This window comes from Aquila chrysaetos, chromosome 19 (assembly GCF_900496995.4).
Source record: "Aquila chrysaetos chrysaetos chromosome 19, bAquChr1.4, whole genome shotgun sequence".
Taxonomy (NCBI): domain Eukaryota; kingdom Metazoa; phylum Chordata; class Aves; order Accipitriformes; family Accipitridae; genus Aquila; species Aquila chrysaetos.
Genome location: NC_044022.1, coordinates 23,901,902 through 23,963,167, shown reverse-complemented (window position 1 = coordinate 23,963,167; position 61,266 = coordinate 23,901,902). Strand labels below are relative to the sequence as shown.

The 61,266-nt window shown below is 45.4% G+C and overlaps 3 protein-coding genes across 4 annotated transcripts; all 3 read right to left on the bottom strand.

Annotated features, from left to right (window-relative positions):
• Positions 1-3,707: 3,707 nt before the first annotated feature.
• INTS4 (integrator complex subunit 4) lies at positions 3,708-42,759 on the bottom strand. Of its 2 annotated transcripts, none has more exons than XM_030042869.2 (23): positions 42,639-42,759; positions 41,791-41,982; positions 39,805-39,922; positions 37,703-37,809; positions 37,310-37,495; positions 35,584-35,634; positions 34,848-34,936; positions 34,463-34,583; positions 33,271-33,342; positions 32,096-32,270; positions 29,100-29,305; positions 26,766-26,908; positions 25,611-25,726; positions 23,504-23,637; positions 22,565-22,722; positions 17,793-17,886; positions 15,600-15,680; positions 13,145-13,275; positions 12,102-12,161; positions 9,662-9,821; positions 9,198-9,341; positions 7,737-7,857; positions 3,708-5,314 (listed from the first exon to the last, which is right to left on the bottom strand). In XM_030042869.2, the coding sequence occupies exons 1-23, from the start codon at positions 42,690-42,692 to the stop codon at positions 5,121-5,123; spliced, it is 2,907 nt and encodes a 968-aa protein (XP_029898729.1). In that variant the 5' UTR covers positions 42,693-42,759; the 3' UTR covers positions 3,708-5,120. The 2 variants fall into 2 exon arrangements, with proteins under 2 accessions (XP_029898729.1, XP_029898728.1); XM_030042868.2 differs by having other exon boundaries at positions 41,791-41,985; positions 42,639-42,758.
• Positions 42,760-44,342: 1,583 nt separating this feature from the next.
• Positions 44,343-48,944, bottom strand: KCTD14 (potassium channel tetramerization domain containing 14). The gene is made up of 2 exons (XM_030042698.1): positions 48,687-48,944; positions 44,343-46,011 (listed from the first exon to the last, which is right to left on the bottom strand). Exons 1-2 carry the CDS (start codon positions 48,753-48,755, stop codon positions 45,340-45,342), a joined length of 741 nt encoding a protein of 246 aa, XP_029898558.1. The 5' UTR covers positions 48,756-48,944; the 3' UTR covers positions 44,343-45,339.
• Positions 48,945-56,128: 7,184 nt separating this feature from the next.
• On the bottom strand, positions 56,129-57,979 carry LOC115353613. The gene is made up of 2 exons (XM_030043267.2): positions 57,209-57,979; positions 56,129-56,460 (listed from the first exon to the last, which is right to left on the bottom strand). Exon 1 carries the CDS (start codon positions 57,618-57,620, stop codon positions 57,231-57,233), a length of 390 nt encoding a protein of 129 aa, XP_029899127.1. The 5' UTR covers positions 57,621-57,979; the 3' UTR covers positions 56,129-56,460; positions 57,209-57,230.
• Between the last annotated feature and the right edge of the window lie 3,287 nt (positions 57,980-61,266).

The window sequence follows — 61,266 nt, the reverse complement described above, 5'->3', positions numbered from 1 at the left end:
TATTACTGCTCTCATCACAGCTTCCCGAGTCAGCTTTGTCAGTCCCACAAAAGCGGCTGCTCCACTTGGGCTGCTCCAGTCACTGAAAGCCCCATTTCCTCCTTGGTGCCTGAAATGGCTTTGCTACATGGTGGAAACAGCTGGGACTGATTCATCAAAAAATTCAACCAGAGCTCAGAACGGTATCTTTCTCAAATCGCTGCTTTCAGCTAGAGCCATAAATAATTTGTTAAAATTACAGGCTCGTCGCCCAAATCATGGGAATGCACTTTTATAGGGCAGGATTTCTCGCATACCCCACTTCTCTGCCTCCCACCAGGAAAACGATCTCCCAGTAGGCAGCGAACTCCCACCCTGACGCTCTCATTAAGGCAGAGCCGCGGCCGGGCCGGGTGCCAGGCAGATTCCACCCCAGCTGCTCCGCCGCCCAGCGGGTCGGTCCCCAGCCCTTATCTTTGTGAAGCAGCACGTGCGAGCTGGCAGCCAGGAGAAAGAGGCCATAAAAAGGCTCACAGGCACACCGAACGCGACACGACCAGCATTTTTAAGGGACGTCAGGCAGCGTTTGTGCAAAAGCCCAGCATCCGTGAGCCTTCAGACTTCATTTTGAAGTCCCACCAATATTGCATTAGCAAATTGTAAACTGAAAAGGCAGCCTGCTCCCCCATTCCTAGTGCCTGCTACTAGGAATAAACTGGACGAGGCGAGTGAAATAAGATGAAAATAGCGATTGTATCTCTGACTTGGTCAAAAGATTTGAGAATTCAGACAAGCAAGACAGGAATCCAGAGAAAACCCATCGCCGTGAGCTGGAACCCAAGATGATGTCGTATGGTCCTAATTTAAATGCCTGCCCTGTTCTTTTGTCTTCCCAAGAACTTGCTTGGTACTTTTTGCAGGGACTGTACCTGCCCACTTAGTTTTTCCTGTACTTTTTAAGATCAGATACGTGAAAGCCACACCAGGTTTGAGTTAGTATCTCATAAGCTTCAACTTTGTTCCGCATACATTTATGCATTGTTTTAGGAGTTCGTGACTTGATAATTGCAGTATTTACTTGCAAAGTTCTAAGAATTGGCCTAATGAATTTCAGTGGACTGCAGCAAGCTGATGATGAATTTCCCATTAAAAGCATCCAGAGCTAGGCTTCCCACACACACAGATGCCATGTAGAATTAAATCTGAAAAAACGGTAAACACAACAACACGTTTTCAAACCACTAAGCTACACCCCTTCCATGTGAGTTCAGCCTTTTCCTCTCTCTGCCAGATTCTTGACCCTCTTCCCTTATGCCTAACGGGGAGGTAAAATGCAGAGGTGAGGGGTGTTTGAACATTGTTAGTTTTTGGCAAATTATTTGCCCTTGATTCTGGATTGCTCAATCTCCCTACGGCTGCAGCTCTGTACTGGCACCATGTTCCTTCACTGGCAAACACCTGAGAGAACAGAATCTCCCCGTACTCCGGTGATTGTGATCTGAAGTGCTCTGTTCCCTCTTCAACAGAGATGAAAGATGTGAATTAGCTTTGTGCACGAGTACGGCCCTTTGTTTTTCTTTTCATTCTGAGATCAATTATCTCTTAGGCTATTGCAGTGCAGAACTATAGTATTAGCCAAAATTAAAGGACAACCAGTGAATGGGTAGAAACGCTTCTGAGATGACACAAAGTCCTGGAGCTCCACAGAGAGTGTGAACTCCAGTATTGTTGAGAGCAGAAAAGCCTAAATGTCTCTAACCTGAGGGTGGGAGGAAAAAGTCAGTATCTAGATTTAAACAACTACAACAAAATCTCAGAATGCTTACCTTTTATACAAATTTCCTTTCACATTTCCTGTATGTTGGAACACAGTGTGAAAATGCATTTAAAAGATAAAGTAAGCTAAAATACACTGGAGATCAAGGTAAGCAGTTAAAAAAAAAAACAACCAACCAACCAAAAAATAGCAAAACAAAAGCAAACACATACTCAGTAAGAAGGGAAAGGGTAGAGAATAGTAGCAAGAGAGTAGTAGTGTACTGTACAGAAAGACCTGCTACAACGCAACGTAGTTACAAGGGATGTTTTACAAAGGATGTTTTACCAGGGAGTGTAGTGACAGGATGAGGGGTAACAGTTTTAACTGAAAGAGGGTAGATTTACATTAGATGTAAGGAGGAAATTCTTAACTACGAAGGTGGTGAGGCACTGGCACAGGTTGCCCAGAGAGGCTGTGGCTGCCCCATCCCTGGCAGTGTTCAAGGCCAGGTTGGACGGGGCTTTGAGCAACCTGGTCTAGTGGAAGGTGTCCCTGCCCATGGCAGGGGGGTTGGAACCAGATGTTCTTTGAAGGTCCCTTCCAACCCAAACCATTCTGTGATTCTATGTTTACAAGTCTGCTTACCCACATAGCGGGGAAATCAAAGGTAAATTTGAATCTTGGAAAGAGTACAGTATTAAGGAAACAGCATTTGATATTGAATCTTAAGATCATCAGTGTTACAGAACACTTTTTTTTCGATTCAGTTAAAATGCCAATGAGTTAGTCATCTGCTTGAATAGATGAAACCCAAGAAGAAAAGGAAAAACATAAGATTTCCTCCACAATTCAAACTAGGAATCAAGAGAAAAAAAATACAGGATGCTATCAAGAAGCCAACTATGGAATACTCTCATTAGGAGATTGGAAATGTTTGTAGACGTCTTAATTTTCAAGTAGTTTTAGGCATCTTGAAATTACAGGTGAAGAACTTTTTTATAGCCCTTCAGTATTTGATTCTCAGTTGGTGGTAATACAGAAGGTGAGTGATCTTTGCCTAGTATGTTATACAAAAGGAGCTCAAGCATAGCACGAGGGGAGCAACACAGTAGAAATTTGTTCCAGTGCTCAGAAAAAGAGAGAAAGATGCCAAGATTTTGATACTGAAAAAGAAAAAAAAAAAAAAAAAAATTGTCCAGAATGGATTAGCTGTTTGGTCATCTGTGGCCTGGGAACAAACGATAAATCATAACTCAAATACCAATAACCGCAGAGCAGCCGAACTACCTTGAAGAAAGGCAGAGGTTATGCCGGACAGCTGGCTAACCCAGGGGGTTTATCTGCGGGTCCACCAGGAGCACGAAAGCTTCGCTGCGCTGACAGCGAGGGGCGGCATCCAGGACTGAACGGGCATTCCCTCGGCCCCTGGTCTCTGCTCTGCCCACCAAAGCATCAGTCGTGGCCTGGAGCGTATGGACACCATTTAAATTAGAAGCGTTTATTGGGATGACAAACTGCAGAAATACTGGTGAAGTATAAAATTGAGAGAGGGAAAAAAAAAAAAAGTCTGTAATGAGCTAGTTCAACTCATCAAGTACCTGTCCGGACACAGCTTCACCGTGAGAGATGTGCACCAACCCTCGTCCGCTGGGAACTGAGCTGAGGATGCCAAAGAGAAGTCAGATGGTAACAACTCGGCTGTTACACGTGCAGGAGGTTTTCACAGCAGCACCCTAAAGGTGAAATACCAAAAACCAGTTTGTAAGAGCAGTAGCACTAAGAAAGGACATTTAATTCAAGAATACTTAAAGCAGCTGAACAGTTTTATGGTTATGAGTCTTTGGAGCACAACATGTCAGTACTAAAAAATTCAAACAAAATCACAAAAAACTTGCTGTAATCTCTTACTAGCCTAGGACCATGCAGGCATGCACGTTCACTCATAGAATAAAGAGGAAACAGATTAGGATGAGTTTTCCAATTTTATTGTGGGAAAGCACATAAGGGGTTTTTACACCAATCTCTGTACAACTGGAAAGTATTTCTTCACTACTTTGTTTACTTGCTAAAAATACACCTTTTTTTTTTTTAACAATTGATTTCTGAACACAGGTAACATTTGGCTGCTGCACTATAAAGTTTCACACATTAAGTGCTCCTAGAAAATCCTACCAAAGGATTGCTACTAATCATAGGAGGTTCCTCAGTCCACTGAAGCCTTGCACAGACACACTTTCCAACAGGAATGCCAGAAGGATCGTGTTTTTCATAAGTTCTTGTCCCTCCATACTCCCAGCTCACCTCCTTAGGGGAACACTGACGAGCTGCCTGACTGCTGCTTAATTGAGAGAGTGTTTGGCTACTTCAGCTGATCAGAAAGACTTTGACTGCCAAAACTGCTGCTGAATTGAAAAACTAAACAGATTTTCTCATCTCAGTAAGATTGGCTCACGCCAAGATCATCACAAAGAAAGAAATTCTGCAGAACTTAGTGGGATGGGGTTACTAATTTTCCAGCCCATGGTATTTAATTGCATTGTTCCTGAAGACATACAAATATGCAACGGGAGAACTGGATTACAATTCAGAAATTAATACGTTTGACTCCATTTTATGTAAACTCAATTAAACTCCATGTCCTGCTAACTGAAGTTCCGCTGCTTGCACCAACAGGTTCCTCCTCCCCCCACACCACAACATGAACAACCTGTGCCCTCCCCAAAACTGTCCTAGCTTCGGAACAGCTGTACAGGATGTAAAATAGCTCAGGATTTAGCCTACGGCAATTGGCAATTTCACTTTGAGGTGCAGATCCTACACAAGAACAATAGCACTTTAGAATTATTTTTTTTTTCCACTAAGAATTTAGGTACCAATGCACAAATACAAGTTTTAGACATTCAAAAAAAAAAACCCCTCAACAAACCCCCACAAAAAACCAAACTCCTTAGCTTCATTTCAGAGTACTGTAAAAATAACATTGATTTATGTGCCTAAGCATTTACATAGTAAATACCTAGTAAATACATAGCAGAAAACCTGGAGGCCTCAATGAGAAACTTTTGATAAGTAAAAACTGAAGATACGGCCCAATGAAATTACTCCCAGAATGCTGATGGAGATCTGTCTTGATTTTGCTGATTCAATATAGAAACACCTCCATTTTCCTGAAACTACTCTTAACTAGCTGAATAACTCCTGTATTGGGCCGTCTGCTTCTTAGCAGAGGAGAGCAATCGTTCTTCAGCTGCTTTATTTCTGCAGTTGACTTTTTTTATGCAAGTATAAAACTGTTTTGGTTTGGTTCACTATCTTGGAACACTGTATATTGTTTTCATGTAACCCAACAAGCCCATAAATATATTTCTTTTAGTGACAGATTTCACCGTCTGGCAGGTTTGGGCATTATATAAACTTTGACAGGTTTGCTGAAGGGTATGGTCCCCTCTATGCCGTTTTCAGATTGTGGGAGAGCCTCCAAGCTCTCGCTCCAGGTAGATTTAAGAATTTTCGCAGATGCCTTGCTCCTGTTGGAATTGTAAGCCAGCAGCAACCGCACTTCAATCTGACATGGCTCTGCAGAGAAAAAACAGAACAACCCTGTCATCACAGAGTCAACAACCAATACTGAATGAAATTTTCTCTCATATATACTGGGTTAAGTACAGAGCCACTCTGAACTGACCAGAATCCAATCTGGTGTTTGAAAATACAACACTGTCATTACATTCAGCACAGTAGAACTAAGCACCGTTTTAGGTGTGTGCCCCCCCATCCTTTGTCACAGCTTAAAAAGAGAATCCCGTGACTAACTTGAAAATAGCAAATTTCAAAAATAACTGTTAAAAGTAACTCCAACCAAATAATAATAAAATCGGAAAAGACCATAGAACTAGGTGGTCTTGCTACCTATATTTTTATGGCAGGATCAAGTAAATCCAGCTGATGTCTGATAAGACTCACAGCAGAGGAGACTACTTGAAGATTCTCTTGTTGGGAGGTTTTTACACTGCAGGACAGCCTTTTCCGCTCCTTCACCACCTCAGCAGGTAGACAGATATTCCTAATACTGCCCATAAGGCAATTTCACTTGGTTCTTCTCCCAGTGGTCATAACAAAAATTGGGCTTTCAGTCTACATAGTATGACTCTGAGCGGCATGCTGGACTATAGCCCCATCAAAAAGTTCCTTTCTAGACTGAAAAACCTGATTCCTTTAGGACTTTTCCTTAGGGACTTGTAATGGTTTTGGCTGGGATGAAGTTAATTTTCCTTCATGGTAGCTCTCATGGTGCTACGTTTTGGGTTTGTGACCAAAACGGTGCTGATGACACAGGGATGTTTTAGCTACTGCTGAATGGTGCAATACCCACCAGTTTTCTCACTTTTACCCTTCTGATTCTCTTCCCCATCCCACCGGGGGTGAGGGGAAGTGAGCGAGCACCGGGTGGTGTGTGGGGCTTAACCATATACCAGGGTTAACCCACAACAGGACCACGTTACTGAAACCTAAATGAAACCTACTGAAACCCACATAATTTTAAGATGCGATGCCCAGAACTGCAGCTGAGACGTCATCAGTGCCAGCCAGAACACAGAAATAACCTTTTTCCACAGTTATCCCACAGTTCAGCTAACACTTCCCCGAGACTCGCCTTCTCCCATACTGTCAACTCTTCTTTTATTTGTAGCTTGCAGTCACCTCTATCGCTTCTGCTATACACCTGTCAGTTAATCTGTGCTCTGTATTTGGGCATTCTCCTTCCTAAGCACACACTTTTTACTGGCCTTCAGTAAGTTTCATTGTCTTGACTTAAGGCAATTTCTCCATTCTGAATTCTGACCCCCTTCCCTGAACCCCTCCCAGCTTGGTGTCCTCCCCATGGTTTATATGGGTAAGTGCCAATGTCAAAGTTAATAGTTAAAATAATGGCTAGGAGAGACACCAGAACAGAATCCCCTAGGGCCATACTTAAAACGCCCTTCCACTGAACACTGCAGAAGCAGAAATAAGGACTTGATTCAGCTCCCTCTGGTACAGGATGACCCTTTAAATCCAGATACTTCCAGTCATAGAAACAATACCATTTTTTCTTCTCCAAAATAAAACAAAGATAGCAGGATGAAGGAGTACACCATGGAAATGCTAGACATAGAGGAGTATGTGAAAGAACATGGCACTAAACAAAACTCTGTTGGTTAAAAAAAAAAAATCACCAAACCCTATTAATAACTGCTCAGAAAAAAAAAGCCCACATTTGAATAAAAGTGAAGGGATTAAAAGAAAACAGGACAAAGGGAGCTGCGAACAAATACTCTCTGCTTTTATTGTTTGAAGTCCACAAGCCAATTACTGAAGTACTTTCACGGGGAAGTGTGAATGCCAACTGAGACTGAACGTGAATGCTGGAATCACGTATTTCATCAGAGCTAAAGGGTGGGTTTTTAGGGCATTTAAAAGGGTGAAAGTTTAATCAGCAGTGAAATTGTACTGTTGAGTACACACAGTTCCAAAGGTTCTCTGCCCTGCTCAAAATACCTGTCAGGTCTAAAACAATGAATTACAATGAATCACGTTTACCATGACTCCTTGCCTTTAAATAAGGATGCAGGCCTGACTCCTGCAACTGATCTTGCTCTGCACAGAAACGGGTGACCTCACCTTGAATATGTGCTCTCAGTGCCGCAAGACGGCACGTGCAACCCCCAGCACGCAGCAAGCGCCTTCCCCTCCCACCACAGCAGCCCCTCTAGTCACCTGCGGAGCAGCACTGCCCTGTCAACCGGGGAGAGGTAACTGCTCAAAGGCTGCGAGAACAGAAATCTGAGCAACGCTAAGGGTAGCATCGACAACAGCTGTAGGCTCCAGGATCCCGAAAGCCCCCCAAGACTGCGGGCATGTACGTCTTATGTGCAGGAGACCGGGATCAAGCAAAACACGCTCCTATCTTAGAAAAGCGCGGCGACACAATCGCATGAACTTGTATCGTTAACGTTACCTGTCCAGGCTGTGTGTGAGAGGTAAACCTGAGTTATCAGTCTGTGCCTTCCAGGACCAGGATTTCGAAAGTCAGCTGGTTTAGGATGGATTAGCTGTGCTTGTCCATCTGGATACAATACCTATAGGGGGGAAAAAAATTAAAAAAAGAAAAAAGGAAACAACGGAATGACAACTGGGGATTTGCACAGTGTGCGTTATTTTGGCGTTTGCTGTTTGAGTTCGGAAGGCAGGAAGGTGTGCTTTATCTTGGAGCCAGGAGTCCAGCTGCCGTAGATTTAACGGCCACACACCAGACATTCAGACCCACAGCACACGTGGAAAAAAAATACATTGACATCAGCTTCTTCCTCTGCATTGTAAACAGAGGTTTTCATTTCTTTGTTATGCAGTGAATTTGCATATTTTACTTGGCATCATACCACACCTACCTCCTCAGCTGCATTTGAAACTAGGGATTCAGCAGTAGGAAGAAAGTTAAGATGTTGTGCTGGTTTTGGCTGGGATAGAGTTAATTTTCTTCACAGTAGCTAGTATGGGGCTATGTTGTGGATTTGGGCTGGAAACTGTGTTGATAAAACAGAGATGTTTTCCTTCCTGCTGAGCTGGGCTTACCCAGAGCCAAGGGCTTTTCTGCTTCTCCCCCCACCCCACCAGCGAGCAGGCTGGGGGGGCACAAGGAGTTAGGGGGGACACAGCCGGGACAGCCGACCCCAACTGACCCGAGGGATATTCCAGACCGTAGGACGTCATGCTCAGCAGATAGAGCTGGGGAAGAAGAAGGAAGGGGGGACATTGGGAGTGATGGCGTTTGTCTTCCCAAGTCCCCGTTCGGCGTGCTGGAGCCCTGCTGTCCTGGAGATGGCTGAACACCTGCCTGCCAGTGGGAAGCAGTGAATAAATTCCTGGTTTTGCTTTGCTTGCGTGCACGGCTTTTGCTTTACTTGTTAAACTGTCTTTATCTCAGCCCACGAGTTTTCTCACTTTAACTCTTCCGATTCTCTCCCCCATCCCACTGAGGGGGAGTGAGCGAGTGGCTGGGTGGGGGTTAGCTGCCGGCTGGGGTTAAACCACGACAGTTGTAAATACGAAGAGCCAAAAGCCTGCATATTTCTGTACTGTTCAGAACAGCTTCTTCTGCTCCTCCTTCTTCCACTACACAAGCTGGAATTTCACCAGTGTTTATTTGTGCTCATGTCCGTAACATGCCCGGTGCATGTGAAAGCACTGTGTGGAGCACAGAATGGCATCAAAGTGCTCAAATAAACTCTCAGGAACTGTACACAAGTCAACTCAGCACGCTATACACAAGCCAGTTTCAGAATGTGTGGTTAAAACACAGAAATCCAACATTTTTACTAATAAAGTGTACAATCATTTGCAATTTAGAAGTATTGACATCCTTAAACAAACTCCCCATAAGATGCATTCTTTTTGGCATCTGTGTCAAGCGACTGCTTACCTGAACTTTAACGGTTCCTTGGGGATCCTGCACATGTTCCAGAGTTGCATCAACATCCAGTGCCACTACCAACCCCGACGTAAACCTCAGAGGATTATCAGATTCACCAGTAGGCTCAATGATATTTGCAGTAGCTCTATGGAGCTAGTAGGGGCAAAGTGGTTGGCAAAAATGAGGCCAGGGGAGGAGGAGGAAAGAAAAAAAGACAATCATTACTGTTCTTAATGGGGAAATTGTGCATGAGCTTTGGAGTCTTTTAGATACTGCCAGGAATTACTGAGTCTTCTGTATTATTAGCAGTAGCCCTGAGGATGTTAGGTAAGAAGAAGAAAGCCTTTGAAGAAATAATACTTGGGGCTAACCAAAAACCTGAATTCTAAAAGCTTCATGGTATATTAGGAACTAGTCAGATGCTAAGACAGTCTGCAAGGATATTGCATTTTAATTCTCTGTGTTAAACTGACCTGCTCTGGAAGAGGAAGGTGGAGAAAGGTACTTTGTCGCAGTGTTGTCTGAAGAATCTTGACCACTTCCGAAGGCTTGGATGTCACGAGTCTGGGCATTAAGTCCAGCAATTTGTCTACAAAACTGCCTTGCATATGTGGGAGCTCAGAGATGAAACATCTGTGTTACAAATAAATTAAAAATCAAATACTTTTTTCAACATTTTCAACAGTATTGTTATTTCCTGCCAAGCTACTTAATCCTTACATTTAGTTATAATGACAGAATTAGATATGTAAAGTCCTCTTCTGATGCACGTCTCACACAAGATAAAGATGATTTTGGCTAGTTATGTTGGGAACATACCCTTGCTCAAACTGACAACATCAAGGGCTATGCAGATCTCCCTTCTTGGGTCCTTCATCAATACAGAGCCTAGCGGGCAAAGGAATCTAGATTCACAGAAAAGGAGCTAGAAATGCTGAGGTGCCCATCAACAACACATTAATGAGAAGCAGCTACTGCAGGGATTTGTCTGCTCAGATTGCATGTGCAGCTGTAATGCTATTTAGATAGTAAAAGCACTAATTAAATGAGACTACAGGCAATTCCAGCACTCTGCATTCAATCTCGATGTCTCAACAAAGAAACACAGCTGGATGAAAGAGCCATTCCTGGCATAGTTGCCTTGCACAGTTTTTAAATTGGTACTTCTCAGGGAAGACATGCATATCCCTAATTCTTTATGCTGTGCACTTTCATCTGGCTAACTACATAGCTGACTCATTACAGATCTATCATACCCACACACCCAATACGTGAGTTGTCTGACCCTCTGCTGCAGCAAAGTTTCCAGAATGGTTTTTCTCTACCAATATTTATGAAAGTATTACTTATTACATCTGAGGAGTGAAATCTTAATAATAAACTACAATCAGTAGTGGGGAGGCGGAAAAGCTAGTTCTAGAGGTCAAGAACAGAGAATGGAATCCATTCTGTAGTTTGGGACAACAGCCTCTCACAAGAAGAACGTTTGGTATTTCTTATTCTTTATATAGAAGTAAAACTGGGCTACTACCCTACAACCCTGCATGCAGAAGATGGTTCATTAGATTGAGTCACTGGTGGCTTATCTGTTATTACCAGCAACATTCCTGTGGTGTTTAGCAAGACAGTTTTGTAAGCCTAGTAAATATTCATGCAATTTGGTGAAAAAAATGCACCATTTCTGTAGGTGAACAGCCTCTTGAACAACGGGGTCTCCTCCCCGTTTGTCAACTCCAGCGTTGCGCTGTATCTTCACCTACAGTTGACTCAATAAAGCCTGGATAGGCATACTGGACATGCCCAAAACAGCTTCAGGTCCTAAAGCCTGAAAAGTGAGATTTTTTTCAGGATCCTAGTGGTGCTCTACAGGAGCTCATAATCCATAAACAGAAGCCTCTACCACCAGCTTGGCAAGGGTGAAGAAAAATCATGCTCTCCTCTGTACAATGCTAAGAGGGATACGCAGGAATACACATCCTTGTGTTCCTATGACTGCCACTATGTAGACAACAAATTTCAACTACTCTGTCATGGGATGCAGCTAAAATCTGGGATGCTGAGGCTGCACAACCTAGACACGGGGATTTTACATGTCTGAGTGTTTATAGGTGACCTTACAGTTAACTGACAAGATCCACCATCATGCAGATTCCCTTTGTGGAATTCATCACTGCCCGTAGGAGTTAGCATTCCTCAGAAAAGGTGATGAGTTTTGCTCATCCTGAGACTCAGAGTGAAGAAAAGATACAAAGCAAATGAACAGTTCTAGTCATTAGCTACCAAATAAGCTAAACATCAGGGAATGGGTAGATTTGGCTCCCTTTTCTCATCACTTAACCAGCCACAACTGCCAAGCATATGGACCACAAATAAATGGGAATTTAATCAGAACTAGAGATGAAATTCTGCTCAGCCAACTCTGGATACCTATGTCTCTGGGCTAGCTACCCAATTCCCTTCTGAGTCAACAAAAAAACCCCTGGGCATCCCTAGCCTGACCTTTTTTAGACATCTAGATTAGGACAAGATGAAAAAGCACCTCTCCAGTGAGAGGAGAGCTGGGTGAGTGCTACAGAAGCAGTGGTCTACAAAGCAGATGTCAAAACCTGGGTGAGATGACTCCCACCTTGAGCATGTAGACAGCTCACTCACTCTCATTTACAATTTAGAAATCTGTGATAAAGAAGAGGGAAATTCCCTTTTTTGTCACACTCCCAGGAAAGCTTTTCCATTGATCCCACATTTAGAAGGGAGTTTACTTCTTGCTTTATCGTGTCATGAGATAGCAGTCCCCGATGTAGGGCATCAAAAGGGGAAGGGATATGCTAAGGGATGAAAAACAAACAGAATATTCCCTGATGACAATGGCCGGGGGACTTTCTAACATAAAGTGAAGAAGCAACAGTTTCTCACCTCTGAAAGGAATCTACTTCCTGTAGGAATTTTTCACACATCCCAAAAAGGGGTTCCACTCTGTAATGAAGGTAACATTCCTTGTTTTAGTTTTAAATAAAGAAAACTGGCTCTATGGCTATGAGCATTTAGGGGTTTTGGAATCCAATTCAAGCTCCCAAAAACTAAAAGATCTTACAATGTTAAGGCCAGAAAGGTGTTCCCCACAAGAGAAAAAAAAAAAAAAAAGCAATTGCTATCTCCCTCCCCACATCCATATCCCCCTCCCACAAAAAAATCATTTGCATAAGGCACCAATTAAGGTCCCAACACCACTGCTAGAAAATATTAACTTTCCACCTATAAAAGAGGAGGTCAAGAGGCAAATATATTATGGACCTCTATGGCAACACAGTAAATTGATGCCAACAAACTCAAAACAAAAGTAAACAAATTAGGATACTAACCACCTTGCTCTAACTCCACCAAATGAAATTCTAATTCTACAGCCATCCAAACCCATGTGTAACTTCACCGACCTCAGCAGCCAAAACGAACCACACAGAGCCTCTCATGTTACCCATACACGAGCATTTTGTGTCCAAGTCACACAAACATTAGTTGCAGATCAGTCAAAAAGACAATTCTTTTCTGATGCTAAAAACTCAGCAACTAATACTTAATGAAGCAAACACAATTAGTGCATTCTTTGATACATGACTTTTCCTCGTATAAATAGGTCCCAAATATCAACTCTACAACATTTTTAACCTATTTATATGTTCATAGCTGAGAGAATTCAACCCCCACAACATGTCTTCCTAATAATTTTGTCATCTAATTTAGTATTGTGTCACTGTACAGCTACACCAAAGGCAAAAGAAGGCTCTTCACTCTGAATTAGTTTAGCAATGGTTATTGGCATGCCGTGATGTTTTATGTGCCTAATTTATCCTTGCTGTTTTTTGGGGTTTTTTTTGTTGTTTTTTTTTTTTCAAAGAAAGCTGGAGGAAACTAAGCTTACAGTTAACCCTAAGAAGATCCTTGTACCAGGTCACCCTTACCCTCTAGTGGTACGCGCAGTCACTATAAGCTGTAACGCCTTCGCTTGCAGTCTCATGTGGTGAATAATGACCACTTGTCTACTTTCCACTCCGCTGTACATGAACTCCATTTTATAAGTTTCTTCCAAGATCTGGCAGACAGACACCACAGGGTTAACAAACCATCAGACTCAGTTAAACTCTTGCACAAGCATGCTCACAGATTCTGGTATTTTTCCTTATACTGAGGAACACATTAATCCATGAGTCTCATTCTTTTGGTGAAATTCTTCACGGCGTAAAGTGGCACCTAATACTAAAAGGTTATCTTGGCTATATTAAAGAAACAATTTGTGAAACTTGACCTGAAATCAAGCACTCCCTCCATCAGCAGTCTATCTTTTGACATTGCATTTTAAATTTCTAGGGGTAGAGCACTCACAGACTCCCACCGGCTACTCTGGAATACAAAATGTGAGCAGCACAACAGAGCAACCTCAGTGGTCCTGCTCAGGTTGACATTTTTGGAGCTAGGTTTGACAAGTTTGCTTGAAAACAACTTTACATTCAACAACGCTTCATGTACTGCAGCTGAAGATGGGAACTATCACAAGATAAGCAATGTTCTGGGCTATTTTAGATACACAGTTAAAAGCTTAGATGGGACATTGTACAGTTTTACTCATGATACTTTACCTGTTGAATAAATGAGCTTCAGTAGGCAAGAGAAGTGCTCAGATCAATATAGTTGAGTTCAGTATGACTGTACAGAAGCCAAGAACTTGCAAATTACTGAATAGGAAATATTCCCCCACCTTGCGTTGACGGGAAGTGATCTACTTTCACAATCACAACAGATAAAACTTCCCAGGGGGTTCACATGCAACTGAGAAGGGCACCCAAGACAGACAGTTCAGTTAATGAAGATTTAAAAAGCTGATAGGCTTTTGTTTCTACTCATCCCTGGGGACAGCTGTCAACAGCATAGGTGGTTTTGATGCACAGCAGTACCTGCCTCTTATTACATTTTAATTAACTGAACACTCAAAATGTCAGCATAGTTTCCCAGCAGATCCATGAACTTGCTTTTACCCTAGATTTGTTTCCAGATTATTTAATACCTTGCTTTCTCCTTTACCTTTTCTTAGGGTTTAGCTTCAGTTTTTCCAGGATCATTTATACATCATAGAATCAGAATAACTCAGGTTGGGTGGGACCTCCAGAGGTCACCTAGCCTGGTCCCCTGCTCAAAGCAGGTCTAATTAAATCCACTTACTCAGGGCCACATCAAATTGTGAACACTTCCAAGGATGGACATTCCCCCCACCTCTCTGGGCAACCTGTTACAGTATTTAACCACCCTTACAGTAAATTTCCCCCCCTTTATATCTAATCAGAGTTTCTCATATTCCAGTTTGTGTCCATTGCCTCTTGTCCAGAGCAGTCTGGCTCTGCCTCAGCTATATCCTACAATGAGGCAGTGGTAGAGAGCAGTACATCCACCCTGAAGCCTTCTCTTCTCCAGGCTGGACAAGCCCAATTCCCTCAGCCTGTCCTTGCAGGGAATGTGCTCCAGCCCCTGACCACCTTGGTGGCCCTCTGCCGACTTGCTCCAGTTTGTCAGCATCCTCCTTCTACTGGGGAGGCCAAAACACAGCACAGCCCTCCAGATGTCATCTCCTCCAAGCTGAGCAGAGGGGAAGGATCACTGCCCCAGACCTGCTGGCTATGCTTTTGGAAAAACAGCCCAGGATGCAGTTGGCCTTCTTTACTGCCTCATGCTCAACATGTTGTCCACCAGGATCCCCACGCTGAACATCAGGAGTTTCCTGTCATCCCAATTCTCCAGCCTGTCCAGACCAGCCTGAACAGCAGCCATGCCCTCTCCCAGCCTATCAGCTGGCTACTCAATTTGGAGGAGCCTTATCACCCACTTACTCAGCCAGAATCCTGCCAGTTTGGTGAAAAGGAAACAACAGGAGACTGCATCAAAGGCTTTGCTAAAGTCAAAGATATATGACATCCACTGCCCTCCGCTTGCTCACAGCACCAGTCCCCTCATCGCAGAGAGCAATGATGTTGGTCAAGCATAATTTGCCCTTGGGAAATGCATTTTGGCTGTTCCCAATCACCTTGTTGACCTTCACTTGTTTAGAAATGGCTTTTAAGAGGATTTGGGCCACAACCTTCCCCGGGAATGAGGTGAGGCCAAGCAGCCCACAGTTTTCTGGATCTTCTTTCTTGCTCTTCTGGAAGATGGGTATGATGTTTGCCTTTTTACAGTTGTCATGAACCTCCCCCACTCGCCACTCATCTTTTGAAGATGAGGGACATTACTCCACTTTGGGCAACTAAGATTTACTTGGACAGACTACCGCAGTGGAAGGTCAGAAGTGTATTATTATTGTTGCGTGGCCAAGGAAGGACTCGTATCCAAGGACTTGCCTCCGCACAGACCCAGATGCTTCTACCTCACCTGTTTTGCTGCAGCAGATGCCAATGCGTTCTGTTTCAGGTACAGAGGAGCTGCCACATTCCACAGCTTCTCTTGCAAGGCCTACAGAAGAAAACCACAAAATGATGATAAATACCCAGTTCAGTCTAAACATTATAACACTGTGCTAGATCAGCCTGGGAGCAGGGAAGATGCCCTGTCTCCCAGCTGTACGCCAACAGGTTGGTTGAAAAAGCAGGCCAAGGGGGTTTTTTGTGCTTTTAAATATAACACAGAGAACCAAAGCCTACAAATTATGTATTGTTCTATAAATACACAGGGATACCTATACAACTACAAAATAAAAAACAGAAGTTGAGAATAATATTAACAAAGCTATAAATTAGAGACTGACTGAGCCAAACTCTTCAGTACTTTTTAAGGAGAACTTTACACAGAATGAAGTCACTTATTAGAAAAACAATAGCCCACTGCTTTGCCACCTCCCTGAGACCAAGATCAGGGCAATCTCAGATTGCAGGCAAAAAGCAGAAACAGTAACAACTGTCCCCAGAAACACACCTACACAGTTATATTTCTGAACTTTCCTGTTGACAGTCTCCACCCCACCAAAGATTCTGGAGTTACTATGAATACTGAGTGTACATCAGCTACTGATACTTGTATTTAAAAAAAACAACCAAAAACCCCCATTCAACCACATCCTATTTGCTTTTTGATTTATGTTTAAAAAAATTAAGAACGCTTGACTGGATGATTTATATCACTGTCTCCTTTTTGAAGCTGCGTGTCCTTAGATACAGCTACACACAAAGCTGGCTGTAGCCAAAGCTCAAGAACATACAGACTATATCCTTCATCTAGGCTGGCCCCAGAATCCCAGCTAACTACCCCTAAAATCACAGGGTATGTAGAGCCTTTTGTCTGGATGTTCCTGTGTCTGGAATCTTTTGAGCCTCAAGAGGCTGGGAAATGAAGATACTTTTTTCCCCAACAGCTTCTTTCTGTTGGGGAAGGAAGCAATTGGAAAGAAATCTAATGAAAAAGGCTGCTCTGACATTTGGGTTCTCTCTGCCTTATCAGAATTTCTAGTTGTATGATATTACAAGTTACTTTTCATTTCAGCCACATTACTGACTCCTCTGCATCCCCGAGCCAAGAACGGCTGATGCAGGTTTTACCCCCTTCATCCAAACAGAGCACTCTTCTTTGCCAGATACACAAACCATCTGGTTCACTCCAGTCACACCCTGGAGAAGGGCAACAAAGCCACCTCCAACTGCTGGTCCTCTGCCTGGATAGCACATTTCGCTTTGGCAGAAGTTTTGGATTTAGCTAGGATTGTACTGAACACCACTCATCTAAAATACCTTCTTTGGGCGATAAATGTATTCCAAGGATTTGAGGGCTGCCATGAGATATGCCAACTGGCAGCTATGCATTTAGCAAAGAAACTGAAATCCCTTTTTGATTTTACATAACAAAGCTTTTATTGAGTCCCTTCTGGAAACATGTTTGTTGCTTGCTTTAGTTCTTGCTTTACATGTGTATAAGTTACATTCAAACACCTAAATAATGCCAAAAGACTAACTTAAATACTACGGCCAGCTTGCAGCTTGAGAAGTGAAGCAAAAAATTAGTTCCCGTTTACAGCAAGAAGCTGACTTTGAAAAGGGTTGCTGCCGTGGTGTCAAACTAACCACTTCACCTGCTAATACCAGATAGATCGATCATTTCAGCGCTGTAAAAGAAAGCACAACTGATTTTTTGCTCAATCGAGTCTGAAGAATTTCTTTGGCATTGGTGCCAAAAAAGCTGTCTACAAAACACTGTCTATAAAAACTCCACTTAAAGCAGCCAAAAAGTATTCCAGTGGCCAGTAGCAGAGAAAAGTGACTCTCGTAATATAAAAGGCTACAGAGTAGTTGCCTCCGTTGTGATTTTTGTCAGAAAATAAACTCTGCACTGGCAAAATACACACGAACCGACATAAGCCCTAGGTACAGCAGAGGTCTACACTGGGGTACTCATTGGCAAAGTTACTGCATAAATTATTTGCCACAGAAGGGAAGCAGGAATATCAGAAATCCATGGAACCTGCGCTTTCATCATACATCAGTTTTCAGCATGAACATAAAAACATGAAAGTGCACCACTGTGATGGACTGGGGGCATTTTTGAAGAATGGCCCAAAAAACACAGATGAAGTCAAACCTTGATGAGGAGCAGCTGACACTGAAGGTAAGTTGCAGTGAAATCTGCCATCCCTGCCAGTTCCGACTGCAGTTCTCCAAGCCTCTGAAGATCACTGAAGCACGTGAATAAAAGAAAAAACAACATTGAGACAGCAAGCAAGTTAATCTAAATGCACTCAGAACACAGCAACAGTAACGATGAAGCCAACTATTCCTGCATCTTGCTCTTTCTTATCCTTAGAGTAAGGACCAGAAACGGTAGCAAAACATGCACTACAAAACAGTTTGCACCTTGGGACTTGGCATCTCCTTTCCTTCTGGAGGCTGACACGAGCACAGCAGTGGAAGCAATAAGTCTGTCAACCCACATTACTCTGCAGCCCTATGGGAACCATACAGCGTAGCAGTTCCAGATTTAACTTAAAACACTCCAGACTTCTACAGCAGCTAACGACTCATTTGTGTTACACCGTTGGGAAATCTAACTATTCCTGTTGGCTAGGAAAGGTTGTCTGGAACATGTCAGCCTCACGCAACCAAGCATATTTGAAATATAGCTGCCTTTTTAAACCAAGCTGAAATCTTATGTACTGATGTTTGCCCAACTAGCTGTTGCATGTTGTCTGGTATAAGTATTTCTTGTAAATCATACAGCAATAGAAGGAGCTTTTAACTTGATAGAAAAAAACGACAGTTAATGGAACCCAAAAAGGCTTTACAGTTCTCTACTCTCAGACATGTTTTAAAATTAAAAGTGTGTATTAGAAAACAAAAACTCATTTTTTGCTACAGATCTCAAAATAGGTTGGATGATGTGGATTCAACACGTCTGTTCTTCTCTGCATTTTGCTTTGATCCAAAGTGTATAAAATTGTCACTCTACTTCCATGTTTCCTACTGTATGATTAAAAAGAATATTTTTTCTTCAGATGTCCCTTCCCTTTTGTTTACTTTAGATTTATCTTCGCATTTATGATACAATTCTGAAAGTTTGCCTCTGCCAAACCAGAAGGTTGCTGAGCGCTGACACATTCAAAAAAATCCATGAGATTATCTGTATAATTTGCAGCCAAAGAAAATCTCTCCTAAGCAGAGGGGCTATGCCTTCCTTAAATGCAACAACAGTAGAGACAGCCTAAGCTTTACAAAGTGACTCCATTTCATCTTCTCCCAGAGAGCACAGAGAAGAGGAGACTCCTGGGTGCTTAATTCCCATGTCATACTTAATGCATCACAACACACTAACAGGGAACAGGATGTCATCTCTCAGCTAACAGCCAGGCACATATTCCATTTCCCAGTCTTCTACAGTTCCCAATTCCACTAATTCTATTTCCTTACAAATCTTAAACAGATTTCAACATCCCTGCAAGACAAAAAAAATTCCTGTTGTATAGATGGAGAAACTAAACCACAAAGACCGATTTGCTAAAAAGCCTGTCTTACAGTTTCAGCTGCAGAGCCTGGGGGAAGAGCGTTAGTCTTAAGCGTGGTTAGGAATGCAAGTCCCAAGTAGACACCAGGTCCACGAAGTCTGCGCTACTTCCCCCGATGACAACAAGGAAAAAGGAGGATGGAGTTATGTCCCACCACAGAATCCACTGCCATGAGCCTCTCCTATCCCCTTCCTCTCAGCAACCAAACTGTTGGCGCAGGAAACTCTTGCCCTCTGCAAAATAACCTTTAACGGTTTTTTTGTTTTTGTCTTAAATCCTCTCTTCTCTTAAGGGTGGAAAACAGCAGCTGGTTTAGTACGGTTCCTGGGTGGTGATCCCAGCAGGAAAAAAGCCAAGCCAATAATTTCCATCAACTCCAAAGCATTACTGCCCTTTACTGCATATAAACTATGCATGCAGCCATCTCTGACAAGATTCCTACACTCAAAATCAAAAACATTCACAGCCTGCGAGGTTTCCAGACCTTCATTGTGCCTATGAGATTCTGGATGCTCTGCCAAGAGATTACCTGTTTCAAGCATTTAGTGTATTAAATGCTTTGAGACTATGTTTTAGGCTGCACATAGTAGATTCAAAACAGCTGAAGACAAAGCATATAGTTTTCACAGTTGGGTTTTCAGTGAGGAGCACACTGTTAATTCGCCACTGCAGGTGGGTGTGAAAGCCATTCACAGCTACACATACAGAAAAGGCAGCTATTTTAGGGGAAGGAAAAGAATAAAGCTTTTTGGAATTCCATATTCCAAGCAAAGCATTTTAGATTGTTTTTCCAACTCTCAAAATAAGGCTCTTTTCCTCCTTCCAAGCAGAGGAATCACACTGAAACACTTTTCAAGTTTGTGTAAATTAGTCTAGAGATGAAATGGAAGACACAGCATAAAACCCACATTCAGAAGCCATCCTGTACACCCTTATCTATACAACAGCACACAGCAACATGCAACAAACGGAGGGCTAAGAAGAATCTCCATCCTTAATTGGATGTGGGGAGAAAACATAGTGACAAAGGATGAGGGAAGGGATGAGGTACTTAATGCCTTCTTTGCCTCAGTCTTTAATAGTAAGACCAGTTGTTCTCCAGGTACCCAGCCCCCTGAGCTGGAAGACAACAACGGGGAGCAGAATGAAGCCCCCATAATCCGAGGGGAAATGGTTAGGGACCTGCTACACCACTCAGACACACACAAGTCTGTGGGGCTGGATGGGATCCACCCAAGGGCACTGAGGGAGCTGGTGGAAGTGCTCACCAAGGCACTTCCCATCATTTATCAGCAGTCCTGGCTGACCGGGGAGGTCCCAGTTCTCTGTAGGTTAGCAAACGTGACACCCATCTACAGGAAGGGCTCAAAGGAAGATCTGGGCAACTGCAAGCCTGCCAGTTTGACCTCAGTGACGGGGAAGGTTATGGAGCAGATCATCCTGAGTGCCATCGCACGGCACGTACAGGACAACCAGGCGATTAGGTCCAGCCAGCATGGGTTTATGAAAGGCAGGTCCTGCTTGACCAACCTGATCTCCTTCTATGACAAGGTGACACACTTAGTGGATGAGGGAAAGGCTGTGGATGTTGTCTACCTAGACTTTAGTAAAGCCTTTGACACCATTTCCCACAGCATTCTCCTGCAGAAACTGGCTGCTCTTGGCTTGGATGGGCATACGCTTTGCTGGGTAAAAAACTGGCTGGATGGCCGGGCCCAAAGAGTGGTGGTGAATGGGGTTAAATCCAGTTGGTGTCCGGTCACGAGTCGTGTTCCCCAGGGCTCTGTATTGGGGCCAGTTCTGTTTAATATCTTCATCGATGATCTGGACAAGGGGATCGAGTGCACCCTCAGTAAATTTGCAGATGACACCAAGTTGGGCGGGAGTGTCGATCTGCTGGAGGGCAGGCAGGCTCTACAGAGGGATCTGGACAGGCTGGATCGATGGGCCAAGGCCAATTGTACGAGGTTCAACAAGGCCAAGTGCCAGGTCCTGCACTTGGGTCACAACAACCCCATGCAGCGCTACAGGCTTGGGGAAGAGCGGCTGGAAAGCTGCCCAGCAGAAAAGGACCTGGGGGTGTTGGTCGACAGCCGGCTGAATATGAGCCAGTGGTGTGCCCAGGTGGCCAAGAAGGCCAACGGCATCCTGGCTTGTATCAGAAATAGTGTGGCCAGCAGGAGCAGGGAGGTGGTTGTTCCCCTGTACTCAGCACTGGTGAGGCTGCACCTCAAGTCCTGTGTTCAGTTTTGGGCCCCTCGCTACAAGAAAGACGTTGAGGGTCTGGAGCGTGTCCAGAGAAGGACAACGAAGCTGGTGAAGGGTCTAGAGCACAAGTCTTGTGAGGAGCAGCTGAGGGAACTGGGGTTGTTTAGTCTGGAGAAAAGGAGGCTGAGGGGAGACCTTATTGCTCTCTGCAACTGCCTGAAAGGAGGGTGTAGTGAGGCGGATGTCAGTCTCTTCTCCCAAGTAACAAGGGATAGGACAAGAAGAAATGGCCTTAAGTTGCACCAGGTGAGGTTTAGATTGGATATTAGGAGAAATTTCTTCCCTGAAAGGGTTGTCAAGCATTGGAACAGGCTGCCCAGGGAAGTGGTGGAGTCACCATCCTGGAGGTATTGAAAAGATATGTCCCTAAGTGCCACGTCTACACGGTTTAGTGGTGGACTTGGCAGTGCTAGGTTAATGGTTGTACTCAATGATCTTAAAGGTCTTTTCCAACCTAAACGATTCTATTATTCTAATAATATTGTCTATGCCAGAAAAATCTCTCTGGTTTTCAAACTGATGAAGAATGCCAAAGTCCTTTATAAGTGGGACTGGCAGTAAGAACCCGATAAATCACCAGAAGCAGGTCCTCTCCTGCTGAATGAAAGGCCACAGGACCTGGAAATTAGAAAAGCAAAGGGGACAACCTCTCTCTTCCCACAAAAATGAAACAAAAGAACCCTGCACATGCACATTAAAAATAATATGATCAAAATAAAGGACTCGTACAGGGACAGAGAACTAAGAATGACACACAAGGCTGTTATCCATAAAAACTGAAAGTGTATTTTACCACAAGCAAACAGTCCAAGAAGAGCACCCTTAGCTGACTCCTACCATGCTCTGAAAAGATGTTCCCCCAAAACACACACTGATTATTCAGTGGGGTAGAGCCAGAGCTGAGACCATCAGTTTTGTTTCAAACAGGCTGCAAATACCTTTTTATCACAATGCTCTCTAGAACAAGTCTCAGGCTAAGTGCCCAATGGCAAAGTACAACACCAATACTCAGAAGCAAAGCACTTGCTTCAGAGAAATTGGGAATCCTAACTGATCTTACCATGATCAGGTCAGCTTGCAGCCTTACCGGATGGTAAATTCCAGTAGCTCCTGTATGCCCTGTGGGTCGAGGTGCTGAAGGTTGTAAACCCTCTCCAGGCTCTGATGCAAGAACTGCTGGGAAGGATCTTCATGTGGTGTAATACTGGGAGAGACAGGGGACGACACCAGCTTTCTACCTGGCAACTAAGCAAGAAGAAACACATGCGTACAGAAAAGTCTAACACAAGTTAAGAACATTGTAAAATGCTGCCGCATTAACAACTACCGAGAGCTCCGATTTATTTCTCAAATTCAAAGTTTATATCAAGAATTTCAAGTCTACGTCTTTTATCTTTGTTAGTTAATCCTCTCCATTTTATAACCCACTTGCAGCTAGAGATCTTCAGGTTAAACTTCAACATCCATTTGAGGGTAACACCTTCCTCATCTGTTAACTATGACACTGTGAAGTCGAGGGAAGTCCAAGACCACACAAACCGCAATTCATTTTATGAGCTGTAGTAAGACTTACAACCAACTTCAGTCCCACCTGTACTTCCATGCAGGAAAAACATGCTTCAAAGCAGCATGGAACACATCTTACCCGCAAGTAAACTGTTTAGGTAGGACACAAGTCAAATGTTGGAAGATCTACAAAGGCTAAGCTCCCCTTCCCCACACAGTCAGAGCTACAAAAAGCTCCCAGGAATCCTGCCCTCCCAGTATTCTTTCCTAACCAGCAAACCATGTGCTATTCTCACTTGAGAGCAATAATGTTATTATTCTCCCCAAAATATTACAAAATCCATATTGTAACAATTTAATATTTGGCTCTCCTTACTTAATATACATTTCAATATTCATTCGCTTGGCGCTTGGGAGAAAAAACTTTTAGAACTGAAGCATTACACACTAACAGACATGGAAGAGACCAGCAATATTCATAACAGAGTGGTGAAGGGCAAACCAAAGTGGTTCAACTTACTCTTAATGGAGGGACCAGATGAGAAAGACTATCCCGAAGATAGGCATAATGTCTGAATGTATGATCAGAGAACAGGGCAGGCATTGTTGGGCAACTTTTAGCAGCATTAAAAATCAGAACCAGAACAGCAATGTCTATTGAAATGGATTGTTAAAGAAAAATAAACAACAGCAAGAAGTGCTCCTTGGGGATGGCAAGTTAAAACAACAACAACTCAACAACCCTTTCTTTGCTGGAGATTGTTTAGTAAGTTCTTTACAGTTGGAGAATGCTTGGCAAAACCCAAAGAGGCAGCTGTCTGAGCAGATGAAAACGAAGTACAAAGTACAAACATTACAGGATGGGCCACGTTGGAGGAAGGATGTTACTGCCAATGTGGGATGGCTCAGAAGCAACACAAAGGATAGGAACCCGCAGAACGTGCTCATTAGGTGGAGTTTCACTCTTCCTCAAAGCTTACACTGTGCTTACCAGTTTGGTACCCAAACGTCACCTAAAATGAAACATTTACCTCTGAGTCTTTGAAAACTGCTGCATTTCCTATGATGCCCTGAAAAACATCCCTCTTACACAGACTTAAAACAAACCAAAGAATCATTGGGAAGATGATTCTGGGACAGAAAAAACATTTTCACAGTCTGAGAGCCTGAGAAATACAGAGGGCAGCCAAAGGCTTTCATCAGTTAGCCCAAAGGCTGGGGCACTCACCTGCAGCAAGGCTGACCCCAAGCATAGGATCTCTAACAGGAGAGCATAAATGGATCCCAATGCAAAGCTTATGATCGTCTGGGCTCTCGCCTGCACAGGGAAGAAGCAGGTTCATCCACAGAAGGGACTGAACTCATGTCTCTCACCTCCTGAAAAATCTTCTGCATCCATGGGCTGCCAAGCTTCCACTTAACAAATCAATTTCTCCTCTTTGCCCAAAATTCTTTCCAAATTTTCAGCTGAAGCTGTTCAACTAATCTGATTCAAATTTGCTAAGAGCTTTGAATCAAATAAAAGCATATTTTTAAATAACAGTTTACACTGGAAACCTATCATTCAAGTCTACCTTGTAGTTTCTGGCTCCCAGGCCTATATTTCACAGAATTTATCTCCATAGAATTTTGTGGCAAGTTACCTCCAGAATATTCTCTCAAATAATATTCTTTGGTTCAGGGCAGGAAGGTGCATTGAGCTAAATAACAGCTTTCTCCCCCCTGCAATGCTTCTTCAATTCTCAACTCACAGGACAAATTTACTCAAATTATTACTCAGCTCTCTGATTAGGGATTAATCTTTCTCTCCACCTGATTCTAGCCCTTTCCAATTCTCACAAGGTATTTATTTCATCTGTATAGAAGTTCTAGTGGATGGCTTGTGACTGGTGAGAGAAATAAGGAGTAGCTTCACAGAGGAAGAGAGTTGTTCCAGCCTAACATCTCTCAGCATGCATCAGAAATAACATTACATTCTGCAATCACACAGAAGGGAAGTAAGGAGAATGAACAATGGAAAAATGGTATTTCGCATTTCCAAGGCATCTCCTATTGTTAAGGATAATGGTATAACTATAATAGTTTGTATTCTAAAGCACTAGAAGTGCTAACATTAATATAAGGATTTCTGATTTTGAATTATTTCAAAAAGATGATAAATGTATAGCATTATGGGGATTCAGCCACTGCTGCACTAAGAGACGGTATTGTTCTACACACTGCACAACAGTAAGGGTAGGAGAAATTTTACCTAAAAAGAAAACAAACAAGGAAAACCACTCTTCTTATTTAAAAGCTAAAGCATCTTCAAAATTAGTGCAAACTAGACAAATGTTTTCACATCAAAGACTCATCTGCAAAGCTTAAACCTTGACAAATTGCTTGATGAACAGATTATTCATCACAGCATAAAAAAAGGCCAATTATACCACACAGGTATTTATGAAGATGGTTCCAGATAACAGTTATTCAATCACTTGCTGAGTAATTAAGTGGCAAAGGGATTCAGAAATAGCTACAGGATTGTCTGCTACAGTTTGAAATGGTTTAACAAATGTGAGCATCAGGAAAATACAAATAAAATCTATTACAGTCAAAACAAAAAACTGGCTTCATGAAAAAGATACAAGCTGGGTCATCCATGTCTGGTTCTGGAGTGTCAAAGAACGGATGCGTGCTTAGCAGCTCTGGGACTAACGGAAGCACCAAAGTGGGATGCCTGCTTCCCAAGAACTTCAAGCATCTGAAAATACACAGATTGAAATATTTCTTAGTAAACATGCAAAATACAACGTTTTAAAGCATTATTACTTTATGTTGCAGCGGCACTTTGTGACGCTGGTCAACATCAAAATCCTACTGTCCAAGCTTATGTGCAAACTCATGGCAACGCTGTCTCTTCACAGCTGAGCTTTTGCGTTAATATTTGGTAGGATCCAAGAAAACTGAGAAGACAGCTTGAAACAGCAAGCAGTAATAAAAATTATTTATTTAAACTGTCCAAGAAATATTTAACACCTGGAGCTATACAACCCGAGAAAAGCTTTCATACTAAATGCTAACAAATGAGGATATTCTTTTCTTCAGAAATAAAGGAGTGAGGAGGTAAAAACCCAACCAAATAACAAAACCCAAAACCCCCAAACTCCACCAAACTCCAAAAACAATGCAAGAGTACACTGGAAGACAAAGCAGACTAAAATAAGTGTTTCCAATAATAGCCAAGAATTCCATCTCAAACCATGTGTGCTGGAGCATCACTTCCTTTGTTGCTTCCATTAAACAATCAAAAAACCCCACACAAATGTTCACTATTTTTGCTGAGACAGAAAAAGTCCCTCCAACAGCACAATGCCACATAGCCAATCCACTTGTCACAACTGATATAATCAACTGCAGGTAAATATTACTATTTAATGCAGTGTCAAGTAAGCACAAAACATTAGTTGCATAGAAGAGAAGAGGTTTTCAACTGAAGGTTGAATTAATCTTTTCTGGGAATGCTTTGAGTGCTTATAATAGCGGGCTATTTCCAGGAGTGGTCATCAGTTCTGAATTCCCAGTATGAGTATTGACAAGCGAGAATAACACAGAGTTTCTACATCAGCCATGAACAGGTACAATGCTTAGTATAGCCACTATTCCAAATATATACAGAATAACAGGATTGTATACCTGCAATACCCCTTACTTCCTTAGCTAGCTCAATATTTGCCTAACACCTCAATTACTAAAAAGAATAGGAAAATAAGTAGACACACAAGGACACTGAACACACTCACTTCCATATGGATTCTCTGTCTGTGGGATACTTAGTTAGGTTTTTCAGCAGCTCCACCAGTGCAAGATGGATGCCTTCTTTAGTTGAGACATTGGTGCAACACAACAGCTCATGAAGCGCTTCCCGAATGTCCCTTGAAGAATCCTGAAAAAAAAACCCAACCCAGACACCTTTGAGTACTGAAAGAGAAGATGTGCCTGCATGTTTGTGTAAGTGTTGAGGACATGTCAATGGCTGGACAGACTAGATTAACAGTGACCATCCACAGGATAAAGGAACTTGACCTAACTATGGGTTTATAGATGGACAATAAAAAAAATAAAACACACTTACAAGTTCAGTCAGGAGTTCTGTTATGATCATATGGGTTCCCTAATGTACCGCTTCTAAAGTCACACTGCACCCATTTTATTTTTCAGGCCAGGGTGACGTTGTACAGAGGAGCTTATGCAACCTCCAAGCAGTATTTTTAGAAGTGCTGTGGCTGAACTCCAGCTTAATTAATTACATTCCTTCTGCCAAAAACCACCTTGCCATTCCATATCAACATATTATACTTCCTTGCTATCAGCATTTGTGTGGCACTGCTGGATAGAATGTGAAAATCTGACATGATACAAGAACTGGATGCATTTCAATGGTGGATTTTTAAAATTTTTTTTAAATTATAATTTGCTAAGTATCAACAGCTCATTCATCACTGTCTTACACAAAAGAAGAAGGAGCAGTCCTCTTGTAAAAGCTCTTAAATGACAGCCAACACACACAAATGATCAAAGAAGGAAAGCACAGCAGGGCTGCTCAGCCATTTCTGATTTCGGTGGTGGAAGGCAGACTATGACCAAAAGTGAAGACATACTCTAAGGACTGGAAGGAAATGACCACGGACATAAAATACTCCAGGTGAGTTGCACAGACCACTGGAAGGGCAGTACAGAGACAAGCGAGGCAGAAGACTATGAAGGGACAGAGAGGAGCACAACTCAACAGAAACTGAGGTCAAGGATAACAGGGAAAGCAGAATCCAAAGCCTGGTCAAAAAAGCAAGGAGTAGCTGGTAGAGTTATTCAGATAAAGTCAAAGCGGTGGGGTGAAAACAGAAGTTACCCCTGCACCCAACTGTTCCATATTTACACTCTCGGAACAAATTTAGGCATCAAAGATAATGCTATTTTTCCATATCCTTTACTTTGGTACTAGAAGATGGATTTTACAGAACACAAGCAAGCACCTTTCAGAATCAAATGCATTAAAATGTTAAGAATTTGCACACTTTAGCTACCCTAATACCTGATAGTAACTATAATAATATAAACCATAAAACATGTATGATTTATCATACATGGTAAGTCAGCACAGAAGCGTTAAGACAGAACCCCAGTCTAACTAGGACATTTTTATACCTTGATGCACAGGTCCCCAGCTTGAACAAATGTAAATCAACTACATGAAAATGTGAGGCACCTAAAACTCATCGCTGCATTTGCAAATTCAGATCATATTCCACAGCATTTGTTACAGCTTGATAAAACAGGTTAGTTAGTTTGCTTCTTCCTGGGGCACAACTGAAAGAAGCCACTGTTGCCCTGGGTCAAGCAAACAGGAGGTGAAAAGACAGAAATAGCAGATTTGCAGCACCGCCTGAGGCTGGGAGACTACCCAAAAGAAGCAGAAACTTGCCTACCATGTGTAGCAGAATCAAAAAACCCATGCCTCAAGGGCTATAACTCAGAAAATAAATCAGGTCTGAGGGGAAGCAGTTTGGGACAGCACTGTTCATACAGGCAAAATCTCTTCCCCTTCCCAGATCAAAGCCATCAACCAGGAACAGCGGCTGACTCGTGCTATCCTGGATCCTGGCTAAGCAGTGACTGGTTGGGAAAGGCCAAATCGATACTGCACAGCATGCCAACAAACCCTCTGAACAGTCAGAAGAGAGATCTCAGGCCTGTGCCCTGTCTCTGCTTGGTGAGCAAAGGTGTAGCGAAAGCAGCTGAGCAAAGGAAACAGAAAGAAAATGAAGTTGTATTCAACATGAAGTGGGGCAGAGCACTGGGCCACAAAACAAGACAGAAGGAAACACACATTAGGCAATAGCACAATGATCAATGGAAGAGTTTTTATCTGAAATTCATCTATTTCAAAACTATTCTGTTGTCCTGGAGATTACAAGCTACTAAACCTTAGCAGCCTTTGGGGGTGTTCAAAGAAGAGAAAAAAACCAAAAAAAAGGTGGACAGTTTCATCTCAGAGGAGGGGACTGATTAGCATTATATAATTATAACACCTCAAAGAAAGCAGGAATGCAAGTTTTTCCCCCTTAGGAATTTCTTACCTCCAAGACAGCTAACACAGTATCCAGCTGGTCTTCCCGCAGTGTGATATTGTTGGAAATTTTTCTCATTGTGTGTATTGACTGCAGTCTCACCTCCTCAATTTCATCATTAAACATGTCAACCAAAAAATCCAGGCACTTCTCCGCAAAAGAAGGTGAGGACTGAGCCAACATACAGAGGGCTTCAACGGCAGCAATCCGAACCTCTATTAAAAGAGAGGGAGGGAATTAATTCTAAGTGTTGTTTAAAAGGGCATACCACCCAACAGCCAGGCCTCCTATTATTCAAGGACTGGACTAAGGACAGCAGATGCTAAAGAAACACTGAAGACGATGGAGATGAAGCAAGGACCCAAGCCATTGGGGACCTTTTCACAGGCAAGTCTTCAAATCAAAAGCCTCACCTCTCCTACAGCGCATGGTGTTGTCGTAAGCATCTGCAAGAGGGACTTGCAGGTGAAAAATAGGTCTCCTACCCAGCAATAAATATTACGTATTTCATAGTGCATTTTGCAAGTGTAGCATTAACCCTGGTATCTTAAGCAAACTAATTTAGATAATTAAACTCTGCTTGTTTTATTCTTCCTGACATCGTAATTGCTTGGAGCATTCACTGCATTTTTAACTTGCCGTGTAGCACTTTATGAATTGCTGAAGAGCCCTTGAGTATCAGCGTTTCAGCAGTAAACAGAACGAAATTCCTCTGCTTTGTGACTTCGGGTTCCTCAAAAGAAAGGAAAAAGGTGCCACCAAACTATTAAAATGACTCAGAATTTAAGCAAAAAAGCATCAAGAAATGTCCAGAGTGTATTTATGCTGTAACACATCACAGGAATTTGAAGAATACCCAAACGTAACAAGCTTAAGTGGAGATGAGACTCTTTTCCCTGCAGCCATCCTCGCAAGCTTCCATAACATTTCTGTGCTGGGATCATAAAAATAAGGATTAATCTGATGTCTTGCAAACATTATTGTTTTAAACATACTTTTATTTTTCATTCAAATTAGCTCATCTTGAAAACATTTACTTAAACTCTTGTGTAGCTTTTAGGCCTATTGTTCTTAAAGAACATATTCGATTCCTGATGATTCTGATTAAGTAGAAAAATGCAAACACAGCGAGACCCCTGCTTATTCAGTAACGAAGCTTTTGTCACAACTACAAGCCTCTGCAGTCATTAAGACCAAGGTATTAGAGAAAAATAACATTTTGCTAATATTGCTTTCATAAGCTGACACAGTAATTCAGATTTAAGTTACAACTTGGAATTCAAGAAATGAAGCAGCACTGCAAGTAAGGAAGAAATCTCAGCAGTATTTAAAAATGCTGCAGTGGAGGGAGAGTTCTACTTTATTTAAAGATCTGTGTATATTTTACATCTGTCCATTTTATCAACACTCCCCAATAGCACCATACTGCCACAAGACCTACAGCACAAGAAACTGGAGAACGTGTTTCACAGGTCAATGGAGTGAGCCAGTAAAAAATTTTTTACTGTTAGTCAGAGAAAAAAAAAAAAAAAAGTTGCATTTTCAAGCTTCAGGGAGAGTTTAGCTATTAGGAAAACATGCTTTTATTTGCAGGAGTCATGGAACAATAAACCAATTTTTACAACACAACCTACAGAGATATTTCTGTTATAGTGGTTTTGTACTTTCTAATTTAGCTTCATCCTCCCAGTAACATTAAAAACAAATTCAGGAATAATATTCAAAGCTCGGCATTTTCCCGGTTCTATGCAAATACCAGCCGTTCTCAATAGCCTTCAGAAATAAAATCTTCACTTTACCCACGGGAAAGTTGGGCTGGGAAGGGTAGCACACAGACTTTCCTGAGGCTGTCAGCATGGTCAATACTACAGCCAAATCTAGGAGCTCAGGAATGCCTGCGTTCCAGTTTGACACTCATAATTCACCCTGCTTAGAAGAACAGATCAGATATAATCTGCTGGAAAGAGACTACAGCCTCCAAATCCATCATAGCAAGACCTCAAGAGACCAAAACAATAGCATTGTGGAACAGGTAGATGTGACCTTAGAACATAGGTACTTCCATTAAAGAAAAAGAATTATCAATAACATTGCTAAAGATGTAAGCAAGACCTCACCTGAAATTTAAGTACCTGAAAACATACAGATCTAGTCACAGTTTTCAAGAATAATGCATTCTAGCTGGCCAAGAGGAAAGCTTTTACAGCAGCAGAGAATAAAAGAAGCCTAGCCTGTTTAGCCCCTTGCAAAATGAAAGCTGTCTATTAATTCATTAGGGAAGCCAGCCCCTGAGAAAAGCAACAACTATTTAATCTAAAACCTACCACTGGCTAAGAACAAATGGGTATAAATTGGCTATGGATAAAATCGGGTTGAAAATTAGAAGAAGAAAACTTCTGTTTGTTGGAGCTGGTGGATTCTGAAATATTTTGAAAAATATGTGGGTTTGTCTCCACTAGTTCTAACTTTTGTTAGGATGGAAGCTGCTATGTTTACAAAATGAATGATTAGTGGACTCCATGGACACATAGTGCCCTGTTTTAAACAACAAGTTCTATAAATTTCGATTTTCCTTCCTGCAGAGAAGACACCAATTTCAAACAGCAGCAAGTAATGTTGCCAATTTAGAGCCACATGAAACTGTTAAAGTCAATAAAAAACAAAAAAATAATCCCAGTGGGTTTCTGCATAACATAAGCAACCACTTCTTACCAGATATTTTACTAAAACTTTACTGTTTATAGGAAGCTATTTGATTTTGGCTACTCAATGGAACATTTCTATCCAAAATTCTCTGCAACACTGTAGCATCTTTGAAACAACTGCCGTATCAGAGATCACAATGGAATAAAAGCCCACCACCCTGACGTCCACGATTTGTTAAAAAAACCCAAACACAATAGCCAAGTGATCTATTTTGACCAAAACAAACCCCCTCAAAACCAAAACTTATTAGCCAGCACACATCTCCTCCTTTAGTCATTCCATAGTAAGTCAACACTTACCATACATCTCATCTTCCAGGCCATGAACAAAAGCCCCACAAGCTCCTGATTCAATCAGGTTTACAGCACCTGTATCAATTTCTTCTTTGGGAGCATCATCTCCCCACTTTCTGCCACTTGAAAACTCCCCAGAGCTGTAGAGTTCTTTGGCTCGTTCATGCGCAGTGCGCTTCCTCTGTCCAAACAAGTTTTTCAGTTACAACCGTGGTAAACTTTGAAGATGACCAAACAAAACAGTAAACAGACATTGACAGTCACATGCAAATGCTAAGAAAGGCAAATAGTACCTTCTCTTCTATGAATATTTCTAATTGCCAGTAACTCTTTGTACTTTTGATGTTGGGAAAGGATAATAACATACATTTTAATTAACATATTCTTAGACATCCATTATAAGAACTGCCAAACTGGGTCAGAGCAAAGGCCTGTCTAGTTAAGTATCCAATAACTGATCTGCAAAAACAGATGCTATCACTTTGCAGTTCAACTTGTTAAACTGCAATTAAATACTTTAATGACTATCAATACTATACAGAGTTCAGCAATGTGTAAAATGTGATATTCATTCAGCATGCTTGCTAGTCCACCTTCTTTCTCCCCACACTGTAAATAAAACTGAGCAGCATTTTCTTTAACAGCCTTTACAAAGCAGCCCACAAAAACTAGCAGCTCTAGCTTCATCTTCTTTTGTAGAAAGAAAAACTGAACGTAATACCTCAAGGGGGTTGCTAAAGGAAGGAATTTTACTGAAATGTTTTGCTCGTAGGGCTCAGGAGTCCCAGCCTTTAGCTACTCATGTCTCTTGAAATGTCTAGGTCTACTGGTCAGATCTTGCAGGCTGTTTCCATAAGCTTGCTCCTAAAACTAGGATGCAATCTTTCCATGCACAATAAATAAAGCTTTTAGCCAAAAGACTGTCAGAAGAACACAAACGTTTACCTCTCATCTGCAAAACCTGAATAGCCTAGAGCTGTTTATTACATGCTCAGCTAATGAAATCTAAAACTAGCAATTGCTTCATTGACTTTAATCTAAAAGAAAACCTGTCATCATCAATTAACTCTCAGCAGCCCTGAGGCAAGGACATGGTAAACAAACACACTCAACATTAACATACCTGTTGTGCAATTTTAGTACACTACACACAGTGAAAACAAACCCAAATATTTACATACCCTCAGATCTGACATGAGCTTCTTGTCAAGGGTCTGCTCTAAGAAATGGGAGCTAACTTGTTGCATAGAACCCTAAAGAATAAAAAAGAAAAAAAAAAATCAAAAGGAATAAACGTGATAATTCAAAATTACACCATATAATTTCCTGACTTATCCCAAGACGGCGTCCAATCTTACCCACTCATTCTAATAGCTTCATACAATGCTTGACACTACTGTATGTCAGAGTTTAAAGAAGTTTACTTAAGATGGTCATAACATCTTTTTTTCCCACTGAGGTTAAGAAGGTCTTTCTTGAGTTCAGTTGGTTTACATGTCCTGTGCTGGAGAAGTAGAGGGAGGGAATTATGACAAGTACTTGTTTTTTTTCCTTGGATACCCAACCCTCTACTCTGAAGGAAAGAGTCAGTGCATAGTTCAGCTGAGAAACTTTTGGGTTTCCTCAACCCCTCCCATTTCTTTCTTCTCAGAATTTTGGTATAAATTTACCTGTACAGTTCTTAAACATCCTCCCATTTCTTTTCAAGTTGTGCTGGTTTTCGCTGGGATAGAGTTAATTTTCTTCACAGTAGCTAGTATGGGGTTATGGTTTGGATTTGGGCTGAAAACAGTGCTGATAACACAGGGATGTTTTCGTTCCTCTGAGCAGGGCTTACCCAGAGCCAAGGGCTTTTCTGCTTCTCCCCCCACCCCACCAGCGAGCAGGCTGGGGGGGCACAAGGAGTTGGGGGGGACACAGCCGGGACAGCCGACCCCAACTGACCCGAGGGATATTCCAGACCGTAGGACGTCATGCTCAGCAGATAGAGCTGGGGAAGAAGAAGGAAGGGGGGACATTGGGAGTGATGGCATTTGTCTTCCCAAGTCCCCGTTCGGCGTGCTGGAGCCCTGCTGTCCTGGAGATGGCCGAACACCTGCCTGCCCATGGGAAGTGGGGAATGGATTCCTGGTTTTGCTTTGCTTGTGTGCATGGCTTCTCCTTTACCTATTAAACTGTCTTTATCTCAGCCCACAAGTTTTCTCACTTTAACTCTTCCGATTGTCTCCCCCATCCCACCGTGGGGGGAGTGAGTGAGCAGCTGTGTGATGCTTAGGTGTTGGCTGGGGTTAAACCACAACACAAATATATGTGAAAAGTAAAGTAACAGAAGATGAACTATTCTCAGCTAGAGAAGAAAAGAATGCAACTTACCAATAACTTAGCAGCTTGTACTCTAACAACCCAGGAACCATCACTAACCATATGACAAATTTTTCCAAATGCGTCATCAACCAAGCGAATTTCTTCATTAGAAGAAGGAATCGGGACGATGCTAACATAGAGAAACATGAATCAGTTTGTTGATCTTATGCCATGCTGGATGGCACCAAGTAGGAAACAACTATGCTGAATTCCTATGGATGTGCAACAAATACCAGGAACCAAAACTTCATCCGGATCAGTGCATTATCAGGTATCAGCAATTTGTACACATCAGTTTTCTAACAGCTACTCCCGAGACTTACTAGCACAAAACTCTCAGGATGAGGATGATTACTCTGCCAATACTTCGAGTCACTTTGCATACAATGCATACCTTTCAGGGTAAAGTTGACTGAGGACCCAAATTAGCTGAACTGCAGCACTGCGCACTTGCTCGTAATCATCTGCCAACAGCTTGCAGGCCTGAAAGAAGATTCACAGTCCAATATACCTGAAGTATCTCCACCTGAGCTGCCATTCACTTCCCACAGAGGATTTAGGATCCTTACCATAAATCAGTTAGGACAGATTAAAAATCAGGATGAATTCAGTCTTCCCTTCTACTCCCTAGTATTTCCAAGTTTGATCAGGTAGACTAGTCCTAATAAAGTCAATCAGGCACATGCTGTAAAACTCCAGAATTGCCTGTACTATGCAGGAAGCACAAAATGTGAATCTGTAATAGAACTAATTTGATACAGGCTTCAGCTGCGCAACCTTACTGATGTAACATATATAGGCTTCCTGCGTACTCTCCAGCGAACAAGGGTTTAAGACCAAGATTGTCAGACGACAGCAATAATTACGTAATACCTTGCTCTTCCCATGATTACCTCCCTCGATAAACAATATATATCAGAGCATAGGCTTTATTGCGATTAAGCACAATGGATGCAAAATAGATTTTTATTTCCACTGCCATAGGACAATAAGGAATATAAGCAACCTAAGTGCAAAATACTCCACCTCTGTTCAGTGCCCTCCTCCTCTCAAAGCACATTGTCACAGAATCTAAAAAACAAGATATGCAAGCAAGTACAAAATAAATACAAATTAATACAAGGTTTTACCTGACTGTAAATAGCCTGCTGTAATTTTAATCCTCTTTCATGAAGCTGCAGCTACAGAGAAAAAAAAAAAAAAAAAAAAAAAAAATCACAAGAAAGTATAACCATAGGTTTAAGTGACACAGACCAAGTTTTCACCACTGTTTTTTCTGCTTTGAGTAAACTTAGTTGCTTGCATTTCTTGATTGCTGCTATAATTAAAATATTTCATTATCTTGGCTGTAAGTATTTTAAATAATAATCTTGACTTCAGTACAATTTTTTTTTAAACTTCACAGCCATTCATACTTTGATTGATTAGAAAAATACAATTTATATAAATACACTGTCTGTCCATTCTCCCAACCTTCAAACAGTTGTTTAGTATTAGCCATATTCAACAACAATTAAAACAGATACAGGAATCTTCAAAATAATTAGTTTACTGCCATTCCTGAAACATGGACCCAAAAGTAGCGTTTTGCCAATGAATTTTCATGCCCTGTAAATCTTTCAATCACCGAACCAGAGGAATAGCAAAAATCATCCTACTAAATGCTGTTTCTATCTGGAATAAGAAAGTATCATGAATCTAACTTATAAACAAAGGGATAATATCTGGCTGAATACTGTCAAAAAGAAACAGTTGCTTTTCTATATCCACTTCTTCCAAGTACAACAAGACAGCGACAAAATTAAAGAAAAAAACCACAAACATGGTAGCAAGGAAAACTATGATCAAGAACCCTAAAAGTGGTTAGTGACCCTTAATTCATTCAGGACATTTCCATGCTTCAAACAACAGAAGGACAGTTGTCTTTGTGCTGTAATTATAAATTCAAGTCATAAATCTTGCTATGGATTTGGCTGAATGCCATCATAAAAGTCACTTGAATGACTTTAAAAAAAATTGTACCAACAAAAATTAGAATGGAATGAAAATGAAGGATGAGTGCAACCTCCAGCAGAGGGAGATCCCAGACAGATTCAAGTGCAATTTGATCTCCTCAGTTGCATCCTGCTTCTTTCTCTGGAGTTTAATATCATTAATTCAAATACCCTTAATTCAAATACCCTCGTTGACCATCACATTAGATGGGATATTGTTATAAACTTTGAGGGTAATAGAGAAAACTTCTGTACACCCATATACCCACAGGCAACTCACATTAAGCAAAATTTTCAAGTGCATGGTCTTTGCTTGCTCTTCTGCAAAGCTAAAAACTTCTGAAGGGTCCCCACACTCCAGCCCACATGAAACCCAGTAAACCTCATAAACAGTTAGAGAATGCTAATGAATGTGACCATGAGGCAAAACATAAATGTTGTTTAAAAAAATAAACAAAATTATTTCTGGACTTATCACACAGGTTTCCATCATAAGCAGCTCTCTATTGCATGTTGGAGTACTAGTGGCTCATTGTAATTCTGGTAACCAATGCTAAATCAAGAAAAACAGATTTGTCACTAAAAGAAAGAGCCCACATAAACTCAAAAAAGTCAACAAATTTCAAAGCTTCTTCAGCTATAGCTGAAAAAGAAATTGTTATGAATCACTAAAATGACCCTTAAGATCTCATATCACTCTCATATTTCAAGACCTAGTTTATTTTTCCAGGTAATTTTGATATGCCAAATGGACTAAGTTAATTAAATAATCTCTAACCTAAACCTCTTTGGATTAGTTTGCAGGCCCCTACCAGCTTCCTTGTATAACCCCAGTTTATTTCACTGTACCAGCAACACTTACCATGGCTTTTATAGCTGCAGTCCTAACACGAGGGTCCTGGTCATTAAAATGATCTCCTATTATCTTCTGGACATCTTTGGCAGCCTGGCTTTCAACTTCTTTTGCAACACCTTTTTCCACTGGTCCAAGACAGCCAATTAACTGAAGACACTTATTTCTTACACCATGGGAAGAATCTGTCAGATGCTATGGAACAGAAGAGAACAGACATAACTGGACTCTTATTGTTCTTTCACTCCTTCGAAACAACTAATCATACTAAGATTCCTAGCAGTTAAAAAATGTTAATATGTAACAGTTTGTTAAGAAAAATCAAAATAATTTAAACAATGACTGCGTATTTTCTTCCTGTGGCAGTGATAAAAGCTTCCTGACCCAGGGAGGCCGCCTTACCTTGCAGGCTACCTCTACCAGCCTCATCCTGACAGACGGATTCTCTGTGAGTTTTGTGCCGATCACCAACAGGGTGTCCAGCAGCTGAGCAAGGACTTGGTGAGACTCTGCAAAACAAAACAGTGAAAGGCTACATACTCCTTTTCTGCAGCTGGTGAGAAGCTCAGTATCACAGGCTCATCCAGGTTGGAAGGTCCTCCTGAAACCTTCTCCTTTCAAGGTCAGAAAAAGCCTAGCTCCCTCTGCTTCTCCTTGCACATCACGTACTCCAGTCCCCAACCACCTCAGTGGCCCTCTGCTGAACTCACTCAACCTTACCAGCACTTATCTGGTACTGAGGAGCCCAAAACTGGATGCGGTATTCCAGATGTGGTCTAACCAGTGCTGAGTAAAGGGGAATAATCTCTTCCCTTGACCTGCTGGCTACACTCCTGTTGCTACAGCCTGGTACACAGTGAGCCTTCACTGCTCATTCACGTTTAGCCTACTGTTCACCAGGACCACCACAACACTCTTACCTCTAAGTTAGAGATAGGAGTTTTGATGGATGGACTGTTCAGTGGGTAAGGAACTGGCTGGACATCTGTGTCCAAAGAGTTACAGTCCATGGCTCAGTGTCCAAATGGAAACCAGTAATGAGTGGTGTCCCTCAGGGGTCCATACTGGCACCAATAATATTTAATATCTTCATCAATGATACAGACAGCAGGATCAAGTGCATCCTCAGCAAGTTTGCCAACAACACCAAGCTGTGTGGTGCGGTTGACACACTGGAGGGAAGGGATGCCATCCAGAGGGACCTCGACAGGCCCGTGCAAACCTCATGAAGTTCAACGAGGCCAAGTGCAAGGTCCTGCACACGGATCAGGGCAATCCTAAGCACAAATACAGGCTGGGTGATGAATGGATTGAGAGCAGCCCTGAGGAGAAGGACACAGGGATACTGGTGAATGAAAAATTGGACATGAGCTGACAATGTGCACTTGCAGCCCAGAAAGCCAATCGTATCCTGGGCCGCTTGAAAAGAAGCATGGCCAGCAAGTCAAGGGAGGTGATTCTGCCCCTGCAGTACTGCGTCTAGTACTGTGGGGTCCCCAGCACAAGACAGACATGGACCTGTTGGACCGAGTCCAGAGGAGGGCCACAAAACCGATCAGAGGGCTGGAACACCTCTGCTGTGAGGAAAAGCTAAGGGAGTTGGGGTTGTTCAGCCTGGAGAAGAGAAGGCTCTGGGGAGACCTTATTGCAGCCTTTCAATGTGTAAAAGGGGCTTATAAGAAAGATGGAGAGAGGTGTTTTGCGAAGCCCTGTAGTGACAGGATAAAGGACAATGGTTTTAAACTGAAAGAGGGTAGATTTAGACTAGAGGTACGGGAGAAGTTCTTTACAGTGAGGGTGGTGAGGCACTGGAACAGGTTGCCCAGAGAGGCTGGGGCTGCCCCATCCCTGAAAGTGTTCCAGACCAGGTTGGACGGGGCTTTGAGCAACCTGGTCTAGTGGAAGGTGTCCCTGCCCATGGCAGGGGGGTTGGACTCAATGACCTTTAAAGGTCCCTTCCAACGCAAACCATTCTAAGACTCTATAAATGACATTAAAATAAAATTAAACCGCATCAGGTAAAGCACATACAAACTGCGAATATAACATAGAAAATAAGAATGGACTTTAATGAAGCCACAAACAGGACAACCTATACTTTCCTATTACAAATTCAATGCTAATAAATGAATGCCTTCTTGCATTAGCTCTGATGAGCTGGCCCACAGCATGATAAGAAAAATACTCCAAAGAAGGTTCCACTTTAAGCAAGACTGTCCTCCAAAACAGAGCACTTAGGAAGCAATGGCTCTCACATGGAGATGCATAAGCAAACTTTTTACTCCCTTAAAACAAAGGTATACAGCAGGAATGTCTGAGGAACATTTTTCTCCTCCTCAGAACATGGTATTGTCTGTCACCATTCACAAAAGCAGAAAATAAATACTCTGAGCAACAATTGCCAATTATACACTTCACATGTAAGGGCCTTGCCACTGTCCTAAATGCTTAAAGACTACATGATTCTCCTTGATCTCAAGCACCACCTGAAAAGCAAGACTTACTCTCATTTTGAAGCGTGTTAATGGCATCATCCATAATGCAGTCTGGGGAAAATCCTGCAGTCTTCGATAACAACCCCAGCAAGGAAGCAATCTTCAATCTTACAGAGGCATCATTCTCCTGGAAGGAAACAACAGACACCCCCATTCATTTTCCAGCTTGAAGAGCATGAAACACCACACACAGGCAGGACCTATATATAATTCAGCACAAGGATCTGAATTTTACTGTCAGGCTACTTCCTCCTCCATACATCCACAGCACACCCCACAGAAAATTAACCATACTAGAATGTTTATCTGGAAGCTTCCAGTACATTTCAAAATGATTCTTTTACTCGTAATTCCTCAAAATTACCTTCATATTGTTTGAAAATTTAAAGTTTAAATAATCAGGTTTTCAAGATGCCGGAAAATTCACTGTTGATAATGTTAATATCTTTGCAAGTTTTTAATGAACAAATGGGAGAATTTTTGAAGATGAACTGAGACTGATGGTCTCTTGACCTCTGCTAAGCAGCAGGGCCTGTGGGCTACAAAAAACAACTGTTTCTCTTAATGGTGGGGAGGAATCCTGCAAATCTTTTCCAAAAGAAAGAAACTCAACACAGCAAGGTTAAAAAAAAAAAAAAAATATAGAAGCATGTTAGCTGCATACATCTGCTCATTTAAGCAATAGCAAAAGCTGTCGCAGGCGATAATTACAGAAATAAGCTTCACAAATTACTATTCATTTTAAATTGATTTTTAAAGTTCATGCATTTCAAAGAGTTATTATTTTGAGTCTTCTACAGGCTTGTACAAACAAGACTTCTGTTCATAACTGGAAGCTCTCTCTTTTATCATATTGCCAAGGATATCCAATACAGGATAGAAAGACAAAAAGAAGTCTGAATTTCATACTTTGATCTTACCAAGCTATTGTGCAACACTGAACACAGAGGTGCAGTAATATTACATTTACAAATATTACATCTTTCTGCAGGTGCAGAAATATTATGGTTATAACTTTTACGTCTGTCAACAGTGCATAGGAGACACTTCAGTGTCACACGCCCCACAGTGACAAATGCGATACCTGTGGGAGTAATCTCTTTCTCAACTGAGCTAAGAAGTGTTTTTTCTTTTCAGGGCCGAAATTATGTGCTTGAACAACAGTTACTGACTACTTACATCAGTGGTAGGACGCACAGATTTCCACAGTATAATACATTTGGTGCTTAGTCACCATTACTCACGACAGGACAACCCTCTCCACAAATACAGATTAAATCAATGATTTCAAAAAGGACACTTATAAAGGCACGTTTTAAAGCTTTATGAATAATGTCTGCAACATTTTCCTTACTGACTTACGAGCAGCCACCCACTCCTGAGGGCATTTTCTCCCTCCTTCTAATGCAGTTCTAATTGTCAAGTGAAGGATCAATATCTGGATACTACAAAGCATATACTACTTCTGCTATTTATTTGTTACTTTGCTGTTAAGAATTTTTTATTGACAAGTTTTTTGTTGAAAATTTGTTCAGAAGTGTCATTTTAAAGTGCTTTGTCTGCAGCATAAGAAAGAGCTAAAAAGTTGCTCCACTGTTAGAGGAAATTAAGAGCAAGGTAAGGAAACACCAGTCAGGAAGGATTCCGATAAAGTCGAGCCAGCTTGGGACAGTCAGGTTCCCTGGAAAACTTGTCATGTCTTTGCCTCTTGTTAAGTTAATTTAAGACTAATCACACAGGCCATCTGCAGGGATAACATAGTCACATCCCTGTCACAGGCTCCTGAAACCATCAGCAAAGGGACCAAGTAGCATGATCAGAAACCACGCAGGTAAAGGACTACAGTCACTCACTCTCCTCACTGAGAGGTTCCAACAGCACAGGCAACTGAGTCAGCAACACAGAAGCCTGTGACTCCCTATTCCACATCCAAACCCAAGAAAACAAGACCAGAAGGAGGATTCTGGAAGCACGCTTGGCTTCCAGGTTCAGCACCTTGTAATAATGCTCCAGCAGGATCCTGACAACCCCCTCCACGCTCTCCACTTCCACAGGCTTCCTGGCAAACTGGAGCAGGTACTGCAAGGCATCTGCAGGCGAGGTGGCTTTGCACAGGTCGACATGGAGCGCGGCCGACTTGCTGGGCTTGGTCAGCCGCAGCTTCTTAGCGGACAGGTCCTCGTGCTGCTGCTGCGGGCAGAGAGACACAGTTCAGAAACACAGAGCAAATCCTGACTGACTCCTTCCCAGAGTGAACACTGTCTCAGCACCAAGCCAGAGGAAACTCCTGTGCCCCACAGCAGTCACTCACCTCTCCGTGAGCTATCTTGAGAAGGGACACATTCCCAGCTCTCTGGGGCAGCTCCCATCCTGCCCAGGTAGCCCCGATCCCCGGGAAACACTGCTTCTTCCCACTCCAGCTTGGGGCAAACCCTGCCCCTTCCAAACCCCAGACAACCACCCCAGGGCAAACACGGTTTCTCACACACAAACGCCCCAGCCTGCAGCAGCCCGGCAGTGGCGGCCCTCCCCAGGTCGCCCCCTCCCCGCCCTGAGGGGAGCACCCTCCCCCTCCCGCACACCCCCTGAGGCAGTCTCCTTCCCTCCAGGCAGCTCCGGCCTCCCTAAGCCCGGGGCCAACCCCCCCCGCTCCTCCCCAGCCCCTCACGGACCGCACCGGCCCCGAGGCGGCGGGCAGCACTCCCAGGCTAGGCCCCGCGGCTAGACCGGCGGCTTTTCCCACAGCTCCGCCGAAGCCACCCGCCGCACGGCAGAGCTCGGGGCTGTCCCTGTCGTCCCCCCCCCCCGACCCCGCCAAGCCCGGCCCGGTGGCGGTGCGTTACCTGGACCACCTTGGTGAACTCCTCGTACACCCGCTTCTTCAGGTGAGCCGCCATGCCGCCGCCGGGCCCTCCGCGGCCGCCGTACGCGCCACCCGGAAGAGAAACCACAGAGTCGCCCGCAGGGAGGCGGCAGAAAGAGCGTCCTCTCTTCCCGCCTGGAGGCCGCGCTCTATGGTCAGGCGGCCTCCCGTTGCCATGGGAACGCGGGCCTGACATGGCGGCTGCGGCCTGGCCCGGCCTAGAGACAAACCCCGCCGGGGGAGTCAGACCTGTCAGCCCCGCTCATTTTTTTTCCCCCCCCCAAATACCCACCGGTTTCGTTAGTACTTGATGTTAGACCATATAAAGGCCAAAATATAAATAGGGTGGCTTGACGTTTCCAGGCGAGCTTGCGTTAGACACAGTGAAAGCTTAGCATGGCCTTCAAACGTGTCTCCTTCGAGGAGAGGGGCACCGAGGAGCCCCCTGACAGACCTGTGTCTAGTTAGGTGACAGGAGGCACAGGCAGCAGTTATATCTGTGATGCTGCGTGGCTAGAGGTAGCCAGGGGCGGCCACAGTTTGGTTGCACCTCAGGGACAAGGCGATTTGGGAAGGGGCTGACGGGTCCGAAGGAGGGCCGTGGAGATGATGGAAGGTCTGGAGAACGTGCCCTGTGAGGAAAGGTGGAAGGAGTTGGGTCTCTTCTCCCTGGGGGGTCCTCAGCACAGCGTTCCCTGTACTTAAAGGGGGTCCACAAAGAGGATGGTGGCTCTCTCTGCACAAGGAGACATGTGGAGAAGACAAGGGGCAGCGGGTACAAGTTGCACCGGGAGAGGTTTCCTCTCAATATAAGAGGGAAATTTTTTACAGTGAGAACCGTCATTCGCTGGAACAACTTCCCCAGCGACGCGGTGGAGTCCACATCGCTGGGGGTTTTCGAGAGGTGGCAGGACGGGGTGCTTGATAATCGCATCCAGGCTCCCTTTCCCACCAGAGGCTGGGCCAGATGATCCTTCGAGGTCCCTTCCAGCCTGGGCTGTTCTATGAGACCATCCTTGATAAAACTATTAAAGTCCCTCATGACAGCAGTCCTGTAGTCTTAGGAGGTCGATTGGTTTGAGGCTTTAACAACCCTATAATCAGATTTTTGTTCCTAATATCTAATTTCAATCTCCTTTGTTGTGACTTAAGCCAGTTACCCTTTCTTCCACCTTCAGTACATATGAAGAGTAGCTGATCTCCTCCTTAAAGCAGTCTTTTGTCTATTTGTAGCCCTCCTGGGTCTCTCTTCTTCTAGGCTAAGCACCACTGACCACTTGGTTATGATCATAGATACAATCATAGACCCTATTTTCTAAACCTTTTTGCCTTCTTAGACACTGATTGTATCAGTTCTTACCACAGTTATAAATGCAAGAGGTCTCAAAGAGTCCCCTCACACCTACAGCTGAACTGCCCTGAGGCCGGTGGCATGACTCCTGACTTTCCCTGGGGGGAAGTCTGTGCTAGGATGAGCACATCTGAAACCAAGCTTAATTAGGAATGATTCAAATCCATTAGCATAAAGATAAAACTTCAGATCTTTAGGATTGGGGGGGGGGGGGGGGGGGAGATGTCAGTAAATAAAGCACTTCTGTATCATTCAAAGAGCTTTTAAAAGTTATTTATTTAACGTAACAGATTGTTGTCCTTAACTGGAAGAAATCCATGTTCTGAGTAATAAAAGAAATATAATCAAATTAACCGTTATGTTTTTCAGAGTGATTAAAACCAAGCTAACAGCCATCTTCAGTATAAAAATAAACTTATGAATACTAAGATTTTAAAACACAACGTAGGACCCAACTCATGGTCTGTAAAGGAGAATTTGCACTGAGGTCCCAGACTGCCACTTCAGTGGCGCTTCCTTCCCATCAAACCATGGTGGGCTTTCCCTATTCTTCCAGAAGCTTATATATTTAGAAATAGTATTGTAATAATAAGGAGTGTCACGAGAAAAATATTAAAATAGTATGGTCTGATAGAGGAGCGCGTGTCCTTAGATTATAAACTCCTCAGATCAGTGATAGTGTTTTTACCTTTTGTTGATCATGGACCATAGCTGAGGTTCTCTGTCTTTCCTTCAGAATAAATAATAAATAACAGTAATAAATACATTGCCTAGAGAATAGGCTGCCCACTGGAGAAACAAGAGAGTGGGGGACCCTGAAATTCTTCTTTTTAACCTAGGTTCTGGTATGGAAAACAGTGAGGAAAAGAGCTTTTGCCTTCTTGTTAGGGATCCAAATTTAATTTGAGCATGTGTTAATGCAGCTGTCAGTGTTTCCATAGGGAATTGCACATATGTGACCTGTTCCTCTTTCACTGGGAGACCAACTCCACGTGTCCACGAGACGTATTTGGGCTTATTCATTTCTCTTGGGTTGAGTGAGGTTGGCTCGACCCTCAGATCTGCCTCTGAATTTATCTAATAGTCAGCAGCACTGAAAGAGTAAAATTCCTTCTTTTCGTATTACCTTTTAAATCGTACAGTTATCCCCTAAAGCCCAAGTAAACAGTGGCTCTTAAGTGCTCTTTAATTTGGCACACGACCAAAGGAGATCCATGTGTTGGCCCATGCATTTCTTCCTGTCCCTCTGGTCATGGCTTAGTCTCCATGGCCCAAGCTGATTTGTTTTAATAATTGCTTTTGTCTGATCCCCATCGATGGCGGCACTTTGCTACCACCAGGTGAACAGGAACCTGTAGAAGAAGTCATGCGATTTGAAGCGAAAACCTTTTTCAGCAACGTGAGGCTGAAAGGCTATTTTATACCCTTTCGCTTCAACATCCATTTGAATGCAGTCCAGCAGATCAGAAATACTTGGCGCTGCCTTCCAGGGGCCAAACTTCACCACGGATTTTTTATCCATGTCCAAGCTGCTCAAGGCATCCTGACATCTGGCCGCGTCCTCCTCAGTTCTGACCACGCACACGATGACGCTGGACCGGCGGGATGCGACCGCTTCTGCCCTCGCGATGCGGATCATCAGTTCGATGTTCTCGCTGTAGTTGGGCACACGAGCCAGAAACTGCTTCCTCGCCACGAGCTCCCCGAAGATCTGCGGGGAGTCCTCTAGCTGCTTGATTAGAGGTTCGATGTCGTAGAACAATGCCTCCTTGTAGACGTCCTGGATGCACTGGGTGGGCACTTGGTTACTGCGCAGGTACTCCAAGATGTATTTGAAATAGGTGCCTGGCCTGTCGATGAAGAACCTCCCTTCAGAGTCAGTCCTGAGTTTGGGCTGGCCGGTGAACATCTCTGCCAGCTTGGAACCAGGGTGTTTCTTCAAGGTGCTCAGCGTTGTGGTGTACATCTCGCCGCCGACATTTAACTCCACAATCGGTGACAACTGCAAGTATCACAAGGGGACAAAAAGCCACGTGTATTACCTGTCTGAGGCCATCAACGTGGAAGTGTCAAGGAAAAAAAAAAACGTGATTGCGGCTGGAAATTGGAATGACAGTGTGAAGAGCAGTATGAGCTCCCATCTCTTGGGGGACGGATGGGAACATCCACCCCATTTATTGCTAAAAGCAGATGCAGGGTGTCTACACAGCCCTTATAACCAGAGCAGCAGAGACATTTCTAAATGTCTAAGTCCTCACCACATCTTTGGGATGTAGGAAAGTGTCGTTTTGCCAGCAGGGAAGAGGGACAAGAAGCATCCTGCCCAGGGAAGCTGTCAGTGCCTGTCAGTGTCAATCTCCTAAGTCCCACACAAGCACTGTCCCTGCTGGCCCCTGTCCTTCCAGCGAGAGTGTTCTGTGAGGTCTCACCCTCCCCATGCGCAGAGGGGCAAGGATAGAGCTCAAAGCTGTGCAACTCCATTCTTCTCACCCAAGCTGGTGTTTTCTCTTCAAAGAAGGAACTAAAGCTCTTTGAAACTTTAGAAATGGGTGGAATTGGCTTCCACTCGTCTAGGGGTTTGGTTATAAATACTGAAGTAAGACACGAAAATCCAGCATGTCAGAGGTGGAGGACAGAAGCTGTTTAGCAAAGCACTTTTAAAAAGTATGACAGCTTTAGCTAGGAAGTAAAATAATTCATGCAACTGATAGGGATTTAAAAAGGAAGAATGTAAAGTTTGTGTTTGGATTTATTTTATTTCACCATGCATTAACACCACTGCTATCAGAAACACATTGGAGGAGGCCTGAATGCCCAGAAAGCTGGACCTGGTGTCCAGTCTGCCCTTCCTGATGGTTCAGTACTGAAGAGTTTTAACAGCCTCCCTTCGCACTCGGTCATTTTTTATAGTACTCAGTAGAGAACAAGGAGAGGGAAGGAAGGAGACAGCTATTTTCCCTCCTGCCGTCACTGCTGTAATGCAAGTCACATGCCTGGCTGGGACCACACCTGCCATTGGGAAGGCATGAGTCGACAAACAACCCTTTTTTCCAAGAGCTCACCTGCTCTTTCTTGGATCCGATCATGCAAGGATCGGCTTCAGTGCTGCTAGTCACATGCCTCAAGTGAAGCGTGTACTTAAGTGCTTAGCTGGATCCCACAAGTACAGACCCATGCGATGACGTGAGCTGATCCCACAGCTCACACCAGGAGGAGGGGAAGCTCCTGCTGCCCTCTCCTTTTTCCATCCTTGTACCTACCTACGTGCTTCTGTTGCTCACCTCGTGCCAGCTCTGCTTCTCCTTCATCTTATTGAGCTGAGGCTCACTGAGGATTTAACAAGCATCAGAGGTGGCAAAAAGAAAAGACTGGGAACAGACAACCCAGAGCAGGGGGAGACCTTCCCTTTAAACAGCAGCAAGCTATCAGGTTTAGCAGAGATTTGCTCAAAGCCTAGGCAAGCCAGGGAAACAACAGAAGATTCAGGCCAAAGACCCAGCTGGAATATTGCTTTACCCTAGTGTGGGTAGCTCCATCTTGAGGGCAATCATTTGCACTAGGGCCAAGGAGATGTAAAAAATTATTCTGTCTGAGACTGTGTGGTGATTTCCACCCACTGAAGAGCACAGCCCAAAGCTGTTTCTTTAATAAAGCCTCTCAGTTAGGAAATTTGCCATTAGTGCAAGTGATAACAACAACCTTCCCTGCCAGGGATCATTTGGTAGAAATGTCTCACACCTTTGAGCCTTTGCTGGTTTTTCAGATGGCAGATCAGATGTTTCATGCTGTTTGTCACTAATACAAATGGGTAACATGTTCTTCATTAATGCAGTAGCCCAACTAACCTTATGTTCTTAGATCTTGATTAATGGTTTTGGCCTGGGACCGAACTGGTTCCCAGCAGACTGGGAGTACTGGCACCAGCTAATTCCCAGCTCTGTAATTAGCCAGTGAGGTGACACTTAGGAAAGTCATTCCATCTATCTGTGCCCCAGTTTATTAATCTGCAAAACAGTTACCTCCTTGGGGAAGCATTTTGCAACCTACACCTGAAAAGTGCAACACAAGAAGGTTGGATTTTTTAAAGACAGAAAGGTCTGGGGGAGAGGCTGTACAGCTAGCAAAGAGAAGACAAACTGGTTAGCAATAGACTGAGGGCAGAGGAGACGAAAAGGAAAACATCATCTGATCTCATCACTGATTTCTGCCTAGTAATATGCTGCTTCTCTGAGATTGCCATTAATTTTCCTTAGAGCTAGAAAAACTACTGCTCCCACCTGATGATTCTGCATATCTGCAACACAGGGCAGCTTTTGCATCATTAGAGACTCTAATAACTGTTGAAAAACCCCAAAACACACAACAGGCTCTTATTTAGGGATCTGATCAATTAATATTAAATTAATTCCACCTCTTGTGAAAGGAGAAAAAGAATGACTCTGGTTATTTGCTGTTGCCAGATCTTGTGTGCTTGCGAGGGACGTGGCCCTTCTGTAAGCAAACTGGTGCAAACAGGTCAGTCAGGCGCAGCTTTTTACCTAGAGCTCTCTTCTTGGTCACATATCTGGCAAGCCCTGGTGTCTTCAAAATAGCAGATGGGGGTAAAAAACCCCTCTAACATAGCCCAAAGGGGATGCTTTCATCCCACAGGAGGAAATTGTGCCCCAGAGTCCATACCTTATTTACCGTATGCAAGCTACTGGTGACCTGCTTCCCAAGGGGCTTGTGCTCCGATGAAATGCTCATCTCCCCGGGAACTGACGGCTCAGCGCTGTGGGAAAACCTGCTGCTCAGTGCTCGGGTCCTGCCCCACACACAGGATGGCTCCACGCCGTGCTCCAGTCCTCTTTCCCTTGTTTTTTTCTTCGTTGGGTCAGGTTTTTTTCCAAGCTCCCAACCCAACCGCTGCGCCGGAGGCTCTGGTTTTGATCCAGGCACAGCTCTGGTACAGGTTGCAGGTGTCGGGAGAGGGGAGGGAACAGCCTGAAAGCGGAACTATTTGCTCATTAGTTTTCTGGCAACCAGCAAGGTGCAGGGTGGACTTGGGCTGGCTGCCAGTGCACACCTCCTGTAATACTATCTGTGCGGTGACTAAGAGCCAAATAATCCTTTCCAAAGGAGGCCCCGTGCCCAGAGCACCTCCGAGGAGCCCCGCAGTGTGTGCCCGTGTGACCGCCTCTGCCTCGTGAACTGGTTGTATTGGAACCAGTAAATGTTTTCACAGCTTTTTGGCCTCCATGTGCTGCTGTTTTAAAGCAGAGTTTATCCCAAACCATCTCATTGATCCCATTTGTCATACCCATCGATGACGGATCAGGGTGTCTACAATCTGTCCAAGGTGGTGGCATTTTCTTTCTTGCCAATACAATCTCTGGGCACTGAGTAATCTGTGCAAGTTAAATAAAACCAAACCTGAATCTCTGCTTGAGCCTGAACTGTTTTTTCAATTGGTCATAAATATTTGATTAGTATCTTTGCATGACATTGTTTTCTCATATCCTGTATCCACCAGGTACTGAAAGTGGAGAGCACCACAGATTTAGTGGTAGTGGGACTGTTTCTCGCAGCATTGAAACACTCACAAGGATGTCTGGGTTCATTTTTTAAATGCAGAGGATCAAATCAGAGTGAGCCTAAATAACCTCTCTAGATCTGGACCACAGGGCTGCAGAGGCTCCTTGGTTTTATTCTTGGTATTTCTGAGTGCACTGTTGCTTTCAGATTTGTCTTCAGGCCACTCATTGCTTCTGTGTCTTTGTTCCATTACGGTGGCAAAATTGCTGTGGACATGATTGTCCAGAGATGTAAGTCAATGTTTGTAATAAGAGACAATATCTTTTATTAGATCAGCTGATATAGATGGATAAAAACATCCATGCTTTAGGGCACACAAGGCTTTCTCAGGTCTGTCAGATCCTGTTTCAGCTTGCTTAGTTTTTTTTCCATTTTTTTCCAGTTTCTGTTGGTCTAATAAAAGGTTTCATCTCCTCTACCAACCTTGCCTCATTCTCTTTCATTTCAGGCTGCTTCCTGATACCAGCAATCAAAGGGAAAATCTCAGACAAATACAGCGCTGCCTAAAAATCTTCCTGGGGGAGATTTTAATGATGAAAAATGACAGCGTGGTATATAAGGAAACCATCTGCACAAAATCTGCATTGTGCTTATGGACACCAGTTTTGCTGGTTTTCCATTCTCCAAGGATTTTGCTGGATCTATATCCTCCCAGAATAGAGCATCGATCTGACCAGAAGCTTGAGGCACATAGCAAAAAAGGGTTATAATTTGCACTGATTCACTCACTTTGAGAATAAAGCCAGTCCTCTCCCAAGGCTCCATCAAAGCTGGACCCATATTCTTTTGAATGCTTTGTGCATTTGGGTGAACCTCTCATCGAACCCAACTTACATTTTGCTTCTGCTGCTCTGAAGCATCCTGAGGGATCTTCAATAATAACCTGTGTCTGAGTTATCTCTGCTGCTTTGAATTTCCCCCTTGCCAGACCAGAAGAATAGCAGTGCTGGATGCACTAGTGAGATCTGCTTGGGAGCCCAGGTGTTGTGACCTGTAATAAATTGTAAAAAATCAATGCTTATTGGAAAATGGGGAGAGCTGGAAGATCGGCATGTTCTGGCTTTTGATTCCTGCAAATCCCATTCTTTGGGCTGGCTCATGTAGGTGCTTCAGAACATACCCTGGGTATAACTGGCGGAGGTGGATTTCAGAGTCGTTCTATACGGCACGTCCTCGATGCTGGAGGTGATAACCTTTCAATTCTGCAGCTGCAGAACTGGATAGACGGGTGGACTGTCACCTCTCTGCTCCCACAAGCTTTTCACTAGGGAAGGGTGAAGACCAGTAGAAGAGGTTACTTTTTTCAAAAGCTCATCTGAAACGTTTCCCCAAACCATAATCAAGGGTGGCCAATGTGGTTTGAGGCCAAACCTTCAATGCCGCAGTGCAGATTCTTACCACTTCAGCAAAATTACTAGTTGTTAGCTGATGTCCACAAATCTTTTCTACTGCTAGGCCAACCAAAGCTGGTCTTTCAGTCTGATGAACATACTGGTTTGGTTCCCCCACTCTTTTACTCCTTTTTTACATCTTGGCCACTTTTGCTGGCACATTATGGGACAAAGAATCAGCCTGGAAGTCTGTGAAGTATTTTGGCTGGAAGTCACCATGTATGAGAAAAATCTGATTGTTATTATTTGTGCTGCTTCTGGGACTTTTTAATCCCACCAACTGCACGTCTTGCTTTAAGATGGCATTTTTCAGTCCTGCTATACAAATTACTCCCAGTTGGATTTTTTTCCCCCATTTCAATAAGGATTTGATTTAAACTGCCAAATTCATCTGATCTCAAAAGAGGCCTTAGGAAGAACTTCCTACAGCCCAAGGCATTGGCATATCGCTGCCTGCCCAGGGGGATTTGGTGCCTTTTTTTTTAGGTGGTCACATCAGGGGTGGCATCCTGGATTACTAGGACCACACTTTTGACCTGTTTGGGGTCACAGCTTTGCTGGGCAGGCATCCGACTCTGCATCAAAGCCCTCTGTGCCTGCACTAAGTGGAAACAGTCACTCTTGCAGTTTTTCAGTCCTCCTTTTACCCCACGGTGAAAGGCATGCTGAGGAAACCAGTGGGTGGGGGAGCAGCCCATGAAAGGCAGAAGTGGGATCAGGGTTTTGGAGGGTTCTGGAGGAGACAGCTCTGACAAGGCTCTCAGCAGTCCACGCTGCTGGTAACAGCTAGCTGAGGCTGGTTTGAACCTCATTCTTCCCTTGAGAAGGAAGTAAAAAGCCAAGACCATGAACATCTCCATAGCCTCAGGCGACCAGGGTCCTGGGATTCCCACAACCAGCAGCTCCATTGTAGCTGCTGCTCCGCACCCCCTGGAGAGTTCTGGCCACAGCTGTGCTGTTTCAGGGAGGTTAGTGGGGTTTATCCCTTTGGGGAACGGGGTTTGATTTGTACTGAGATGGAATTTCCACCCAGGATCTCTGTTGGGCTTTATGTTTGTTATCAGTTGGCCTGGATGCCTGAAATCCTTCATCCTTTGGGCCTTTTAAAGCTGCGACTGATGCATGGATGGTCTGTTGGGGCTCCACCTGCTTGCTGTTGAGCAGAGAAAGAGAGCTCTGAGGATGTTTGCAGAGGAGATCAAGCAGGGTCAGCAAGGTCCTGCCCTCGAAGGGGAGGCTGCTGAGACCTATTGGAGAGGCTGACTTCCCAAATGGGTCATGCAGCCATGAGGAGGACAAGGAAGAAGAACCAGTTAGATGTTCTTCAGTCCTCTCCTGACTCCCTGAGCACAGTGATGCTTCAAGCCACCTGCCTGTTCTGCTTGGCATGGCCACTGGCCCTGACATTTCTTTTCTAGACCTGTCAAAAGCAGATTTCTCTCTGCCCACGTGTTTTTTTAACAGAAGAGGGTTATTTCCAAGACTGTAAGCTCTTTCAGGCAGGGACCATCCTTTCACTGTCTTTGCATGAAAGGATTAGCCTGTGCCTGGACCTTGTACGAGCAACCACAGTATGAATCATAAGAATAATCATACTAATGCTGAGTACTTTGTGTCTGCCAAAGAATGAAAAACTTGACAATGGCTTTGTGTGGAATAAATATGTGGTTTTTGAAAATTGTATAAATATGTACATAACAATGAACTGGGTTTGGAAAACAGTATTAGCCACAGAAGTATTTTTAACAGATTTCCTTAACACATTGAATTGGCAGCTTCTGTTTAAGAGAATTAGATCAACAACATTCAGATTTGGGTTTTATGCCCTAGTACAAGTAAATACACTAAATCCAAGGGGAAAAAAAAGAATTACATGCTTAAAACAGGAAGGGAAATGAGAAGTTCAGATGTGGGGAAGCAGCTGGGAGCAGCTTCTGTTTGCCTTTCTCCTCTTGTTCCCTCTTCTCCAGTATCTGAGTTTCTCAAGGGGATAAAGCCCTTTTGCTCTGGACCATTTGCCTGGAACATGGAGGTGACAATCCGTACCTGATCTCCACCCTTCATGGTGTATTACAGCCACTTAGCATTATCACTGCTGGGAGTGACGATAAATCAGTGGAAAGGGCACCTAAAGAAGCTGATTCCCAGGACACATCTGCTCCAGGGCATCTCAGTGGAGGAGATTTCTGTGGAAAGCTAGGGAATGAGCCAAGTTATTTTAAACAGTGATGGATAGGTTAGCAAAGAGGAGAGGCAACAAACTTGGCACAGCTCTTCTGAACTACCATGTGGATAGTATTCATTCCAGCTGGGACTTGGCAGGGCATCCCAATCTCTGTCCTGGAGTTTGCTGCAGGATGCACTAAGACGAGCCAGGTCTCTTGCAAAGGTCACAGGAAAAACAGATTTTTTTTGTCTTTTGAAGCCCATTCACTGACTCCTGCAAATTGCCAGGTTGCTCTAGTGACCTGTGGCTAGCCTGTGTAGTTTGTGAAGCATCTCTTTGTCACCGGTCACGAGCACTTGGGATCCATGAGTCACTGTCCTCACATCAGCTGTCACTGACATCGCTCCATCTGCACCCTGCACGGCCAGATCCTGGGGATTTGTTCCTAGTGGAGCCCGCAGTGCCCAGTGAGGGGGAGACCCTCATGTGGGAAACTTCTAGCATAGCCGGACGAAGCGTGATACGGCTGAAAAGCAAAACCATCAGCAGTTTGCTTTAGCTGTGCTCAGGAATTGCACCGGTGAAGCTGGGCTGATGGCTCTGCAGTCCAGGAGCCACTCCTAAATCAAACAGCCACATGCTGTGCAAACACCGTTGGCATTTCTACCCGCTGCCTTCCAGTTGTTTGTCAGCTCCACCCACCTTCACGGACCTGGGGAATGCATGGCTGGTGGCTTGTATCAAGAGCTGAGCTGGCTTTGGACAGGTCCCAGGACACCATCAAAAGCCAAGGGAGCAAAATGCCTTCTGGCCAAGCAAGTGCATGTGCTGTCCCCAGTGGACGAACGGGGGGAGGCATCCTTGGGATACAGGCTTAAACACTCATATTGCCATCAGTTAAAGCAACCCAACAGGCCCATCAGTGTCCGCATTCCTGAGAAACCACATTATTCTCCTGATCCTCATGCCCACTGACTTCTTTCCCGTGTTTATATCGTGTTCAGCTTAGGTTGTAGGCTTTCTTGGAGCAAGAAGCCAAACTAGATACAACAGTGCCCTCTTCTTGGCCGTCTCTCTCATGTGCTTTCCCTTCCTGAGCTCGCTCCCAACGCTTGACATGCCACGTGGGGTGTGTGGGGCAGAGCTGGTGTATGGGTGCCACTATTCCCAGGTCCCTGTCACACAACAGTCCTATTGAAGGTGTTGGCACGAGTCCACTCAGTTGGTCGCTCCATCTCGAGGGACACGGGGTTGTCTCTAGTCCAAGTTCAGGCTGATGCTGTCGGCCTAACCAGAAAAAGGATGATCTGCAGAAAAGAGGATTATTTCAATGTAGTCTATGAAGGATGGCAACCCAGCCAGTGGGTTTATGCCTGGTCTTATTGCTGAGGCTACAACTCACTTCTCCCAAGCCGGTGGAAGGAGAGGAGAGACTGGGCTAGTCATGGAAAAGCAAGGCTGAGAGATAAGACCATTTGCTGCCAGCTAGATGCACAGAAAGAAGGAGGGAAAGAGAAGACAGACTTTGGCTGTGTATCTGTGGGACCCTGTGAGACCAAGGTTTTGATCAAGAGGAAATCTCTGGGCATCTGCTGTGGAAATAAGCTGCTGGGGAGCTGGAGAAAGGATCTACATTCCTGGGGCTCCCTCCGGGTATCAGTGGTAGATATCCCTGTCCCCTGCTGAGATGTTCCTGCCAAAGGATATGTGGTTTGGCGGTATTTTTTCTAGCACCTCCTCCCTTGACTTGGGCTGTTGATGCAATTGGATAGTTTATACAGTTCCCATTTCACACATTATTCACATTTTGCTCACGCTTTCTGGATTACAGCAGCTCAGACTGGGTGTTATAGGGGCATTTCCCAACGTTCACACCATTGCAGAAATGCCTTGTTCCCTTTGCAGAGCTTCAGTGCAATGGTAAGCTCTGGTTTTTATCAACTCCTGCCCTGTTTCCCTGATGGGTGCTTGGGCACAATATTCACAACAGTTTATGGATACTTTAATTTGTCCTTGTACAGTGCTGGGTCTTTCAGGGAGTGTCTCTCTCTAAGAAACCCTGTGCACATGCAACACAACTGGAGCCTGCAGCCCAGGGCATGGTCGCAGTCCTCCTCTCACCACAGAGGCTCACAGATCTCCAGTTTCTTTAATCAAAAGCGCAAAGCTGATGGAGGACCAGTGTTTGTTCAGCCAAAGCAGCGCTATTTCAACAGCTGAATTTGTTTTAAAATGGCCTGAAGAGGCAAGGGGACATCTCCCTTTAGTGCCCAGCTCAGTAGGACTTCTCCAGGTGATGTGTCTGGGAGGGAAGGAGTCACCTGGAGGTGGGACCCAGCTTGTGCTGATGACTCCAACCCCCCCACGCAGGGCTTGCACCCCCTGCCCACCCACCCAGTGAGGGCTTCGCCCCTGGTCTCCCCACAGCTCACAGGAATCGAAGGTGAGCAAAATCCTGCCTTCCTATTCACCCCAGCTGAGCATCCCCTCCTCCTCCTCTGCCCCCAGCTCTGGAGGGTGCCATGGCGAAGCAGGGAGGAGGCAGAATTGCCTCCCGGTGTTGCTGGGGCTGGCGGGGATTGCGGCAGGTTGTCCCCAGGGCTGCGTGTGGTGGAGATGGTGCTGGGTCTGAAGGGCTGGATGAGTGTGGGCCGAGGGAAGGGATGTGCAGGTACCGATTGGGGTGGGGAGCTGAGAAGTTGGGGGTCCGAGAAAGGAAGGGATGTTGGGGAAGGGAAGGAAGGATGCTGGGGAGCAGGTTAGGATCCCAGCACCCAGCACAGGGCGATGGTAGGATTACACCAAGCTTTTGCAAGGCGGGAGAGCCATCCATCCCAACGCAAACCCAATTCCCACTCCCTGCCAGAGAAACCCAGCTCACCTCCCTGCACTGGAGCGTGGCCTCAGTGGGCAAGGTCCCCTCATCCTCATGGGCTGGGGGACAGTAGCTATACAGAAGTGACAGCTGGTAGGAAACACAGGACACATTTGCACAAGGCTTTGCGTTTCATTTACATTATCAAAGAGACCGGTTGGCAGGGTTTAGGCACAAGCAGAAAAGAGCATTGCTTCGAAGTTACAGATGCCTTCTACAAAGAAATAACGTGAAACACTCATTTCTGCCCTGCATAAATCCTCCTGGGACAGGGCTGAAACAAAGCAGAAGGTTGCCAGTAGGATCAGCTGCAGGGCGAGTCGGATGGTACAGGCAGCGCCCGGCGGGCAGACGGCCAAGTTCTGCGCTGCTCACGAAGCATCTTCCTCGGTGGGACTTGGCACAGGAGAAAAAGTGCCGCTGGGCTGCGGACGACAGATCACCCTGTGGGGATAACGAACACGGTTTGGCCAGGATGTCCTCATTCCTGGCTTGGTTTCCTCCAAAATGAGGGTTAACATTGTAAAGTCCCTATTAATGCTCCCTGTTGTTGCTGTCACCTTTCTACGCTCTCCATTTCACTACAAGGACCTTGACTGTGAGCCCCATCTCTGGTGAGCCACAGGGATGTGTCCCTCAGGGATGAAAGTCCCACCATCGCGGAGGATGGATTTGCTTTCCAGGCTATGGAAAGATTGAAGTGTCTGAGCCATTTGCAGGTGGCACGTCAAATTTACACATTTGGAGACCTGAAAGTGCCAAATTGCTCCCTAAAAATGACTCTGTTGTGTTTTCCATCAGAAAAAAAAAAGAGAAACAGCTAGAGCACCGGTGTCTGGCAGCTCTGGAGTCCAGAGCTCAGGGTCCTCCAGCCACCCTGCCCTTTTGTCCCTGGGATCTTTTGTCTCTGCCCAGCAGCAGCCAGACATTGCCTATGCTGCAGGGAGCCTCGGGGGCAACGCGGAGCTCACAAAGCGACCTTTGTTCAGCGGTACAGCTTGCACCAGCGGGCAATTGAGAAAGACAAATCCAGGAGGATGTATCTGTTGAGCAATGAAGTGCAGACTCATAACTCCTGGGATTTGGGGGTGTGATGCAAACATTAGAAAGTGACCCAGCTATGGGGCAAGAGGACAAAGTGTGTTACCCCTCACCAGCTGCTCCTTGGCACAGCATCTCCCCAAGCTCTTACCTCAGAGCCTGGGGGTGCAGGCTCAAGAGCTGGACTGATCTTCACTGAGGCTGATCTGCTCCAGGATCTGGCTGTACCTCCGGGTCAGGGCTTTAGTGTTTTTGGTGAGGTCTGTCAGAACTTGCTGCAAACCGTTGACGTGATGGGACAGGCGTTCTTCCAGATTGCTGTCTGCACCCTCATCTAAGGCTGTATCGGCATCGGTGCCAGGCGGGCTCTGGTCGGCGACGGAGGCCAGCCCTTTCTCCACCACGGGCTTGATGGCCTTGAGGAGCTGGTAGCGCTCGTAGAGGTCCGCACGGCCGCCCGTGGCCGGGGCCGCCCCCTCCTGCTGCGGGAAGACCCCTCGGAGCAGGCTGGGGAACATCACCTCCCGCTCCATCTTCCGGGTGGCCGAGAAGTACTGCTCCATGGCCCCGCTCCCACGGCTCCGGCAGCGCCGCTCTGCTCCCTTCTCGGGGTGCCGCCTGCTCCCCGGCCCCGCCGAGGGCTTTTTATGTGGGACCGGGGCACGTCCCTCCTCCGCTGTCCTCTCCCGCCAGCCCGGAGCCGGGCTGGACGGCCGTGGGGCCGGGCTCGGCTCCAGCCCAGCTGGGGCTCGGCCACGCCGTGGCCCCGGCTCTCCGCAATCCGTCCCGGTCCAGCCTCCCGCGGCCTTCGCCCGAGCTGGACGGGGTCCTGCTGCGTCCCCACGCCGGGCGCTGCGGGGCGGCCAGGAGCGGAGGGGCCGGGGACCTCTCCGCTCCTGTCCCCGCCATCCCCGCCGTTCCCGGGGCGCCAGGAGAGCGGGGCCAGATCCTGCCCCCCGCTGCGGGCAGGCTGCAGGCAGCACCATGGGAAAGCTGCCTTGATTTGGGCAGTTTAGAGGAGGGTGGAAGGAGAGCAAGTGATGGGTTTTTCTGGAGAGGGAGAGTCACCCATGAGCCCCATGCCAGCCACCCTCCTTCGTCAGGGCTGGTGCAGGGTCTCACAGAGCCCACCCTTGGCTTATGGCCTTGATAATGAACCCTGCTAAAAGAAAAAGGTGATAATGAACAGGTGATACTTGTCTGAAGGGTGTTTGCCCCAAAGCTGGTTCTGTTAAGGAGGAAGGTGACCATCAGCTGGATTAAACAGTGACCAGGGAATTGCGGAAGGGACTTTGAAAATCCAGACGGTCTCAGCCCAAAAGGAAGCATGAAAGCTCCCAGCGTGAGGGAGAGACCTCGGAGGGGCAACGGCAGGAGTCAAAGCCCGCCGGGCGCTGCCAAAAGCAGCCCTGCTGGCATCCCGACCTCCAGCCAGGCCTGGCAGAGCATCCTCCCGGTGGGACGCCGCGAGCAGCCTGCAGCCAGAGCTGCTGGGCTGACGGCACGGGGGGCACCGGGCGGGGAGAGAGGCAGAGTCGGCGATGGGGAGGCTGGAAGGCAGCTCTGGGGACGATCGAGGCCAGCCCCTGCTCAAGCGGGGTCAGCGACGGGAGCGTGTCCGGTTGGGTTCTGGGTGTCTCCGAGGACGGAGACTCCGCCGCCTCCCTGGGCAGGCGGTGGCAGTCCTTGACCACCCGCAGCTTTAGGGGGAAGTGAATAGATAAAAAACTAAATGTTTTTCTTACCTTCAGGTGGGATCTCCTGTACTTCAGTCTGTGCCCATCGCGCCTCGTCCTGTCACTGGGCGCCACTGGGAAGAGCCCGGCTCCACCTTCTCCACAGCCCCCATCGGGTCTTCACACACACGGATGAGATCCCCCTGAGCCGTCTCTTCTCCGGGCTGGACAGTCCCAGCTCGCTGAGCCTCTCCTCGTAGGGACGACGCTCCGGCTCCTTCATCACCCTCGTGGGCCTCCGTGGACTCTCTCCAGCGTGTCCGTGTCTCTCTTGTACTGGGGAGCCGGGACCGGACCCAGCGCCGGGATGTGTCCCACCAGGAGAGAGCAGAGGGGAAGGATCCCCTCCCTCCGCCTCCTCCCGGGAGGCTGGTGGCCGTCTTTGCCCTGAGGACGCCGTGCTGGCTCGTGGCCACCTTGGCCACCCAGGGAGCCAGGCGTGGGGGGCGCGGGTGTGAATTCGTGGGGCGCTTTCCCCCCGGCACCCGCCCGAGCGGGCAATAGGCAGCAGCAGGGGGTACAGCTGAGGCCGGAGCCCCCCGAATCCGAAGGCAGGGGTGTGCAGGCAGGGAACCTGCCCTCCCGGGAGGGGCGGGGGTGCTGGCAGCCCACCCGTCCCTGGGGGCGGTGGGGGACCTCTTGGGACTGGGTAGAGAAGGGTATTTGGGATTCCTTACGTGCGTAACGTTTTGGGTCGAAACCGCGCTTTGTCTCGTCTCTTCCCGATACCGAGCCTGGGTGCCCAGCTCACCGCTTTCTGCTTAATTGGATGTCGTCAGGCAGATATAAATATCCTGCCGCAATCCTGATCCGCTCCGAGGATGTGAGCGGAAAAGTTTGTTTCCCCGTGGCGGCTGGCAGCGGTGCCGGTGCCCCGGGAGCCTTTCCAGGGCAGCGCAGAGCCCGCATCCCGCTGCCACGCCGGAGAGGGCTGGATCTGCCCCGTCTGCCCTCGTCCTGCCGGGGACCTGCGCTGCCTTTTTTTAAGGACAAAGACCTTTTCCGTGATCATCCCGCCTCCCTTATCAGCCCTGCCCAACAGCGGTGGCCAGCAGCAGGGCACCGTCGGGGCTTGACGCGTCCCCGGGGCAGCGTGATGCAATGCCCCGCAATCGGAGCAGGCAGAAGTTTCCTACGAGGCAGCAGGGTCGGGGCCGGCTGGCCGGACAGGAGCTCGCAGAGAGGGGCCTGGGGGTGCTGGGGGGTTGCAAGCGGACCGTCAGGCGTCAGCGTGTCCTTTCAGCTGTCTCACGCCACGGACCTTTCCTGGGAACGTCTCCCACCAGTCACGTCCAGGAGCGGTGGTGAGCGCTTCCCTGGCTGTCCCGCTGTGATACTTCCCCGGGGCACCGCCAGCCTCTCCAGCTGCCCCGCGCGCAGCCCGAGCCAAAAGCCGTTGACGGAGGTGACCGCACTGCGACCACCGTCTTCTCCAGGGGACAGAAGTCCCATCCCTGAGCTCCAGCCGGGTGGACCACCAGCGGGACGTCACCTCCTCTGTGGTCCTCACCTCACCGGGAACCGACGTCCCTCCATTGCTCACGGTTCAACAGCCGGCTCTGCCACCAGCGCGGAGGCAGAGGAGCTCCAGAGGTGTTCTGGAGTCCCCACGTCCACCTTCCAGCTCCGCTTCTGCCGTGGCACGAACCACCGCACCGCAGCTGGAGGTGGCTTTGCACCGGGGACGGGCTAGGTCCCTCCCAGTATCGCCCTCGTGCTCCCTTTTCTCTGGATAAGACAAGGCTTCAACTTTGCCCGGGCTGAGGAGGGACGCGGAGGGCAGATCTGCTCTGAAGTCCTCACGCCGGCTGGAGGCCCTTGTGTTTGCCCACGTGTTGGGGCACTTGGTGCTCGGCAGCTGCTTTCACAGAAAAGCAAGGCTTTTGGGCCGGGGTGCAACGAGCTCCTCGGGTCTCTGTGGCCACACACGTGGTGTTTGGGCAAGCCTCCCCGCTGACCCACCATCCTCTTGGGGAGCACGTCCCCAGCCACGGCTTGGGAGCGGGGAAAATGCCACCACGCGTGTCTCCGAGTGTCCCCGTGTTGTCCCCAGCACCTCTTGCTGTCAGATCTCCCACGCCTCTGAGTCCTCCGAGCCCCCCGGGACTGCTCTTGTCCTCGCTTGAGCGTGACCGGGACAATTTGAGGTGCGAGGTGGCTCTGGACCCGGCCCCAGCAGACCCCGTCCAGAGCCCCTGGCCCCCTGGCTGGCCACTCGGCCACTGGTGGCTGGAGACCCTGTCCCTGCTGCCCGTGCTCGGGGAGGACAAGCTGAAGCCAGCGTGATCTCAACAGCCAGGAGAAACGGCCTGAAGGAGCGAGAGGAGACGGGACCCTCCACCGTAACCCCACGGTTTGTGTCTGGGCATGGCGCTGGGGTCCCGGGGGCAGCTGCTTTCCACAGGCGCTGAGACCTGCAGCTCTGCTGGCCCCTGGGGACGGTCCCCGGGCTCAGCCCCGCTTGGGGCAGCTC

Bases quoted from the DNA above. Each gene is read 5' to 3' on its own strand.
- KCTD14 (XM_030042698.1), bottom strand. From the start codon at position 48,755: ATGAGCATTTCATCGGAGCACAAGCCCCTTGGGAAGCAGGTCACCAGT. The intron at 46,012-48,686 runs GTATGGACTCTG...TGATACTTGCAG, and splicing joins GCTTGCATACGGTAAATAAG to TTGTCACCGATTGTGGAGTT.
- INTS4 (XM_030042868.2), bottom strand. From the start codon at position 42,692: ATGGCGGCTCACCTGAAGAAGCGGGTGTACGAGGAGTTCACCAAGGTG. The intron at 37,496-37,702 runs GTAAGGCGGCCT...TCTGTTCCATAG, and splicing joins TGGTAGAGGTAGCCTGCAAG to CATCTGACAGATTCTTCCCA. The intron at 34,584-34,847 runs GTATGCATTGTA...TCTCTATGTTAG, and splicing joins AGTCAACTTTACCCTGAAAG to CATCGTCCCGATTCCTTCTT.
- LOC115353613 (XM_030043267.2), bottom strand. From the start codon at position 57,620: ATGGAGCAGTACTTCTCGGCCACCCGGAAGATGGAGCGGGAGGTGATG.